Source organism: Tympanuchus pallidicinctus, unplaced genomic scaffold (genome assembly GCF_026119805.1).
Source record: "Tympanuchus pallidicinctus isolate F22 unplaced genomic scaffold, pur_lepc_1.0 scaffold22, whole genome shotgun sequence".
NCBI classification, from domain to species: domain Eukaryota; kingdom Metazoa; phylum Chordata; class Aves; order Galliformes; family Phasianidae; genus Tympanuchus; species Tympanuchus pallidicinctus.
Genome location: NW_026294739.1, coordinates 13,176,065 through 13,227,565, shown reverse-complemented (window position 1 = coordinate 13,227,565; position 51,501 = coordinate 13,176,065). Strand labels below are relative to the sequence as shown.

The following is a 51,501-nucleotide window of genomic DNA, read 5'->3' as shown; positions in this document are numbered from 1 at the left end:
AGCACCATGTCCCTGACGCAGCATGCTAGGAATCCAGGCAGGGCTTTTCTGGAAAAGCTGTAGGAGTTGGGATATATTCCAATCAAGCACATGAGGCTTAACAAAGGAGTGTTTTCCACTTTCTGCTCAGTGATGCTGATGCCATAGTGTGCAAGGCTTCTGCAGAGACTGCAGGCAGGGTGGAAAGCAATGGGCTGCAGAAGTTCTCAATCACAGGCTGGGCTGCTCTAAGCAGGGGAATAGCAACCAGGCAAACTGAGCAGCCTGTGGGGTAGCAGGAATGAGGAAATCCTTGCAAAACTTTTGGTATTGCAGTCAAATGGGAGTTTGAAAAAGAAAAAAAAAAATACCAAGTCAGACACCCAATTGGGTGAATGGCTGTTGCGAGCACATAACTGCAGCACTCTGAAAAATGAGCACCCCTGGCCCAGCTCTGTAAAGGGCAGCTGTATTCCCCCTGTATTCCAATCCACACCTGAGCAGAGTGGCTGAGAAAGGGAAGTCTACTTGAATATGGTAGCATGGCTTACAGAAAGCTTAAAGCTACTTTTACCTCATTAAAAAAAACTTCTGAGTTTGTATGAGTATTTTGCAAACATTTCTTATCATCAGCTATCACCAGCTCCACTGGTTATTTCTGGGCTCCCCATTGTCAGAGTTTTGAATGCTTTAATGCACTATATGTATTCTCAGAGCAGTACAGAAAACAAGGGCAAATTTTTTTTTTTTTTTTTTACAAGAAATGCTTGTGTAAATCAGAAGCTGAACCTGTTAAAGGCATTCACACAGATGGTTTTCTTAAAATGAGTTACAGAAGCCAAAACAACCAAGAGGCTGATGCTATTCCAAAAACATCCCGAGCAATTCTTTGAAATACTCAACCAGCGTAAACGAGCATGAAATCCCCACTGACAGCAGAATTCAGTATTCACAGCTACATCACCACCTGAGTAACAAATACAAAGTGGAAGATGCCAAGCAGCAAAGTTCCCATTGTCTCTACAAACACCATCATTTCAGTACAAGATGGCTACAGCAGCAGGATGTCAGAATCACATGTAAAGACTGAGACCCAATGGGAAATTCTCCCAACACATCACTCCTTTTCTGTGAATACAGCGTAGACGTCTGAATGACTTCTGAAAAGGCAACTAAGCAGACCTCGTGGGACTTCAGCCCTCAGCTCATCTCCATCCTTGGGTAAGAGATACTGCCTCTTGTCACCACCCCTCACCAGGGATTGTGAGCCATATGGTGTTATGGTTCCCCTCAAACTTCACCTTGGTGTTCGAGTCAGCTAGTAGATAGCACCCCACAAACCTTATCTCCCAATGACAATTTGCCCATGAACCAAGAGAAACTGAGAGTATATCAAACAAACAAGCTGGCCTCTGACCATCTTATGCTGGTCTTCCACAGGTGTGAGTCTCCTGCAGTGCCCTATCTATGCCAACAGCTGAGACATCCCACTGCCTATCTGTAGGTGACATAATTTGTTTTCCACATTCTTATGCCCAGGCCCCTACTCCTGCACAGCAAATGTCAGAGCAGAACTTGCAAAGTCCTTAGAGAGCACAAAAACATGGGAAAAAAATAATCTCAATGGAAATCCTTGACTAATTGACAGGTTGGAATAAGAATGACCATAGATCCCAAACTATGCCAGGCAACCAGTCTGCTCCAGGCACTGCAAGCTCACTCAGCCACATGCCTGTCTGTTTTGCTCTGCCAGCTTTAGGCCTAATTAGCTCTATTCCTTTTGTTTGTATCACAAAAGCAAACAGCCCTTGCAGAGAGAAGGAACACAGTAAGCAGCTCCTTGAGTACAGAAACAGGCTTTAAATGAAGTTTACTTCTCATCACATGCACTTGAAATAATGGAAAGGATGAACACAAGAGTAACAAAAAATGGAAATGTTTCCAAAACAGGCAGAAACAAGGGGGAAAAAGAAAATCTTGCACAGAAGACACATCTGCACATCTCCTTCCCCAGATAAACAGAGAGAATGCATTGCTGAAACACTGAACATCCCTCCTGGGAGCACCACTGCTCCACACCCTGTCCCTTCCCCATTCCTGCAGCTCCCACTCCCCTGCAGGGAGCTATCTGCCTTCTCCCTGCCCCTTCCTGCTCCACCCAGGGTGCAGTCTGCCTTGCCGAGGAGCAGACCTTCTGGTTCCGAGGCTGCAATTGTAGCAGATTATTGGGTGAGTTTGTGCCAGAGGCCGCAACTGCCTGACTCACTGCAGAAGATCTGTCCCCACCTATGTGCTCCATCTCAGCAGGCAGGCTCCCAAAAACACAAGTGCCACTCCTGTCTTCCATACGCTCTGTCCAAGTACTGTTTAAAATGCAAGAAAAATAAAACAATGCAGATTGTCGTTCCTTACAAAAATCCATTTATTGAAATTGTTTAAACACTTTATACAAGTTCCCAATACAAGCATCTGCTCCCTGGCACAGGGTTAATGCAAATACAAAAGCACAGACCTCAGCAGCTCCAGCATGACCTGAGCTGCCACCCCTTAAGACAAGGTACAAGGTCTCGCAAGGTCCCACTGTGCACAGGGCAATTCCCCATCGAGAAGTAGGAGCCATGTGACCCAGCTCAAGTACAGGTCAACATCAGATCAAGCCTGAAGCAAATGCTTTGGTTTCTTTAGTAGCTTTGATTTATGTTGCAGAGTCAGGTCAAACAGAGGTACAAGGCTTATATGAAGCACTAAGGCCAAGGTTGCACACAGATCTCCCTGTCTACAAAAGAAACCCAGATACCTGATGCCTCTGAACACATTCACCATTATAAAGCCTGGTTGGAAGCAACCAGCTTCCATCCTTACATAAATCAAAGTTGAGCCTTGGAAGCTGATATCATCCTTTTAGGAACACCAGACTAATCTCCAGCCAGCCTTACCAGTGTTGGTCAGGCACTGGTGACAGACCGGTTTTCGGGTAAGGGGCGGGAAACCATGAGCTGCATTTTCATATAGGACTTAATATGCAGTGATGGCTTCATCTTTACAAAGCTGGGTTTCTTCCCTCTTCGGCAAGCTTGGATTGAAAGAAAATGCTATAACCCTCAGGTCAGTTTCCTTGGAATTTGCCTTCATATCACGACTGAAAGTATTTGCAAGAGTAAAGATAGGGTCAAATGACAGTACAAGAGGTATCCACGGGGAAACATCAGGGAGTGGCACTGCATTGTTTGGCTTAACATTTTTTAGCCACATAAGGCAAACAGATCTGTAACTTATAACTAAGCCCAAACTGGAATGACTCAAGGAAAAGAAGGCAACAATTGTTAAAAGGTGACCTGTAACAGACATGGGGATATAGCTTTGAGCTCAGCCAGGCTAAGAACATCAAGAAATAACCATCAACAACAGAGTCTAAGGAACAACACAACAGCCCCAGAGTCAACAGTGAGAACAGGGGATTGTTTCTGTCTACCTCTTCACTGGCACCAGGGAGACCTGCAGCTGGTTGGGAGTTTGCTAGCTGTTGTAGCTGTATTACAGCCCTTGGCCAATACACAATCATCTTACCAGATCTTGTCAAAAGATGACACACAGTTAAGCCAGGCTGTCTTACACTACATCTTCTGTTGGCCAACAACACATGCATACAGTTACAGATTTCAGTTTAAGTCACAGCAATTTAATTGTATCAGACCCTTTGCACAGAAAGGAAGGTGCTGAAGATGACACCAGTAACAGTATAAAAACAGTTTAGATCTCTTCAAACATTCCTACCTGTAAAGTCACTTCCCCAAAATTATGTTTCCCCTTAAGCTATTGGTCTTCTCTTTGTATATAGTGTTTCTTTGATTTCTACACACACCACGCTGGGCTCTAACTTAATGGGATATGGGGACTGAATTGTTACCATCTATTTTTAATTAAAAAAAAACTTAAAAAAAAAAAAAAAAAAAAAAAAAAAAAAAGCACCAACATCCATCTAAAAACAGTATCATTTTCCCTTTTACTCCCAAATACTAAATTTAACCCAAGCTTGGAGGCTTCAATCTTTCCAGTGGCAATACCTACAAGCTTAGGCTAGCCTTCCTCCACGGGCTGGGAGAGAAAGGAGAAGTTATGTCCAGTAGCAAAGAGGATTATAAAAATATACACATTTCTGGGAGAAGAGGAAGGCAAAACCTAGAGTCTGAACTCTGCTCAGGACAGCGGCATTGTAGTGTCCTCTCCAAATGCTTTTACTACCAGTGCTGGTGGCTCCTCTTCGTCATTTCATTATACGTAATCCTTCCCTGTGGAGGGTGCATTTTTGGGGTAGCCCCGACTGGGTGGGTAGGAGGTTTCACTTCGAGGGCAGGAACAGCAGAGGAAGGCTCCCCCCAGCAAGGCTAGAGAAGCAGCTGCCCAGCCAATGAAGAGGGCAGATCCAAATTCAAATCTGGGGAGAAACAAAGAAAAGAGTTGCAATTCCCTCCTGTGTTCTGTGCCACCACCACCCAAAACTAAACCAAACACCTGCCATGCTGTACTATAGCATTATATCAAATGGGTCAGTACCTGGTGTTAACGGGGGTGAAAGGGTCATAGAAGGCTCGAGCCACTCTGTTGCCATACCATGATGTGGCCACCAGTGCTGCCAGACCTGCACATAGAGGGAACACAATGCCATGTTTACTGTTAAGTAACAAACAGTCAACAAAAAAAAAAAAAAAAAAGAAATCACAACAGAAGCACGAAGCAGAACCAGCACTTGGAACACCACCAATCTGTTATTAAATAACTGTAATGTTACTGACCTGCAATGATGAAGATCACCCCACCAAAGACAGCCATCCTCATCTTCTTCACCTGGTCGTCCTCCATGCACTTCATGCATTTCATGCCAGTCACAGCAACAAACACACCAACCAGGCCCAGGAGTATGGCGGCCACCATCAAGGCTCGTGTAGCCTGCAGGCTGCCTGCACGACATCAGGGCTTGTGTTACCACAAAGACAACTCAAGATACAAAACAAGAATACAGGAACTCAGATTCCCAGGGTTCAGTAATCATCGTGGAGCTGGCAGTCACCATCCCTAGAGATTTTCAAGAAAAGGGTGGAAGTTGCACTGAGTGCCATGATTTAGTGGTACGCTGATGATGGGGGGTGGGATGAACTGATGGTCTTAGTGGTCTTTTCCAAACGATTCTAGGATTCACTTTGTGGTGTTACACCGGACACATCCAAGAGAGTCTTGCTTTAAGCTCCAGGACTGTTATGCATGAAGATCAGAGGACTCTCAGTCTCCTCTAACATGCACGGGTAACAGGGTATGCAGGAAATGACCTGGGAATTACCCTCAAACATCTTTTGTTCCCGGATCATTTGAATCTCAATGGGAAGGACATATCTGTTTATCAAAAGAAGTATTCAGATTTGGGCCCTACCTTGACAAAGCATTTAGCTGTGTTTTAATACGAATAGTACCATACATATGAATAGTCCCACAGCAGGCAGCAGGAGCCCTTTATTGCTCAACACCTCCAAGACCCATCTTTTGTACAAATACCTCCATGCTGATTTAGACTCTAAATGGAAAAGTAGCGAGTCCCAGAAGATTAAAATAAAAATCACTATTGCCACAGAAAGAGAAATTTCCCCGGAAAAGTGAACAACTTTTTGTCCTCAAGTATTTAACTTAGACTCGATACAGAATGTCTTAGGAACCTCTTTTGGTTTTGAGGAATTGTAGCAGAGGACGATGCCTCCCATTGGCAAAGATCACGCTGGCCTGGGTTCTCAGCAGACAGATTTGATTTATTTCCTTATCCATGATTTGCCTTTATGTTAACTCACCTGACGGCACACTAACCATAACACATTTACTACAGAACTCTGATTTTATGGATAATGAAAGAAAACCAATTTTAGAAATTAAGTCATTACTGATTAAAACTTTCAGGTGACAGAACAACGAAGAGCAAGCAGCAGTAGAATTAGCCTGAGCTTTTACTGCCTGGCAAACTGGGCTTGTTTGAACAGCACACCATTTCATATACAGTCCTGGAAGCAAACAGGGCTGGATAATCACAGGAGCAAGCTCCCAGGAGCACCGTGACTAAGGCAGAGCTGTCCCTGACATGAGTTACTTAGCAGCAATGTGTGACACATACTGTTTTAGCTCTATAATCCATTCCCAGGTGTGCAGCACACACCAATGCATTCTATAGGTCTGTGATCATTGGCAGGGCATGATTTAAGCCTAAGAGGTACCACAGAGCACCTGCAAACCCTTCAGTCAGCACAGCACATCCCCACAGCACTGTTACCATGCATTCATCGGAGCTGGTACACAACAAAAAGTCTCTGGGCTCAACCTGAAGTAGTTTGCACAGCCAGGAGTGCAGTCCTAGAGGGTTGCGGAACACACACTTATCCCCTGGTGCTGCTTTATTTACTGTGCTTTGCAAGAAAATTCTTCTGAGCCAAGCCAACAAGCTGCTGGCCTCTGGTTCTACTTTAAAACAAACAAGGACCAGTCTCCACACACAGTACAACCCTGCTGTTCTGGGAGTAGCTTACAAAACCTGTTAGAAACAATACAGTACAGTAATACATAGAGCAATAGGAAGTGACACACTTTCCTAAGAAACAGCTTTCTTAGGAAACATCCCACCATGAGCTTGGCAAAGTGACATCTCACCTTCTCCAAAGGGGGAGGTGATACATCTCTGCACCACCCAGGCATGAGGCAAAACCCATCTGCTGCTTTGACTGCAGAAACCCAAGTGCAAACTATTTATCACTTCAGCATAAAAATCACAACCATATCTGAAGACATTCTTGAAGAAACTGCTCTCCAATCTCAGAGAATACATTAGAAAGTAGCTCCTAGCTTATAATTATGCCATTATAAAGACTTCTGCTTATGGATTGCCACCTGGAAAACTAATTCAGCTGCCATACATTTAGGGCAAAGCCTTAAACAGCTGCAGTTCTGGAGAGGCTGGGTGGAGCCATTCACTCATACTTGACATGGGAAAGGACATTTCTGCAGCAGCACCAAATCATTCCAGCAAGTCTGCAGTAAGCTGGACTTAGTCTTACTACAAAAAAAAAAATCAAACCCCAAATCCAACTCTTTCAAACTTGTACAGTTTTTGTGAAGCTAAAAAAAACCCCTATGGAATGTTATCTGGGTGCATGCCATGCCAGCTTTGCAAAAGTAGCTGAACAAGAAAAGAAATCCACATGTTCCTCAAGGTAAGGAAACAGACTGCAAGAGTTCTTCTGGGGGGACTGCCTGCTTTCAGCAGCAGCCTAAATGCTCCTCACCCTCAGCACATTCCTCCCCCTGCTTTATCCACTGAGGGAGAGAAGTCATTTAGGAAACTTGGAGAACCAAAGAACAAAGCAGTGTGATATTGCAGCACTTTTTACCTTCCCACCACTTCTGCAGTGTGTGCAGTACATCACTGTGGTTAATGATAAAGCAAGCAATTAGTTATTATGTACTCGCTTGCAAAGGAGTTAATGAAAGCTGCACATCCTGAGGATGAGCACTAGTTTAGTATTAGCTCTGCTGTTCGCGTGGGCCTTTCCAGGTGCTTTAAAAGCGATATCATTAAGCTGCATTATCTTAAGCTGCTAAACAGGACAGGTTAGCAACAGCACTCTACAACTTTCTAGCTGCATTATAGTGGAGAGAAGCAGGATTTCCCCTGTGATCCAGGACCCTCAGAGTGGTGTGGCACCCAGAACTCCCACTCCACAGACCAGGAGCCCTTAGGACAGAGCAGCCCCACTCCAGGCTGGCCAGACACTATCAGCAGAGGTCAGGTGGCCATGTTTTGTCATTATCAACCACTGTTTACTCAGAAGCCAAGCCTTTTTATTACTAGTTAGCAACTGAGACCTGGCTCTGAAAATGTCCATGGCAAGAAAGCAGAAAGCACTGTCAAGAGTCTTAAAACTGAGAAATGTTAAACATGAATCCTACACGCCACAGTAAGATATACAGCTCCTACTTGTCCCACCCACACACTGAAACCAACATTATTTACCTGCTGTCCAAAGGCTTTGACTTACAATGGCATTTGGACAAACTACTCAATACAGTTTTATCTGATGCGTAACTCACATTTTCCCCTTCTCACTACTATCACACAAATAATTGCTGCCAATTCCTTGGTTACAAAAGACCGAACTGGGGTCATTTTTCAATCATCACACTTCCTTATTTATTCTGTTTATATCACCTATGCTACACAACTACTGGGAGACTTTTTTGTAATGCAAAACTGCTATTATGGCTCTGTGTGCAGATAGCTTTCTGACAGGATGCTCATTGAGTGCCTTGTTTGCATACTTTGTATGGACTTCTTCCTTCCCAAGGGCATCCATGCAAAGTGATGGCAGAACAGGTGACAAGATGCTGCGCAGCTCCTCTAATCTCTGCAAGAGAAGCTCCTGAAGACTTACATACAGCCCTGTACTGCAAGCAGCATGTTACACCATCCATCTCAAAAGCAAGCCAAGCAGCATTCAGAGCCTTCCTACTGGGATTCCATTGAAACAGAATGCATTTCACTAAAAGAGCTGGGTTTGAAGTCCTGCAGCTGTGCCTCACCAGCACAGAAGCATCACTCCCTAGATGCAGGCAGTGAGGTGAAGATCTGAGCCAAGTAGTGAGACCTTCAGAGGCAGCCCAAGACCTGCTACACTACAGCCACGCTGGTGGTGTACCCAAGAAGCCTGCTGATGGCTTGAAGGCTTTCAAATCCATTGCAAACCCAGCATGCTCATTATCACCATGAGATGTTCCCATCAGCTCTCCTCCAAATCACAAATCCACACAGGAACCTGGGCAGAATGGAGACTGAGAGCCAGGCTTCCCTGTTGAATGGGAATGCTGACAAAGAGCAAGCAACAGAGGCCTTGTACTCTGCCTACTCCAAAGCAAATAAGGTTCAAGGTTCTTCTACTGCCACTCAAACAGCAGGGGAAAGCTGACTCAAAGCAACCCAGTCCCACCAGATCCTCGGTCAGGAGACCCAGGCAGCCTGTTTTCCCATAAACCTGGAAATTCTCTTACCAACAGATTTAGTAGCAGACTAACTCTAACTACTAAAGCTGCTTAGCAGAAGCTGCTTGTGGAGCAATAAAGCCACTGTATTGCAACAGACTCCCATCCCCACTACAGACACAACACAGCACCGAACAAGAACAGCCTCGGTGGCATTCCAAGTAACCTTCTACCTTGTCAAAGCACAGCACAAATGAGACTGCTTTATCACTCCATCACGATTTTTCATGAGGCAGGAACATGGATTGAGAAACACAGGAGCAAATTAACCCTTAACCCACATGAAAGCACACACTGGTAGGCTCTACTTGCTTACTCCAGATGAAAAGAGGTGACAAAGGATTAGGACATCCTTGTCCCTCCTGCTAACTGGAAGACCAGTCTGACAGCCCCCCCTTCCCACCACCAGCAGAGCTGCAGCAAACTGGGGATTAACCTTTTTTTCTCCCCCCATCATCATTTTCCCCCTTCCCCAGCTCCTGGAACATGCTCAGCTAGAGTGGTAATGTGGGAGGGAAGATTTCACATTGCCATAGTGCTGTTTGACCCAGAGGGCATCCAAACCCTTGTTTATTTTCTGGGCTGCAGCACAAAGGCTCATTGCAGATCTACTAGGTTTGGTGATGAAGTCGCAGATGAGTCTCAGCTTGTCTCAAGCATGGAACATCTCCACGCAACTCATCACTTGGCTGATGGTATATCTCCAGCTGGAACAGCCTAAGCACAACCCAGAACGACTTCTGCTTTGAGCAAGAAATCAATTTGTTAGGTCTGAGAGGTTCCACAGCTAAAGCCCAGGCATCCCTCAGCCTCCTGCCTGCTTCCATTCCCCTGAGACCTGGAGGAGCCCAAAGCTGACCTAGCTCCATGGACGATGCTGGAGGGCTACAAGAACAATGTGCAACAAAGCCTGTTTGCAAGGGTGGCTTTTTCTGCCTCTATGTCTACATGTGGCCACGCTTTTCACCTCAGCTAGCAAAACACAGCCTTTCTATTGCCTGAATGGGAGCATGTCCCAGCCTGACATAAGCCCCTAGCTGAATGCAGTGCGGGAGGAGTGCCAGCATGGTGCACTCCAGCAGCATAGCCACATGGGAAGCTGAAGGTCCCTCAGTTGGCTAATAAAGCATGGTAAGCTTGTGCCAACCCCATCTGACACCCAACCCAAGCAAGGGTGTACATAGAGAAATGGGAAGAGCTCCCAAATAGCCACAAGCTTGCTGACAAAACTTCTCACCACTCCCACAAGAATGAATTATGGCAGGTGATGAGAGTCAATCCTTTCTATGTGGGCAAAGTAATTGCAGAATCAGAGCCTCTCCCATCGCTGCACGAGGCTCAGACACCTGGTTCTGAGCACATGCACGATGCCCTGGCAAGAAAGCAGAGCCAGGAGAAGTTCCGCAGCCCACACTGCTGTATCTCCACCACATCAATGAATACAGGAAGGGAGCTCTGCTGCACAGCTGCACCTGTACCAGGGTGAGGTTGCCAAACCGGGTAAGAGCCGGTCACATCTCCAGCCAAAACAGCGTAACAAATCACTGCCCAAAGAGCTCAAGGGGAGGACAGGAAAACAGCAGAAGTCACAGTGTCCTTTCAGATGAGAGAGGTTCACCTGAGAAAGCTGGGGTGTCAAGAACAAAGAGCATTTAAAACCTTTGTTGACCTTCCTAAACAAGAAAGTATCCCCCCATGTTCCCATATTTCTTATGCTGCCTGGAAATCTTCAGGTCCCTGTAGGGCAAGGGCCTCCGTAAGGGGATAAAGGACAGCGTTAACGACTCAGGCTCAGCCTCTGGAACCTCACTCCCCCTCGAAGCCTCGGAAGAGCCTCCATTGTCCGCAGAACAAAGGTGAAGGGACCAGCCGCTATTGAATGGGGCAGGTCGGGAGGTCCTGGGGCAGGTATGCAGACAGGGCTCGGGACTTGGTTCTGCAGGCAGTCTCATTTACAGCAGAAAGGGCTGCAGCCAAAGCCCCTAGGCAAGTTTTACCTTTCGCAACCGATTCAGGGGACAGCCGGAGATTGCTCATCCCCATCGGCATCTTCACCCCCCGCCCCGAGTAGAGAGATAAAAGGCTTAAAGCTGAACTTACATCTGAGTATCACTGCACCCAGCCTGCACCGTGTGCTTAGCCCAGCCCTGATTACCCACAGCCCTGCACCTCGATGAGGCTGAATGGGTGCACCGCGTTCCCGAAGGGCGTAATTTGCACCTGTGGGGCCCACATTGCTGAGGGAACAGGAGACGCTGTTGGTGTTGGGTAGCAGTGAAGATGGGCAGCATCACGCAGTGACATGGCAGGGGAGAAGACGGGGCTGGTAGTATGTGAACTTGGGGGCACTCCCAATGGGCTCTCTGTGGTATTATGTGAAACGACACGTTCTTTTCTTTGGAAAAGAGAAAGCGACCAAGGTGGTAGTTAGTGTTACATTAATTAGGGAGGGAGAAGGATGAAGACGTTCCAGGATAAACTGATTCCATTGGTCCCATTGGGCTATGAGGGGGGGGGAGAGCGCGTTAGGAAATTATCGAGGAAGGATTATTTTTTAAAGCCCTTCTGGATGTTAGCATGAACTACAGTTCAAGAAACTGCCCCAGCACTCAATCCTCCGGAAACAGCCGAGATGGGAACAGCTCAGTGTGCCAACCACTATCGAGCAGGGTAGGCTGTGTCCCTGCGCAGCCACCTCTGGACGGGACAAAGGACCTGGCATTACCTGGGCGGACTGCTTTGCCTAGAAGCAGCAAAGAGCGCTGCCTGGGCTGGGAGCCAGCTTACCTGCCAGCCCTGTGCCTAAAATCCCCGCAGCAGGAGCGGTGATTTTCCCAAGTAACATTTCCCAGAGAACAAAGTGATCCCGTCTAAACAGAACAAAAAGAACAGAACGCAGAAGGATCAGTGCTTGAAAAGCTGATTTCTGTAGTGTTTTAATTTACTTTGCTGTTTAACTAACTTTAGCCATAGCCGAACAAAAGCAGTCCCTGCCCGTTTCTACCGCCTCAATCTCTCAAGTACTCACGGCACACGCGAGGGACCCGACATCCCCTCCCTGAGTGCTGCTCTGGGGACAGAGAAGAGAGCGGGTCCCTAGCCCTGCCAGGTCCTGCCACACTGAGGACACGCACCTGAGCCCCGATGAGACGAACAACGAGGCAAAGGACACTCAGCAGGACGGGTCACCCTACACCATCACCCCGCTCTACACCCAGTCCCACTGCCGGGACAGGTAGTAGTAAGGCGGAGCAGCTTCAGTGACATTGAGCCCTAACACTCCATAAGGCAGCAGCCTCAGCATATTACACCTAGCACTGTCTGCACGCCGTCAGCGATACGGAGAGAGCCCGACGGCACCGGCACACCTGCTCCCAGCCCTTCAGCCCGAGCCCCGACAAAACCGACCAGCGTACGATGGAAAAAACCCAATGGGACGGCTACCCCTGCTTCCATAGGCCCCAGCCGCCGCCCCCCAGAACGACCCCGACTTACTCTCCAGCTTGAGCAGCGAGTCGTACACCTTGCACTGGATCTGCCCCGTGCTCTGCATGGCGCACGACATCCACAGCCCCTCGTAGAGAGCCTGGGCCGTTACGATGTTGTCCCCCGCGTACGATGCCATCTTCCACTGGGGCATGGCGGTGCTAATGATGATGCCCATCCAGCCAAGGAAGGCCAGCACGAAGCCCAGGAGCTGCAAGCCCCCGCTGGCCATGGCTGCGCTGGGCTGCTCCGCACCTGCGGAGGTTGATTGCGATGGAAGAACGCAGGAGCGCAACCAACAGCGCACTGGCGCCCGCGCAGCGCTGCGCGCAACTTTTAAAGCCGCGCAAAGTGCGCCCCCTGGCGGCCGTCCCCCCCAACCGCCCCGCCCAGCGGGGCTTTCCGCGCTGCTCCCACCCGGCGGGTGATGCTTCGCATCTCTGGGGCGCTCCGCCTGCGGCCATCGGGCGGGACCTGTGGGGGTGACACTGCGCCAGTCCCGTTCACGTTGCCCGGATCCATGTAAAACACCTCCCCTGCAGCCCCCCCAGCACCAGCGCTGCGGGGCGAGGGCACAAGGCATCTCCCACCGAGCACGCAGCGAGAGAACAAGAGAAGCAATGGAAAATACCGTTTTATTTCTGATTTTAAAGAGCTTTCAAATGCTGCCGGGACAAACGATCCAAAGTTTTGATTCCACCATTTCAATAAGGACCATTCTCTCTTAGATGAGAAATGTACCTTTCCGAACGCTTCAGTTAGCGCAGTGATTTTAAAAGGTGTATTGAGCCAAAGGGATTACAGACCAGGAAGAATTGTCCTCTTTGTCAAGCATATATTTGTCTACTGACAATAGTTTCCCTTTCTCCTGCATGAACGTTTGGGTATTGACGGTTCCGGATTCGATGAGGGAACACTGTGTCCCTCCCAGGGCCGGGAATGGGGGGGGGGGTGGAGGCATGGTGGAACTGGGTGGTGCTGCCCGACGGTCAGCATGGGTCTGCCTAATTCCAGCTCTGAGATAAATAGGTGGTAACTACCGATAAAGGCTCTGCTGGAGGTGGGGATGGGGCTGCATTGTTTTGACACCGTGGTTTTAGAGCGTTCTGATGACTGAGGGGATTTTGCTGGAGCTGCTTCCTGAGGTTGCACACAAACAAGCAAGCTCGTGATTACCTGACCGGTACTGCGCAACGCTGGGGGGGGAGGGGGGCAAAGGGGAGAAAAGTAACTGCAACCCGACCACAGCCGACAGGGACAAAGCCGGGCTGCTTGGCTCCGAGCTCTCGCAGCTGCCCGGCTCACCGGTGTGATGAAATCCATCCTCCTCACTCGGTAGCAAACCTACCCAGTCGTGGCGTTTTTCACTTCGAAAGCAATTAGGTACCTGTGAATCTGCAGCTGAAGGAATGGTGTTTTTCTAGGACTTTGGAGTCTGGTTTTATAGGTTTGGGAGGGAAAAAGAAGAAAACAGCAAAGTTTTCTTTGGCAACGCAGAGATAATAAAGTAGATGCATCACACTGTGCTTTCATCAAAGGCTCTCTTACAGGGAGCAGAGAGAACAGGGTGGTGCTGGCCTTCATCTGATCCCTGGGAGAAGCAGTCCCTGATGAAGAGACACAGCAGAAACCCTCACTCAACCGGGGAGAGCAGGGCTAGGAGTGTCTAGACATTGATGTCTGGGTAGTGCTATCAGTCTGATAATGTCCACCTGCAATGCAGAGTTCCTGAGTGCTTCAGAGCACTGAACCGACTCACCCTCTCCTGACCATCCCACACCTCTCAGGTACAGCAGGCAGCTCCTTGCTGCACATGGTCAGCTCTGGGCAGGAGTGCAAGTTCCAGAAATGCTTTCAGAGGGCTTAGAGCCTTTGCCTACAGGCTCCAAATGGCCAGGAAGGGCAACAGAGCAGTGCTGTGTGGGAAAGTCTCAGGCCCTCCATTGGAGCTTGCAGGAGAACAGCGGGAGAAATCCTAGGTAGCAACCTTCTGAATGCAGTAGGAGTGAGGTTGAGGAGAGACATGCAGTGTGTGTGAAGCACATGATCCTATGATAGAATCATAGGATCACAGAATCATTAAGGTTGGAAAAGATCATTTAGTCCAACTGTCATGGAGCGCTGACCGTGCTGCTGGCTCCTTGATGGGAGTCAACGATGGGAGTGGATGCAATCCACACTCACCCCATACTTGGGAAAAGCTGGGCTTAGTGCATGTCTTGGTGGCAACTTTGGGCCATGTTGTGCTAAAGCTGTCTGGGTGTGAGGCTGGCTGCTTGGACACATAGTAGGACACCATGCATCCTCAGTTTCTTCCTCTTCCAGAAAGCCTCACAGCTTAGCCTTATTCTGCGAGGGATACTGTGGGATTTGATCCTGGAGATGGATGCTATGCTTCTGTGGGGCTGTGCAGCAGTCCCATTGCCCCCTATTCCCAGTGAGTACTGCATTGAGCAGTATTACTGCATGAATATATGGCAGAGTTGGTTCAAATAAAGTTGATGTAAGACCATACTGAGATACATCCATGTGCTGGGCTGCAATACAGGCTCATCCCCTGTGCTTTTGTACTTTCTGGGCAAAAGCTCTGTGCTCATGTCTCTGTTTGCCCATGTCTTCCCTACCTCATCCTTCTTGCCTCTTTGACCATTGAACACCCCTGACAGTTAAACACCTCATACCCAGAGCCTCACAAACCCCCAATTCATATTTTGCTTTCCAGGGTCAACTTGAAATTGGTAACTTCTTAGTCATGTTTCATGAATGATTTCAAAACCCAGCACCTCTTCCTGCGGACATCACAAGCAATTTATACATCAAGATAAAACACCGAAACTCTGCATTTCCTCTTCATCACTCATCAGCATTCTCAGTGCTCTGGAATTTGCTGAGATTTTTTACAACATTGCTAAAATCATCAGGTCTTCTCTTCTGGGCTTATTCCTTTCTTTGTGTATTAGATATCTTTATTCTCTCTTCTTCAAATAGTTTTCTGCGCTGGCTCAGCAGGCAAAATAAACACTCTTACACAGTAGTCACTGTCTTTCCTACTCTGCCTAAGATTCTTTTTTCACTGAAAGTCCCTAACAGTTTTCACATGCTAGTACCAAATCTTTTTCTACCTGCCTTATGAGGAAATACCTTTCCTTTGCATTCTTAATCTCAGCTGAAGGACCTGGTTTTGTCCAAGATGTTGCAATCTCCTCTGTATTCTCTAGGGTAGAGGTATTCCTGCACTGATAGTGTTCATGATTGCCTGTTCTTAGATAAATGTGTGAGTCTTCCTTTTACATCCTTTACAAATGCAGGGTCAAGTGAGAAGATACTAAAGCGTATGTATATAAATACATACAAAGTGTGAAGCTTTAATCTGCAGGCAGACATGATGCTAATTCTTCATCAAGATTTCCCTCCTGTTGTATCCTTGCAAATGCTTAACACTGTGATTGTTTTGCCCCCTTGGGCGGTGTCAGGCAGAGGACTCAGCAGAAGTTTGTGATCTGTGGGTAGTTAATGATACCTGTTTCCTTTTCTGGCAAAAACAAGCTTTTACACTTGCCAGGACTTGCAGCCTGGTTTCCTTTTTCTTCAAGACATTTATTGGCAAATGTCTTACAGGTGTGCAGAGCAGGCACGGCCACATGGACCAGGTTTCAGCAGAAAGATATAAGCTTCACACTGGATCAGAAAATGGGATTGACCAGACACTGTCTGCCCATCCCACCATCTCTGGGCACTCAGTGTTGGGGCTAATACAAAACACATAGTGAACCATCTCCAAGTCATGCTGCAGCCCACCCTGATGGGCTGACTGTGTCTTGGTACAGGTCCTGTTTGTCCATACGTCAGAAGCTGCTGCGTATCTTCTGTGGGATTAGTCGGGGACTGTGTGGGAATGCATCCTCCCTATCTGCACTGTGTTTGACCATGGGAGCAGCTGAAGCAGCCAAAGATCACAACCTGCAGGGCTGTAGAACTCAAGAGCACGAAAGTTTAACCCTGCATCAGCTGCTCACTACATGCAGGAATTCAGCACCAAGTTTTCGTGGAGAAGGCCAGCTCCAAATGTGGCTTATTGGCTAAAAGTCAACAAGAAGATAGAATATCCTGCACTAGACTAGATATTAACTAGAGTATCCCCAGATGGGACTCAGAAGAACCATTGAGTCCAGCTCCTGGCTCCACACTGGACCACCCGAAATACAGCATTACAACTGGAGATTTTCCCTGCACGCCCAGATTGAATTTTCCATTGCCAGAAGGGAAGTTCAGATTCCCTCATTGGAACCAAACTTTGCAGTTCATGAAGGAAGCGCCAGGGATTTGTTTTATACTGACTGCCCACCAGGAATACTCAGTGAAAACTGGATTTGAAATGGGCTGTGTGAATTGTTCCTTCTCAAATTTTGAGTCAGAAACACCTTAAAACACTCAGTGTTTGGTCAATAGACATGACCTGGAATTCCTAATCTGCTGGAGATAAACCAAGCTAATAATCAACCCTCTTCTTGCAGCCATTCAAACATTGACATTTCCTCACTGGCTGTAACAAAGGTGCAGTTCTGGGAGTAGTTTCACTCTGCTCTTCACATTATTGATTTCTTCTGGCTCCATTTGAAACGCGGTCATATGCAACGGATGGAGGTTGTGTGGGCTGGAGGCTGGCTGTTGTTCTGGCTTCTTCTCCAAACCAACCTCCAATGAGAGCTCCGGATGGGATCCTGTCTCCTTCTTGGCCTTTTGGTGCTCACCTGTCGCCATGTTTTTCCCTCTCCCTTGAATCAGCAACCCACAAATGACCACAATGCCTGAGAATGCTCCCCAGAAAGCCCCAAAACACTGAAATCACTCTCATCTGTAAACAAGGTGGTTTTGGTATTTATAAAGCTGCATCGTATCTGTCATTATCTGCAGCAGCACTCATGAGTTAATTCCCAAAGCAATCCTGAAAGCTCTGATGAAGACTCTATGGCAAGAAACCCATCCCATGGAGGCCAAGAGATTTGACCCGTAGAGTAGGATTTGTTTTGCTTTGGATTTTTCTGTTTTAGGATTGTTCTTTGGCTGGATATTCTGTACCAGAGGTCAGAAAGAAAACAAAAATCAAACAGTCAAATTTATGGAAGTGATGAGCTTTGCAGTACTATAGAGGTGAGGGAGTGAAAAGCAGGGAGTTATTAAACTGGCCTCTGTAGGCTCTTGGCAGAAAGTAGCTCTGTGTCATATAATAAACAAATATGTAACTCTAATCCTGGTGTTAGGTGGTAGGACATGCATGGTGGAATCATCTAGGGCCTCAACAGCTAAGCGACAGATGGAGAATTCGCCTTGTTGGAAAAGGTGACAGACAAAGGTGTAGAAATTTTCTTCCTCTGGGCCTCATGTGCCAGAAAGTGCAGATGCAGCACTGGAGCTTCTTTTTGTAGAATCATGGAATCATTAAGATTGAAAATGACCACTAAGGTCATCTAGTCCAACCAGCTTGGAGTCCTGGAGCAGGGAGCAAAGCAGTGTGAGTGGGTGAGACCCAAAGAGGGAGAGGAAACAGATCTGCGTGTGTGAGAGTCAAGGTCCAGACATGTACCGTGGTCCCGACATAGTAAAATTCATCCCTGGAACCTGCATATTCATAGAAGAGTTTTCTAAGTGCACTTACAAAAAACATCTCTCAGCTCCTCCAAGGAATGGAGTTGTAGCAAGGAACACATTTCTGCCCATACCTTTCCAGGTCTCTGCTGGGGGTTCGTGTGTGACTTTGATGGCTATGGAATGAATTTCCTGAGATGAGTGAAGAAGTGAAGAATCCAATCACCTTCAGGATCACCTCTGAAAATTTTTTCCTGTTCCTCAAGTGACTCTTCATGAAATCAGAAGAAAGAAGGAGGAGGAACTGTAATGGAAGGAAGATACAATAAGGAGACTGAAAGAGGAAGAAGAGGAGGTAGTTAATGATTAGGTCTGAATCCCTCTGCTGGAACTGCTGTTAAGCTGAGACTGGAGACAAAGTCATCACCATGAAGCCAGAATTACCACCATTCATGTTGCTCACCCAGTAGAGTACCTGTGAGTCTGGTTTTGGGGCAGCCTTCATGTCAAGGAAAAGCCCATGCTGTAGTCAGCCTTTTTAGAGACTGATCAAAGATTCCCATCCCAATGTATGTCTGTGTCTCATCACTTTGTTCCCAAACCACAACATCTATCCATTTCCTCAGCCCTTGTGATAAGCCAAACAACTGATGCCAGGAAGATAAAGCAATCCATGGTCTTTCTTTCCTAGAAAGGCTGTGCCATAAACTGCTGCAGGAGTTGTAGATCAGGCTGTTCTAGCTGTTCACGTGCAGTATAGAAGCTGGAACATGAGTTTTCAGGTCATTTGGGGTTTCTGAACTCAGTTATTAGCACAAAATGTTAGGAAATGTGGGTCTGATGGGCCCAAAGAACTTAGCAACCTTCCCCTAGGTGACAGTGCTGAGCTGACAGGGAATGGCCTCGAGTTGTGCCAGGAGAGGTTCAGGTTGGATTTTAGAAAAAAATTCCTTCTCTGAAAGAGTGATGTTGCATTGTCACAGGCTGCCCAGGGAGGTGGGAGAGTCACCATCCCTGGAGGTGTTCAGGAACCGTGGAGATGTGGCACTGAGGGACGTGGTCAGTGGGTGTGGTGGGGATGGGTTGGGGTTGGACTAGGTGACCTTAGAGGTCTTTCCCAACCTTAATGACTCTGCCATTCTATTTGGGATGTACTTGAATATTGAAGTTATTTAAAGTACACAGATTACTATGCTGCATAAAGTCTTATGAGAGGCTGGAAATGGTGAAAAATTGCTCACCATTCTCATTGTTATGTTGAGCTCGTACGACCTACAATAAATAAATAAATTTCTGCATAACTGAACAGAACGTTAGGATGGGAATTGTAGGAACTGGTATGCTTCTGTCCCCTTTAAGACACTGAAACCAGAGTCAGGTATTTCCGTAGCTGCTCCTTAGGCACACATGGCTGGATTTTCCAGTGGGGAGCAGGGTCAAACCTGCAGAAATCTTTAAATACAGCCAGTTATTGTATTGTATTGTGTCAACCTGGAATTGAAACTCTTGAAAATCCTTTGCTAAGTGCAAGACTCACCTGCATGAGAAGCAGTATGTGTGTGTGTGTGTGCACAGGTGTGCAAGGCAGAGGAGGGACAGAGCTTCACCTGCCCCCCCCCCCCGAACTACTTTCTGACGCATGGTTCTCGTTGTCTCGTTGTCTTTAGGGCTGGGAGAGCACGCTGGCAACACAGGGTCATATTTCAGTGCCTCAGGGAGATGAAAGCCCCAGTTACCTGGCTACAGTCCAGGGGCTCTACGTGCTTTTCTCACAGCTTTGTCTCTCTGTCACGAAAAACCTTCCCAGAGCCGGTACACACAAAAGGTTTGGTGACTCCGGAGTGCTCTGGCAGGTCCACGCCCCTATGAAAGCACCTACAAAGCATGAGAAGAAGCAGATGAAGAAACTCCCTGTGCCTGGTGTCCTTCCTCAGTGAAAGCAGGGACCCACCGGGCTGCAGGACTGACTGTCCGTGTGGCCAGGTGAGGGATGTGGGAGATAAATGAGGTGAGAACAGTGTGAGACACAGTGGGACCTGTGTAGGCGAGGGCCAGGGATGATGCGAAAGTGAGAGGAACTTCAACACTGGGAGGAAGGAGTAAGGATGGGAGCGATGCTCAGTGAATGGGCAATTTGGCCCAAGCCTCTGTTAGGAGAGAAAAGTGAGAGCCCTCCTCACTTATTTAGGATTCAGGGTTAGGGCTAGGGTTAGGGTTAGGGAGTGTGGAAGACCTGGGTCAGTCCCACATCTGCTCTGGGCAGATCTGTGTGTCCAGCACGGGGACAGAAGTGAGAACTGGTCCCAGACAGGTGGGCAGGCACCCACATCCCCCAACCAGCCCCAAAAGCTGCCCTAAGCTCGTGAGCTGTGAGTCAGCCCTCTGCTTTCTCCGAACTTCAACTCTTTCCCTTCCACAGCAGATCAAACATCTTGTTGCCACGCTAAGCATTTCTCAGCAGCCCCTTTTATCCCCCCTCTCTGAGTCCCCGGAGGGTCTTTTGTCACTCTCTGATAAGAAAGCTGGCTGAATGGGAGTGAGGGGCACGGCGTTCCAGAGTGGATGCTTCTTGTGCAGTGACTCACCAGGCTGCAGGGGACAGTAGCAGGTCCAGGGACATGTCCTGGCTTACTGGGACACATCCTCACCCAAAGGGAGCCAGCTTCCTGGGAAGCATGAGCAGTTTCCACCACGTGACTTCTCTTCCTTTGCTTTTCCCTGAAACTGTGGAAAGAGCCAGATGTGCACTCTGTTCCCCGTGTACTTCCAGCATGACTGAGATTGGAAGCACAAACCTTGTGCTTCAGTCACCTTTGTATCATGGCAGGGGAGAATTCAGGCTTATGCTGGGAGACACGTGCTCAGAAGGGGATGAGGACACAGGGAAGTGGCAGGGCACCAACAGCCCACGGGGTGCCTGGGGACGAGGACTATTCGCGGAACTAAGGACATGCCAAGAAAAGGTGTGTCTGATCCGCTGCCCCACTCCTCTGCCCCTACACGCCTGCGTGAGCCTGGTATGTAGCGACGGCACTGCGTGTTCTTGGTGGCTGCTTTCAGGAACCCTGAGCGGTCACACATGTTGAGCAGATAAAGATCTCACCACTCCCATGTGGAGAGTGCAGCCACTGTGTGGCAGGAGGAGTGGGGCTGTGACTCCTCTAAGTCACTTGCTTAGTCACTGCCTCAGTTTCCCCAGCTCTAGAATGGGGTTAGTAATACGTCTCTGAGATCGTATGTTCCTCAGGTGTGGGGTTTACTATACAGCCATAAAATAAAATGTACCATAGAATCATAGAAGCATTAAAGTTGGAAAAGACCACAAGGTCCACGTAGTCCAATTGTCAGCTCATTCCCACCGTGCCTACTAACCCTCAGAGCCACATCTCCATGGCTCTTGAACATGTTGGCAGCAAAGGTGGGACCCACTGTGCTCCACTCATGGGACTGCAGCCTCACTGGGTGTTGTTCTAAGAACAGTTTTGTGGATGCGTGGCTGAAAATCAGCCATGATCCTCCCAGAAGTAGCAAGAGTCTCTGTCACTTTCTGTAAGTACATCCGTAATGGAAATGAGAACGTAATAGCTCGTCTTTGACAGGGAACACAGTCCCCTTTGTGCTAATGGAGTAATAAAAGCAATCAACCTGGAGCATGCTCATCTTATTACTGGGAGCATGCGAACCAGGTGATAAGGTTGCTCTGTTAGCCAGGTTGTGCTGCTGCATTGTTCCCATGCAGTTTAAGAGCTCTACAAAGCCAAGCCCTGGTAATTAAATACTAGGACACCCTAGTGCTTTTGTTAGCCTCAAAGTACTGTAAATTTTAGAATCACAGAATCATTAAGTCTGGAAAAGACCACTAAGATCATCAGGTCCGGCTGTCAACCCATCACACCATCCCCACTGACCTACATCCCTCAGTGCCACATCTCTGTGGTTCTTGAACACCTCCAGGGACAGTGACTCCACCACCCTCCTGGGCAGCCTGTGCTACTGCCTCATCACTCTTTCTGAGAAGGAATTTTTCCTACTATCCAACCTGAACCTCCCCTGGTACAACTGAAGGCCATTGCCTGTCTTTACATAGCTGTTGCCTGGGAGAAGCGGTCGATTCCCACCTTGCTCCAACCTCCTTCAGGTAGTTGTACAGAGGGAAGGTCATCTGTCATGCTATGCTGGGAAGGCAGAGTATAAGAAGATTCAGCCTGGATATTAGGAAAAATAACTTCTCAGAAAGAGTATTTGAACCTCGCACAGGGATGTGGTGGAGTCACCATCCCTGGAGATGTTCAAGAATTGTGGAGATGTGGCACTCAGGGATGTGGTTAGTGGGCAATATTGGTAGTAGGTGGATGGTTGGACTAGATGACTGTCTCATGTCACATGCTCTGTAGCAGTCTTACACCAAAGAAAGCTGGAGGATTCTGGCCTGCTCCCCAACAAGACCAGGATGCTCCTATGCCCCAAGCTAGATGCAAATGGCCAATGTGAAGCCACTTCCCATCCCCAGTGACTCAAAGTCAAAGAAGCACTGGCATCCTGCTCCAGGAAGGGTCATTCACTTCCTTGCCCTGCAGGAAGGGTGCACACAGGGAGAACATGGAGTTGGGACAGCAGCATGAATCTCTAGGCATGCGGAAAATAATATTGCCAGGACTGTAGAGAGATGTAGCAAATCATGGGTGCCATGGGCACCTGAACACCTGCCTTCAGCCTTTCAATGGTATTGCTTCTTGGACATCCAGTGAGCTAAGCTTAGAACAAAAGATTTGAAACACTACTCTGGCTATTAGTGTGGTCCTGCTATCCTTCTGAGAGCTTTTTCTTTCTGCCTCATGTTTGTGTTGGGAAAAATGCCTATTCTCTCCAAACTGTGTTTTATTTTTTCTCTCAGAGAGTTTGTATGGGAGTTCAAGACAGTGAGATATATGGAGATGCATGTAGTATTGCATTGGCACAGGCTGCCCAAGGACGTGGTCAGTGGGCATGGTGGGGTAGGGTTGACCTTGGTGGTCTTAGTGATCTTTTCCAATCTTAAAGATTCTCTGAGTCTTTGATATGCTTGTAGCACGTTTCTTGTCCAATCCAGGCTCTGCTGAATTAACAGCAGTCCTTAAGAGCAGGACAAGGGGAAATGGTTTTAAGTTCAGGGAGGGAAGATTTAGGTTGGATGTGAGGGGGAAGTTCTTTGTTATGAGAGTGGTAAGGTGCTGGAACAGGCTGCCCAGAGAAGTTGTGGATGCCCTGTCCCTAGAGGTGTTCAACGCTAGGTTGGATGGGACCCTAGTCAACCTGGTCTAGTATTAAATGAGGAGGTTGGTGGCCCTGCATGTGGCAGGGGGGGTTGGAGATTCATGATCCTTGAGGTCCCTTCCAACCCTGGTCATTCTGTGATTCTGTGATTCTGCTGCTTGCAAGCTCTGCTCTTGTCTTCTATAAGGATTCAGCTCTGTTTGTGGGAAGGCTCACTACAGCATCCAGCAGAGAAAGATGAAAAGTTTTGCAGTGGTTACCTTCTAAGGATGGAATTATAAAACACAGATGAGATGAGGTAAAGCAGCACAGAGTCCTGTAGAGCATGGCTTTTCAACATGGGCATTTTGTTCTTTGTGCAGCGTCTCCCAGAAGCACATGCTGAGGACTTCTCTGTAGTGTGACCTGTGAAGAACAGAGTGATCCTGGGATTAGGGCAGAAAGCTGACTCTGGGAGTAAAACTGCTCCATGAGGCTACGAGAGGAATTCTATAGGCCACATATATCACTGCAATAATACATTTGTTACTGCTCTTGTATTTGGAAGGCGATCCTGGAGCAGGGAAAGCAAGCTCTGAGCAGCTTTGTAAAAGTACCGCCTGGCTCCATCTGCAGGTGGCAGCTGAGATGACAGCCACGCTCGGTTTGGAGGCAGACTGCGAGCAGCTGAAAGCAGGGCAATAAGTTGCTCCTCAGCCCTGTGCAGAAGACTTGTCCACTGAATCTCCACTCTTTTATGGTTTCTCTTTCCAAAAGTAAAGATTGTTGAGTCTGTGCTGATTTTGTGCATTTGGACCTTTGGAATAGTCCTGCTGCCCCTTGGTTTTCCTGGAAGATTCCCTGGAGCTTGGATGGAAAAGTTCAGGATTCCCATGTGTGATCTGCAGTGAAAAAACTGATGAGCAGGGCATGAGGAGTTTTGGGTTTGTCTCCACACCTGAGTTGGGATGGTTGCTGGGAGCTGTTGGTGTTGGCTCTGGGGATCCACAGCTGCTGCCTGTTCCCTTCCCTTCCTAGCGACGTTCCTGCATCAAGCTCCATCATCGGGGCACTGGAGCCCCATAGAGGAACAGAAGGGCCTGGGAATTACACTTGTACACATTATAGTTTCTCAGAGCTCAGGCATGAACAAGTATGGAGGAATAAATGTTAACATATTGCATGCATGTACCCGTGAATGCTCTTGAGTGTGACCGTAGCAGTGCTCAACACTTCTGCACTGAGTAACAGCTTTTGATTCTTTTTAGAAATCCCTGCTTTCCCAGTCCCTGCCATCATACTTTTCATTTTTTCCTCTCAGAGACCCAGGACTCCAGTTACCTGTGTGCCACTCCTGCCTCAGCCCTATTTTCTCCAGCCAGACATGACCAGCTCCAGCCATGTGGGGCTGATTGGTGGCAGCAGCTCTGAGCTCCCTCCTCCCATGCTTACTGTAGTCCAGCATCGCTCTGGCAGCCATTCTCCACATGTGACATCTACAGAAGGCAGGAATTCCTTCTGCTCATGGCCACTGGAACAAATAGAGGCAATCTGGGATGCTGAGGGTCTGCCTTTTGCCCAGCTTTAAGAACAAGACCTGGGCACTGCTTTTGCCATGCCACTGGATGTACCAACACCTGCTGGGATGAGGTTTTTCCTCCAGTATGCTGGCTGTTTTTTTGCTTTTTTCTCTACTGGCTTTTTGATAGCATCTACCTGGACAGACTGCTGGATGGTGAACGCTGACGATTCCCTGGAGGTAAGATCTTTTGGAGAACCTGATCTCCAAATCAGATGTGTCCTAGAGAGAGTTTGGTTTCTGGCATCATTGCTTCGCTTTCATCTACATTTCCACTGTCATGCAGGATGAAAGTGGATGAAAATGAGATGAATGGCTCTGGCAAGAGCTGGGGGACAGGGGTATTTTGTGTAATTCTTTCTGCTGGATTCCACTCTCAGGAAAAGTTCAGAAGTTTCAGATTTAAGTGTGCATGAACTAGAGCGTGTTACCGTGCAGCTCCAGCCTGCAGTGGGTTTTTTGGAGATGTTTCTAATTTTGTAGGCCAGACTTCTTGGTGATAAAGTCCAACGTGTGCACAGTCATTTTTCTTAACAGCCACTGAGCTACAGAGCTAGCAGAAGCCTATGGGGTGCATAGGGACTGCTGTCAGATCCAGCTCCCAAAACTATTTTCTTGAACTTGTGCAGACATTAGCACTTTCATGTAAAGAAAAACAGCATAATCCCACTAGTGTGACTGGGATATCACTCTTTGCTTATCGTCCTAATTTGGAACATGTTTTAGATTCATTTCAGGAAGCTGTGAGTCACCTGGATTAAGCTGAGGATGCTGGTACGAGCAGAAAAGCCAAATGGGTCACAAATTAGAGTAACAGAATCATAGGATCAGTAAGGTTGGAAAAGGCCACTTGAGATCATCTAGTCCAACCATCAACCCATCATTGATCCATAATTTCTAAGCAAAATGGAGGAGGAAAACCCAACTCCTAAGTAAAGTGAGTCCAGAAAAGAATCGATCCCGGTATCCTGAGGCCATGTAACCTTGTCTTCTTGTCAGGAGGCACCTGTGCTGGGCTGTCCCTAAGCATCCCATTAACACCCTGTGTGGTTATTAGCAGGCACCACTCTCACATTCCTGCTCTGAGTGTGAATACTAAATAATAGAGCAAAATGCCCCCAGCCTTAATACCTGACTGAATGAGCTCCCTAATGGCCCTAATGACTCACTGCTTCTAGGAATATGGGAATGCAGGGAAACCACTCATGGCCAGAAAGGTCTGCAGTATAAAACTGCTGGTTTCAGCTAGGCAAGTTTTGACTTCAGGAGAAATCACAGAATTGTGAAATCACTGAGGTTGGAAAAGACCACTAAGATCATCAGGTCCTGCTGTCAACCCATCACACCATCCCCACTGACCTGCAGCAAGATGCTGCAGCACAGAGCAGGGCTCGTGCTCATGCAACTGTGAGCAAGGCTGGGGCAGGATTTGCAGTGGTTTTTGCTGGTAAAAGCCATAAACTGCTTCCTAACAAGTACTGTTGTGTCAACTCAGTCCCTTCCTGTTGTAGCTGGATTAAAAGAATCCCCACCACTGTTAAGCACTGCCTGGTTCACTCCTGTGCTCGGCAGTCACTGTGTTGGCACCTTCTACAGTGCTGTAAAACACCACGTGCTTTCCCCAGGTTGGTGAGCGTGTGCTTGTTCTTTCATTTTTTATTTTTGTATTAGAATTATTTTAGTAGCAATTATACATTACGCATAGGATATGATTATATGTATTGCAGTCATTACGCAGTTGATGTTTTACATGCGTACTTGTGCTAGGGAAAGCAGGTCGTGGCTATATGTTTCACAATCAGAGCTGGAGATGGGAGTTTGGGATGAGATGTGCAGCTCCTTGGGGAGCCCTTGGCTGGGCAGATTTGCTATGGGAGGAAGGAAAAATCAGAAATTAGTGCTTGGGTTTGCCCATGTTCAGTGCTAGCAAGAGTAGATAACAGCTGAAACATCCCAAGAAACAAAGAACATTCATCAAGTTTTTCCCAATCTGGAGAAGGGGTTGATTCATAAGCCAGATCATTGAACATAGATTTTGGATCTCAAAGACCTCCTTCTGTTTTACGTGAAAGCTAACGAAGCCTGGAATGCTGTTAGTCTCTTTATAAATAATATTGATGAGGATGCTGCTTGTAAGACTTAAAAAACAATACTAATGTGAGCAAGTGAGGAAGTACATGAGAGTAGCAGCTGAATACAGAATAGTGTGAATAAACCCACAGAGATTTAGGTTGAATATGAAATGGAATAAACACAAGCGGAACAAAATGCAATTTAATAAAAATATGTTAATTTCAAGTGAAAACTAACATCTATGCAAATTTTTTTACATGAAACTCTTCCCTTGAAAAATAACAGCCAATAAAACCATATCTTTTTCCTGCATGACTCCTCATTTTTGTGATATTTTTCATTTGACTTGCCCCCAGCATTCTCAGAACTTGCAAGTAGTTTTCATCTTCACAAAACAAAATATATGGATTGTTTTCACTGAAACTTGGGCAATAACTTTTTTTACCTGTCTGAAATAGTGAGTCATTTTTAGACATCTGTAATCCACCATTCAGTATCACAGAGAGCATTACAATTTGGCTTGTACACTGTGTTATGGAGACAATGCTGTGGTTGGCTTCAGGCTTCAGTACATCCCGAGTTAAACTTCATTAAGTGTCTGGTGTGCATTATTATCTGCTTTGTGATTTACAAAGCATAAGAAAAAGAAATTTCTTGCATCATCCAAACCAGTACAGCTGTATCGCCTGTATAGACCCATTCCCCAAGTACTGTTTCCAGTGGGGTGCCCCTGGCAGAAGCAGGGCAGACTGGAGCCCCAAGCTGCCCCCACATTGTCCTCACTCCTCCTATGAGCAATCCTAGAAGTGTTTCACAGGTGCTGATTGCTATATTTGCATGGGTAATGAAAACACCTCCCGTGTTAAAGTGATTTATGGAAGGCTGGGCCAGGAACGCTATCTAAGGCTTCAGAAGGATGGAAACGATGAGCCATGATGCGACTGCAAGCTGTACAGAGCCTGGATGTCTCGACGATGAGTGTGATTGGTCCCACAGCTGGCAGTGTGCAGCAGGAGCCCTGGGGCCAGGACCAGCACTGGCTGCCCTTGCTCTTCCAGCTGGTGTTTATGGCTGAGTCATTTGGGGCAGCCCTTGAGAAGCGTCTGGGAAGGGGCTCACACCTGCACTCTGCATAGAACACTCCCTTATCCTGGTGGGGCCACCTCCTCCTGGTACAAGGCTGGTCCCTATGAGTCATGGGCAGCTCCATCCTCAGAGCCTTCTCTGCAGGGAGGTGGTTGGAAGGGAGTGGAATGGCAGATTCACTGGTCGTCCGGTCCACGGCCCTGCCCAGCTCAGCCTGGACAAGTAACTGGCAAGGGCTGAGCAAACCTCCTCTTAGGTATCTCCAACCAGCCACCCCTATATCTTCCCAGCATTTTTCCTCAGAATTTGTATCCTCCCCAATAGGATTTTTTTTTTAAATCTCATCTGAATCTCTTTCATTCCAATATAAAACCAAGAGCAGAAATAGAAAACACTGCCTTTTCTCTCCATCCTTCTCCTTTTCTTAGTACTTCCTACCAAATAACTCCAATTAGCCATCAAAACAGATGAACCAGGACAGTTACTGAATCCAGATTGGTGGATATACTAACCTAGGGTCGTTTTTCTCTCTCCTTGACCCATAGGTGAGTACAAAATGCCGTGGTCTGTGGTGGGAATGTGTCACAAATGTTTTTGATGGGATCCAAACATGTGATGAGTACGACTCCATCTTCGCTGAGCACCCTGGTATGTAAGAGGGAAAGATGTTTCCATGAGAGCTGGGGACACCTGAGCATAGGACAGGGATCAAAAAGGGCATTTCTTCTATTCAGTTACAGATAATTTGATGCACTTATATACTGTGGCCATATTTCTCTCAGTGAGGGATTAGTCCCAGGGAAAGCTGGAGGAAGCTTCACCCCAGGAAAAGGTGTTCCCACAGGACCTGACCCAATTACCCACCCACATGTCCATTCCTCATTTGTTCTGCTTCTGTTCTGCAGTGAAGCTGGTGCTGACCCGAGCCATGATGATCACAGCAGACATACTGGCAGGATTTGGATTTCTCTTCCTTGTCCTGGGTCTGGACTGTGTGAAATTCCTTCCAGATGAGCCACTTATCAAGCTGCGCATCTGCCTGGTGTCTGGAGTTACCTTGCTCATTGCAGGTATTCTTGGACCATTCCCCACTTTGCAGGCATCTTTCAGCAAAAAGGAGGTTTAATACCTTCCCTTATTTTGGAGATACAAGCTGGTGATTTTCTAGAGGGCAAACACCAAGGAAGGATGTTTATTTGCTGTGTTTGTGCAGTGTAGCTTCTAGGACTCTCTGCCTGCCCCTAGCAGCAAATAGTTGAGTCTGTCTTTTTCTATTTCACTTATTGGATAGATTCCTTGGTTGCTGAGGTGACTGACTTCCACTTACTGTTGATTTACTGTGAGGAAGTCAACGTTGTTGAATAGGGCAAAGAGGCAGAACTGCCAGAGGACTAGAAATGCCCTTGCACCCTGATTCAGTTCCTGGCTCAGCCATAGACTGTGTGGCCTTGGGCAAGTCACTTAGCCCAAAATCTTTTCAGCTCATTTGTAACAAAAGGGTAATAACACAGCTCTCCTTCTCAGGTGATAAATACTTTACTGACTGAGATGCTTTGCTATTACAGCCAGTGGAAGAGTTTTAAATACAAAAATAGACTGCCAACAGGTTCTGAGTCATTTCATTTGACTTTATGACAATATCGAGCATCTACCTCAGCTTCAGTGTATGTAGATGTAACACGAAACTCACTGCAGCTACTGGGTGCACATGTGAAGTACTTAGACAGGTTCTTTTAAACAGCCGCCGTGTTTAAACATGCCTCACAAAATCAATCTGAAAAATGTTGTCAAAGTTCAGAAAGTCAAAAGAGATTTGAAAATTAATATCTCAAAGCAACTTTACAACAAGAAGAAGCCGAAATTTTTGCCATCTAATGCAGAAATCTGTGTGAGTCATTGAATCACAGATGTTGGGAAAGACCATTAAGATCATCAAGGCTAACCATCAACCCATCACACCATGCCCACTAACGCACGTCCCTCAGTGCCACATCTCTATGGTTCTTGAACACCTCCAGGGATGGTGACTCCACCATCTCCCTGGGCAGCCTGTACTAACATTTCACTACTCTTTTTCAGTAGAAATTTTTCCAAATATCTTACTAATATCCTATAAAAATGCTACAAACTGGAGCTGTGGGTATGAGATACAGCCCTTGTCTGGAAGGGCTCAAGACAACATCAGCAGGGGCCAGGGTGAACAGCCAAATAGAGCTGGGACAGAGCAGGGGCCAAAACTTGATGTCCAAGGAGATTCTTCCCATCCTGAGGTCTGATCCAGGAGACTGAAGGCTACAGCTCAGGATTTTGTACTTGTGGTCTCCTCATGATTACTGTGGTCTGACTGGCAGCTCTGTGTGGCACCTCCCTCCTGTCCTGCAGGTCTCCCAGGCATCACGGGATCAGTGTGGTATGCCATTGATGTCTACGTGGAGCGCACCTCTTTGGTCTTCCACAACGTCTTTCTGGGCATCCAGTACAAGTTTGGCTGGTCATGCTGGCTTGGCATGGCAGGATCACTGGGCTGCTTCTTATCTGGGTCCCTGCTCACCTGCTGCATGTACCTCTTCAGAGGTGAGGAGCACGGGCAGGTCTGAAACACAGTGAAGGGGCAGAGACATTGCTCTATGGGCCTGCTGCAGGCCCATAGAGTCCAGAATGTCCTTCAAGGATGTCCTTCAGGATAGTTGCTCATCCTTCATTGCAACATCTTCAGCTGTAAAATGGGAATAGTGTTATTTCAGCAGTACTATATAGCACATCAAGGGTTTTGGGTGGGAGCCGAGGTGCAAATATGGCATAAAATGTTATTATTTCATATACTGGAGTGCTTCTTTCTCTGTATTTTGAGGGTTTACGGTCTGAGAACCTCTGCGCACTTGTGAGTAGATCTCGTTTCTCTCCTCACAGAGACCAGCTCTGGAAGGCTCCACTCTGCATACTCCTTGAGGAAAGGCTATTCCTCTGCTGGGACGATTGTAACTAACGTGCACTTGCCGTCCTCACAAACAGCAACTGCCAAAATGTATGCCATGGACACAAGAGTGTGAGAAGGAGGCAGAAACATCACAAGGAGCTCCACTCCAGTGGACTGTGCAGATACTTGAGCTCCTGCAATTGTGGTATAGATGCAAAGCTGAATTTTGAGGTGTGTTGTATGCTGTGCTGTTTGCATTATGACAGCTTAAAAAAAAAAAAAATCCTTCAAAAAAAAAAAACCTCCAAGAAGATCTTGCTTTAGGGATTCCTGATGTCTTCAGTACTGAGGCTGCTTGCATAAGCACAGACTGGAATCACCAACACAGACTCTTCCAGCCTTTGGCTCATCACTATCAGCGTGAGTGAAATAAATCAGCTGCTCCCACGTCAGCCACCAGCTCTCAGCATAAAGAACCTCAAACTGGAAGTTGGATCCTAATAGATGGAAGCACAAGTTAGGTGTGAAGTGATGAATTCTTGGATTATACCAAGAAGGCACAGAGAGATCTGGACATGATGGGCATTTCTGTTACTCCAGCTTCCTGGAGTAGTAGAGGAGGAGCAATCTAGAATCACCTACTAATGCGGATTTACTTGCAGATCTCAAACCGTTGATTTTTCCTGCTCCCTTCCTGAAATATGTTGTAGCTGGGGAGACTTCTCAGCCTTTGTCCTAATGGTCTTCAGCTTTTTTTAGGGTGGTGGGAGGTGCTTTGTGACTTGCAACACATGGGTCAAGCCAAGCAGTGGCTCAGAGGACACTCTGGGGCTGACCATCCAGCTTTGTGCTCCTCCAGGTGTGCCAGTAAAACGTATGCATACCTCAAACACTGGCTTAACTCAGGATGCAAATTCCTCAAATATACATGTATACAGAAATTATTACATAAACATTCACAATACATTTTTGCCTTCAGTGTGCATGCAGTATAAGGGTTAATTCTGTTCTCTGTATGCTGTTAGCTTTGGAGGATCCATCTCCTGCACTAGAGGACTAAGTAAAGGTCACGGCAGCACTTAGGTTTGCTGGGTTGATGTTTTGTAACGACCAGTCCAATGCTGAGTTGCTTCATTCAAATCCTGCTGACAGTCTAAGTGATGTTTTGATCAGTTGTTAATATGTAATGGTTCATGTACTGATTGATCAAACTCTGAATCTGATTTCATGACTGCAGTGTGTAGTCCTCATTAGTTCATTGTCGTGCCTTGATGCCAATCTATTTTAGTTTGGGTCCTTTACTCATTAGCAATAAATCCTCCAGGAAGAACATAGGATTTCATTTCCCTTTCAAAATCACGACCCAAGCCTAAGGACATTGCAGGTGAGCTCATGTATTAAGGTGCTTTCTTTAGTTCTTCCAAATTCCTATTGGGGCAGCCTATCGGGGCTCTGGCTGGTTGTAGGCTACAGAGGGTAGCAATGCCTTAGATCTTTGCTAAGATGATTTCATGCTCTACAAATAGATATTGATTACCCATTTTGATGCATGCAAGCAAGAGAAAGATAATAAAATGATGACATCTACAGTAGGTGTCCTTTCCTGCCTGCAGTATATTGTCCTTTCACTGTCTTGGTCAGCCTTGGCCAGAAGGGCTCTTACTGCAGCTCTAATGCAAACTCACTCTTTGTAAAGATCTTTGTAAGAAACAGACAGGAATAGTTTGCTTTTACATGGGAAGGTGTACAGTTTACTTTTATGCCCCTCCCCTAAGAGTATCTTCGTTCACTGTCTTTGCCCACTGTGCATTGGCACAAGAACTTGAATGCATCACTCCTAGAAAGGGACTCAGAGTATACCAATATATTGATGATGTGTTCTTTGGGGGCCTTATGTCTCACCTGGGAGAACATAACCTTCTTAAAGACTGACAGCTGCATTTGAAAGATAACAAAGCACTGTGGGATGCTTGACAAACAGCATTCAAGGACAATCTGAATGAGGCTTTGAGCAACCTGGTCTAGTGGAAGGTGTCCCTGGGTTTGGAACTAAATGGTCTAAAAGGACCCTTCCAACCCAAACAATTTTATGATTCTGTGATTCTGTTAATCTATTTTGACTTCTTGAAGGGAAGATATGTGTTAGTATGGGGTTGAGATTGTGTCAGAGTTGACCCAGGCCAAGCAGTCTCAGGATAATACACTGTGAGGGGTTTGAAGCTCTAGTTTAGCTGTTTGCCCAAACCCCAAGCAATACAATCAAATAATGGGAGTCAACTTACTGACAGGCCTGAGATGAAGACATTCAGTGGGTATTGCACACCCCTTACTACCCTTAAGCAAATGTTATCACAGTGGGATACAAATAAACATTTGCTGATTGTTAGATGTCATTTCACCTAAATTTAGCCAGAGAGAATTTTGAAACTTCAGTGACCCTGATCAGATCATGAAGTTCTTATCCTGTCCTTGTCAACTAACATATCCTCATGCAGGTGCATGGATATTTTCTAAAACATGGATTTTGCTACTTTTCACACACATTCATTTTTCTGTGAATTCAGTCTATCTGAACTATTATTTTCACTAGATAGGATTGTTTCTTTAGAATTCTATTTCCCTTACGTTTTGTCGTATTTCTGAGATACAATAAATACAGTTGCCTTTGAGTGCCATCTTCCTCTAATGCCTCTTCCAAGGTTTGCCCAAGGAGGCATTTGGGTAGGTGATCTGCCCTCATTCCTGGGAGGGAAATCACTGCTTTCTTGGAAGGAAAGCAGGTTTTAGGAAGGTGGGGTGGGATTCCAGACCTTTGCTAATACCGACAGATGCCATAGCCCAGCGCACATCAGTAGTGGCAGCAGCGCTTTGACAGCTGGCCAACTCTATCCCTAGTTTTGGCATATCTGTTTCTCATCAATTTTTTAAACTTGTGAAGAGAGAAAGGTATAATTCCACCAAGAAAACTAGGTTTTCTCTCTCAGATGGGGCAGGAACCCCACTGTTTGCTCTTTTACCACCTTTAAATACAGTGAACAAAAATACTCTGTCCAAGCACTGTCACAGGGAGCAGAGGACAAATTTCTTTGGGTAGCTATTGAGTTCCTGCTGTAAGATGCTTTTGAGCAAGAAAGGAAAGAACCTAAACCATAGAGTTACCCAAAGAGTATCTGTCCCCAGCCTCATCCTCTTCCTCCCTATACAAAAGCCTGTAGCCCAGTGTCTTCAGATGACAGTCAAAGAAGAGATTAATTAACAATTCTTGTTTTTTCACAATATTCATATGCAACCCTCCTGGCAGCCCTGGCTGATTCCCTGCTATAATTCAGCCACCTTCCTTTTTGCTCTATTTTGCTCAAGAGCCAGTTAATGACTTTATTATTCAGCTGTTGACATGTGGAGGTGAAAGTCCAACTCTGTGCCTCCCCATGTTCCCATTGTCTTTTGCTTCCAGATTGTCACCAAGCAATTATCTTCTCTTTTCTGCCCCTGTTTCCACCTGTCAAGGTTTTTTGATGAATGTCTTCACAAATAAACCTGCCTTTCAGTATTTTCTGGACTTTTCTAGAGCAGCTTGGTATTTCTTCTCAAAGTCAGTGGGCAGTACATATTACAAGATGAGAGGAAGTCAGAAGGTCACAGCAGAACGTGTTCAAAGTAGACCCAACTTCTAAGGCAATGAGTTGTAAAGAAATAGCTTATCTTTCCATATAGCTTAGGAAACATCAGCCAAACTGCAATAATTGACCTTGTTAAGTGCTGAGTGCTCACAAAAGCATAAGATTCCATGTAAAGTTTCTGCTTCTGTAAAGGTGAAAACACTGGTCTACAGAAACCTTGACAGGTAATGGCCTTAAGTTGCATATGAGGATATTCAGGTTGGATATTAGGAAAAGTTTCTTCCTAGAAAGAGCAATGGTGCACTGGCACAGGCTGCCCAGGAGGCGGTGGAGTCACTGTCCCTGGAGGTGTTCAAGGGACATGGTTATGGGCATGGTGGGGTTGGGTTGGATTTGGTCTTTTCCTACCTCGGTGATTTTATAATTCTGCCAGAACAGCAGGGAGTAAGGGTGCATGCAGGCTAGGAGGGGTAACTTTCCTGGAGCAGTGTTAGACTGATGGGCTTCCTGAGTATACTTACAGAAGGAAGGAGCTCATCCCTTTCTTTGTTTTCACAGTCAGGAAGCCAAGGAGCAGGACAGCTCTTCTCATGAGCTGGGCTGCCCTGCCCACTGAGCTATCAGATCTTTCTCAGCCTGCTCCGCTTCCCCACCCCAGGCCAGCAAGGTTGGTTTATTAAAAAAAACCACCAACTCACCCCCATTCGCACATAGCTGCCCAAGGCTCCCACTGCATTGCAGAAGGGACTTGGTGACAACCAGTATCTCGCTTTATTGGAAACCACTCTTCACAGTTTTGATTGAATCATTTCTTTTTGCCTGATGAAATCACCCTAGACACAAAGCAGAATGCACACTAGTAGTGCAGGATCAACAGCCTGCTGCCAGCAAAACTCCTGCAAGAGCTGCAGCCGCCTCGCAGCGCTGCTGAAAGTCTCGCTTGCCCTCTGTTGGGTGGTTGGGGAAAGATTTACCTCCTTGGAAATGAATGCTGCTTGCTAGAATTCGTGAAAGAGGGATTCAGAATGATGGAGGCACTGAACAGAGCTCTCCTTTCTTGTTAGCCTCTCTGGTCATCTGATTAGAAGGTGACATTCAGTGAAATTAGGGGATGGCTGTGTATTTAGGGGTGAGCAGTTAACAAGCAGAGGAGGGCAGTGTTTTATGCAGCATGTAATGCAAACAGCCTGTGGAGTGCACTTCCACCAAAGGGTCACCGCAGCAAATGCCGTGCAGAGGTTGGAAGGAAGCGGCGGCTGATTTAATGCCCACTAGCAGGCTGTGCAAGCTGAAGTGACAAACATAATCAAATCTCATGCTTCAGGGCATAAATTGAAGGGGCTGAGTAGTGGAAGCAGTTATGTGTATAAAAGATCTGTTCCTGAGAGATGCTAATCACCTGCAGTTCAGCAAGGGAAAGGACACTCAGGGACTGCTCAACTTCTCTGCTGGCTGACTCCGTACTTGCTAATTTTCCTTATTAATAAACCCCGTAATATTTCAGCCCGCTGGCACAAGCATTCATTTTGCTACAGTAACATTTATTTCCTCTCATACGAGAGTCAAACATTAAAGCTGTTTCTAAAATAAGATTTTATGGAGATAATTTGTAGTGGTGCTGGCAGAGAATTTGTCTCTCAAAATATGCTATTATTCTTTATCTACCTGAGGTACTCATATAGCCTCATTAAGAGGATATGCGAGCACTTCATAACCTTCGGTGGATTTATCTTCCCAGTTTCCTCCCTGAGCAGGGTAATGGGTACTACTCCCACCCTAAGGCTGGGGAACTGCTCTTGGGGGTAGGATTTGTCTTTCGTGCCACCTAAAATGAACCCAGGTGCTCTGCTTGCAATTCCCTGGGCACATGCTGAGTATGGCATTTACCTTTGGCTTCTGCACCACAGGGCTCTGAATGCAGCCACCACTGAGAGAGCAGAGGAAAAGAGGTCAAACTGACCCCAGTCTTAGTGCTCATGGAAAATAAAGGAAATCTTCGCTTTCATCTGGAATCCTAGTAAGGGGGAAATTCTGCATCTTTTCTCCGCAATTTGAGAACTAGGCAGGTTGTGCCTCCTAGGAATGGCTTGGGTAGAGCTGATTCTGCTTGGGAGCAAGCCAGTCTGGAGAGCTTCTTGAGTTCCCTCCCCATTGTCTACAGTGGTCTCCTCAGAGAAAATAATAACAGTTTTTTTCCTAATAAATTCCTGTGACAGAGCATCAAATCCCTGACCCCGCAATTCCTGTCCGTAGGGAGTGACTGTGTGGGTACTGTGTGGGTCCTGAGCCATACAAGGCCTTTAGGTACAGTAGTGTAAGAGTTGCGAATGCAGGTCAGTCACCATTAAATTAAGAACAGTTCAAGTGAGCAAATTCCCTTTTTTTTTGTTTGTTTTGCAGCTGCCAAGATTTCCCCTGTAACTCCCATCCTTTGCTTTCCTTCTCCTGGCTGTAAATTTTGCTGCCTTCTGCAGTAGATAAATCTGATATGCTGTGCTAAATATTTTAAATGTGGCAAACGATTCTTCATCGCAGAGTGGCATGATTGCATTACAATGTATTAGAACAACATGACTTTGCCAGAGGGTGTTTGCTGGCACCACGCCGAATGAAGGAGGCAGCTCAAGTTTGAGAAGTAACTATCGAATCATTTATCAACATTCATTCCTAACACACATGGGGCTGCACCAGCTCGAGAAAGAAATCTGTGGGCTGAGCCAAAAACCCTGGGCACAGATCTTTCAGTTTGAGCTTCTCAAAATTCAAGAGCCCAATCAAAATGTCAGCACGAGCCCCTGTGACAGATTCAACACACGCTTCTGGCATCTATTGTATTGCGTTTGGTCTCCTTTCTTAGGCTCATATGAAATATGTGCTGCTTTTTAGGATCTTGGCCGATTTTCTCTCACTACTGTAACACGATGGAAGTTCTCTGATGAACCAGGTGGAACAAGAAGTTGTGTGCTATGATCCCCATGGGTCCCTTCTTACTTGGGATATTCTATGATTCTATGATTCTATGAATTGCAGAAAGACCACAAGTGGTTTCTAGAGTTTATTTTCCTTCATTATGTCCTCATAAGATGGAGGCAACTCAGTTCCCCCAGGGCTGAGCTGCAGGGCAGGAGAGGACCTCTCCACGTTCACGCAGGTGCTTGGAGATCTGGCAAATGGGCACTGAGGGGCTTCACTCGCTGGGGAGAAAGCAAAACAGTAAATGTAGAGCAGGCAGAGAAGGACAAGCTCTGGGGAAAGAAGGGTGAGCTGAGGATGAGCTGTCAAACCGCTCGGAAACAAGAAAGGCATGGGTGTGATTTGTGAATCACAAAGCCTCTCACCAAAGCCTTTCAAACTCCAGATGTTAGAAGTGAGAACTGAGGAATCTGTGTGGGTTTGGGTGGATCCTCCCCTTGGAGGTGTAGCTCATGACCACCCAGAAAGCAGGCAGCTCTTCCTCTGGGAAGGGCTTAGCTTAATCACAGAATGAGCTTTATTCCTCTTGGAGAGGCTGGCGCCTGGACCAGCCTGCTGGCAGTACTCCAGGTCAGCTCTGGGCATTACACACAGTCCTTATAGCCCCTTCCCCAGATTCTGGATGTTGCTAGGGGAATGTGAGGGTGGTTACTGCAATAAGCAGCATCTACCAAGAAACTTTCCTGACAGATATCAGCCCATTGAGATACCTGCTGGGATGGCTTATATTGACCAGGGAGGTGAGAAATTCAATTCACATAATGGGAGGGGCTGCCAGGTGCCAAGGAGAAGGTCCCTCATCCCTCCAGTGTCAGAATGGCCAAGCCCCAACTTGGCATCTTTGGGACATATAGACATACACGGACAGCACTGGGTTCAGCTGAAGGTTTGGCTGGGGAAAAAAACATGGATGTGACTCGCTTAAGCCCTCCAATCTATGGTGCAATCATCAACCCAAGGTGCCCAGCTTGGGCACTGCACTGTTCACTCAGATGCAGCCTGGTTGCCACTCACAGCTGGCCACCTCGTGCTGGGTTTTGGATGGAACCAGCAGGTAGGGGACCAGTGGGATCTTTCAGGAGGCAGGAAGTAGGACTAACCACAGAAAGCATCTGAGCTGCTGAGTGCAAAGACGGCCAGAGTGCGTGGTTGGAGGCTGCTCTTCCACTTCAGCCAGCACTGCAGGCAGCAGCAGATCCCGCAGGACAGGAGCAGGGCCAGAAGAAACAGTGTCAGGAACCTGAGGCAGAGGCAGCAGGGGAGGAACAATTCCATCACCATCTGCGGGCAGCACCAACAGATGGCTGCGTGTCTTCAAATTAACATATTCATTAATGTATTTTGCAAATAGCTGTTAAATGTTGCATTTTCTCCATCAGTGTGCTGGACATGATCAAAGTCCCGGGAAACCAACATCTCTCAGTGATGAGTGCTGTCTGGAATTCAAGCATTTCTCCCAGAAATCATTCATCAGGTTTGCCCGTCTCTGTTGTCAGTGTACAGTGAAGCTATGGATTAATGACTCCCATTAGTCAGTAAAGACAGAATACAGGGACAACCCAGGAGCAATGCTCTCCAGCTATCTGTCTCTCTTAATGCCTTTCTCTCATATATCCATCACGTAATATTATTTGCCAGCTTTCTCTCTGGAACAGATCTGAAACTTACCACACATACCAGCTGCTAAAGTTTTCATCGTTCTGCTTGATGCACCTAACAAGGGAAAATAAAAAGAAGCTTCAGTCCAATGTGTATGAACCAGATAGTTTCCAATGCTTTTCCATCAGCATGAAGAAATGCATCACCAGTAGCGCATGACTGAGAACTTTTCCTCCATTGAGGGAGCAGGATCACAAGTTTAGATGGGAGCAGAAGCTGATGGTATGCATGTGACTGGTTTGCCATTCAACAGCAGCACCCACCACCTGTGTTTTTTGCTGAAAAAGCAGGAGAACAAAGAGCTGCTGGCTTCCCTTTTCACTCTGGGAAGGAAAGCCATTGCTGGAAGCCTGCAGTAGGAGTGGGTGGGAATCACAGAATCACAGAATTGTAGGGGTTGGAAGGGACTTCCAGAGATCATCGAGTCCAACCCCCAAAGCACAGAGATACATACACTCACCTCTCACCAGGCTCACAGTCGGGCTCAGAGCCTGCTGGCTGAAAACATACATGGAAATCAGAGAGGGCAAATCATACTTTTTGTTGTTGTTCCGTTTGAAATCATTGTAATGACCAATTTTGTCTTGGAGCGGGAAGTTGGAGGGAAGAGCAATAGGAGTGCAACTGCATGGGTGAAATTGCTCCTCTCCCTGCTCCCATCCCCGTGTGTCCGTGCTCTGAGCCACTATTGAAATCAGGAGGTAATCTCCCCAGCAGCTCGATAAATTCAATAGTTTGAAGATGAAAGCTAGAGCAAGGGGAACGCACTTCCTTTTATGTGCAAAGGGAAGGCTGAGAGCTGGGAGAGGAGCAGTGTCAGAGATCTGCTTACAGAGCTGGGCTCCATTCTTCAGAAATGTCAGCTGAAGAATTTCCTGTGCCTAATGACTGGTTTGCAGCTATTTTCCAGTAGGTAACTGTGAATGTAGCTGTAAATTGGGGCTGTTGCGACTGGACATGTGCTCTCCCTTGCATTTTTCTATTTCTGGATAGTAGTGGTGCATCATTCCCAGAGTCACGTTTCAGGTATGTGTATTCGCAATTGCAAATATGTGTACCCGAAACTTGTTCTTCAGGTATGTTTTCTACTTTCTGCTCAAGCAAGTTTACTTTTGTAAGCCTTGTTGACCTTAGCTTCAGTTTCAGATTATCTAGGCAAAAAGTAACCGGACTTGTTCATCAGCAAGATTAAACCCAATTCAATCTTCAGACAATCTTTAGACAATTTGCATTAGATGTGTTACAACATTTCAAGCTTTGCTACGAAAACCCCCCCCCTTCAGATCAGATATAGAATGGCAAGAACACCAAGAAAAAATAAACAAGATGGAAGAGCTAAGATGTATTTCTTGGAAAAATGTATCAACATAATTTATAAACCATTGTATTACTTGGATTTCCATCTTTATAAGCCTGAAGGATGCAGAGATTTCTGTCTTTGAGTGAAGCTAGAAACTCTATTGAGGATTAGAAATTTGTACCAAATATGTATATTTGAGAGGTTTCATGTTATATCTCTAATTAACAGGACTTCTTGTAAAAAGCAAGAAATCACAGATCTCTATAGCCCATTTAATCCTGTGCACACTGCCTTTGCTGTGATGGGGGCACAATCAGCCCCTCGTTTCGCTAGAGCTCTGTAGGTATAATGAGTCTCTCATTATCTGTGGAATTACACGAGCGGCTGAAACCTGAATGAGGAAGAGGGAAAAAAACAGAAGCTTCAAAATGAACTCTTCCAGACGTGTCCTTTGAAAATTGAGCTAATTTGCTGTGTCACACATGCACCCTGGTGCAGAATATTTTAATTTTTTTGCACTTCAGCTGATTATTAGAATAACAGGTCAAAACCAGACAGCCGATTGCTGCAATTGCGTGTGCCCTGAGTATTCTTCATGGCTGAATGACAACCTCTGGGCTCTCCTTTATCATTCTCCAAACTACTTCAGCCCCACTACCATCGCATGGTTGAGCTGCAGCAAAGTGCATCTCACTGGGTCAGTAATCCATCAATGCAGCCAAACGCCCACCCTTGCTGCTGAAGACTTGTGCTCTTCCATTTCAGTAACCATAGAGAGAATAAAAAATTAAGGTATTCAAGCTTTCTCTTCTTTACTTGGAAATGATGTGAATATTAAACCTACCTCAAATTTACCAGGTCGCCCCACCAAGAGAGAAGTCAGTTGAAAGAAAAGGATACTGATTAAATTCAATAAAAATTGAATCGTCCCCCCAGCAAAACTCCTAACATCTTGCTGGTTGCACTGAAGGGTTTGGTTACCTGGAAGAAGATAAAATACAGAACTCCAGCTTCCATGATCCATGAAGTGAAACACAAAACTCTGGGTCTCTGCATCACTAACTGAAGAGATGCAGGAAGAGCTTTGTTTGTGGCAGCGGTTTGGAGCTTTTAAAACTTCTCTGCACATTGTGCCTTTGACCACAGAGCACACTGCCCAAAGGCTTCACACCCTTTGGAAATTACTGCTAGTCAGGAAACAAACTTAGGGTTTGCATGGACACACTTTAATTGCTGCTACAAGTTAAATGAACACTAGTTTGAGGTCAACACCTTGCAGATGTTTTGGCATTTTCATATGTGTTTACAAATTCCTGTTGCTGAATCTTAGTTCCATATTAACCTGCGGCTGTTTTTAGCGGGACCTTCTACAAACAAAGAAGCACCAGATTTTGTGGATATGCTTTCATTACATGGTGCCTTTAGCTGCAATTCTGTCACTGCAGGAAGAGCAGTGCTGCCTTCAAGCCTCTGTGCACTGCGCCTCTGATCTCAGCATGAAGTCAGCCTCTATCCAACCCACCTCCACCAGCACCACCACTGCTGCATGCAGCTGCTGGGGTTGGTTGCAGAAGACAATGCATCAGGAAAAGGCATACCTGAAGTGCTTTTCATGAATACCAAATTTTGTTGCAAGCACTGATTTCACACTGACTGATAGCTACACCTGGATCATGTCGTTAAAACTGGGGTGGAACACAGTTTGCATTGAATCTCTGATCACCACAAAGCGGGGATGATGATAGGTTGTTTGGTAGCCAATAATAGGTTGTCACGGAAGCTTACAGCCCGTGGCCGAGACGCACCATTAGCTATGGCTCTTCCAGGTTTAACACAAAGAGTGTTGCTGTGAATATGTTTACCAGTCGCTCCAAAAGTTAAGCATTATGTTGTGGTGCCATTACTTCAGTAATGATTGACAGAGCTAAGCTGATCTTGAGGTATGTCTCCATGGTTTTTCCTCAGCAAAGAGGTCAAGATGTCTAACCGACTCTGATACATGTGCTCAAGCCAGGTTTGATATTTATTTTTAGTGCTTTGCATAAAGCCTGGTCTTCTCAAACACGCACTTCAGCTCACTGCTAATTAAAGGCAAGCTGCTGAAATGATGCCTTCTGAGAAAGCACCTCTCTTAATGCTGCTAAGTAGATGCACTACACAATATAAATGGCCTGAGCGTGTTGTTGCCTTCATTCAGTCCAATCCTTTTTGATTTTGTTCAACAGTGAAATGCCAAACCAATTTCTTATCTGTTTTCTAAAAAGAAAAAGACCCCGCAGTATAAAAATGTGCAAAGCCTTGCTGGGAACCTTGTGACTCTTACAATTTCAGGCTTCAAAGAGATCATCCATCAGCACACTAATTTCAGATTTCTTCCTCTTGCAATTACTTCCCTCAAAGCTCCCTCCTGCGCTCCAGTGAGATGCCTCTGTCTGCGTGCCAATGCCAGAGCCCAGAGTGCTTCCAATTTACAGCTACCCAATGCATCATCCACAGTACTTAGAGGGGCAGGTACTATGATTAGCTCTCAGTACTGAAAAATAATGCATAGCTTCAGTTCTTGGTCTTGGTTTCTAGAAGAAAAGGGAAAAAATTGAATTTCGCCACTATCCAGGTTCCTGGCTTAGAGGCAAGCATTTGTTGGTCCCATACAGAGGTTTCTAATGAGCAGGCTAGGACCTGACACAGTGCTGAGAGGAGCTCTGCACTGAGTCCTGTGGGAAGCTATGATTCCTCCTACCAACTCCTTGTCCTCTGCTTTCTGCCATGATGCTGCCTTTGGGGCTTTGCAGTACCAAGAGACTCTTCTTCTGGGTAGCCTTGTGTCCGGGGCTATTTCCAGTCTGAGGGATTCATCCAGACTTTTTATTATTTACCTCTGTAAGAATATTTATACATATGCATTTATCTACCCATGCATACATATGAGTGGATACGTAGAAAAAATTTCTCCTCAGCCACTTTCTGACAAAAAGTTGGGCATCTCCTTCCTCCCCAGCCAGTTACCTCACCACATCAATGGACTTTGGAGGCTGCTCTCTGATAGGTGTTAACCTGTGGCCATTAGCTTAAAAATCTGTTATTTCTTCATCACCTTACATGGTTGCTAGGTGACAAATGCATCTCCCCGACAGCAGCGGGGGCTATTGGAGCATACGGCAATTTATGACTGTCCATTATCTCTTTTGCTTAAAGTGCCTGTGCCTTTTGATGGAAGAAGATGTACGACTCCAGGATCACCTAAAGGATGATTAGAGTTTCTGCAGAAACTGCCTCTACTGGTTGGCTCTTGCTGGGCTCCATGAGAGGGGATGCAAGAGTGGGAGACAGGAGGAATCTGGGGAGGATCACACCTGGCAGGGCCAAGCTCAGATTAGCAGACTGAATGTCAGGAACTTAGCTCACTCTTGCATGTATGTGCCCTGTAAGAGTGGTCCTACCTTATTTGCTTGAGCGTCATGATTATTTTCTCTCATACTTCTGGTTTGAGACAAAGTTGCTAGAAACAAACTGGGGACCTCTGGATTCTGGTGAGAGGTGGAGGTGATTTATCAATAAACAGGAGTCCACTCAGAACCCTTAAGGTCTGATAAGCCCAGCTAGCAATTTAAGCCCATTTAAATCTCCTCATCAGCCTTCAGAGCATTTGGTGTTTGCTAGTGATGCCTTCCAAGAAAGCAGGCACCTTGCTGCAGTCTGACCTCCCACAAGAGTCCAGAATGGGGTCATGACTTTTCCAGTAAGGAAATTAAGAAAAGAGAAGCAGAAAAGGGAGAAGTGGATCAGACATAAATACAGAATTTAGGAAGGATGACCAGGATGGAGAAAACAGAAATGAAATATGATGTGCAAGGAAGATGAGGAAAGGCAGGACAGCCTGGAGTCAACCAACAGTAGTTAATTAAGCATGTGTTGGCTTTTTTTTTTTGTCTCAGTGTTTTCATATCACTGCCACAATCAGTTTTTCCTGCAGCCCAAGTCCCCTGGGAGCTTTCACCTCCCTGCTTGGTTTTGCTGCTATGCTTGGCTTGATCTTTGCTTTTCCAGCTGTGTTCCTGGTGTCTGGTTCAGCCAGGCTGCAATCATCCTTCCCATTCTGTTCTTGGAAGATTCAGGGCTGTTAAATTCAGATTAATGCAAGGGTAACAGGGAGGATCAGGTGGTGAACATTGCCTCCATTTAACAAGAGAACTAAAGGAGCTTGGTTCTGATTCTCACAGAATGAAAGCTGTGAAGACCTGCTTGCTCCCTACAAACTCACTGAGATGGATAAACCAGTACTAGGGAGAACTGGCATGGGGACAAAGGGGAGCAAGCCAGCCATGGGTAAATGGAGACTGGAAGGGCAGGGAACATGCAGAGCAGTGGGGTTGTGCAGCATCTTGTCTGTGGGAGGAACATGAGATGGAAGTCACTGAGATGTAACCATTTCAGCAGGACTGACCTGAGGAGTCCTTTCCCATCACATGGAAGTTACCCCAGTTGGTTCTTAGAACCCCAGACCAACATGTACGGAAGTCAGCAGAGACTGCTCCAGTCTTGTGCGAGCTGAGCAGGATGAACTCCTTACGACAAGCCCTGGTAGAGCTGGCATAACTTGATGTCTTTCAGAAGGATTATAGCTCATTGCTGCTCACTGATGAATGTGGCCCTTTGTGAGCCTGTGCGGGGGATGTGCTGCACAGGGGGAAGGAAGAACTTCGGGCACTCATTTAAATGAGTGCAAACAAGGACAACGTTGTTCTGCCGCATCTTCCCCAGGAGCAAGGCTCTGCAGGTCACCCTCACATCTGAGTCGCTTGCTGCTGTTCCTGGCAGTCCAAAGCAGCCTGGCAGTGTGGCTGAGTGCACCAGCAGAGAAGGGGGAGCGGTGAAGGATTTTGCCTGGCAGAAAGCTAAAGGAAAAGGCATTTGCTTTTAAGTTCGTTATTCACAAAAGGGATTTCTCCTGCAGGTGAGTGCATGTTGCAGACAAGGGCAAACCTCCTTGAAGACAACAGAAAGCTGTCTTCAACATTTAAGTGTCCATGGAGTCCCCAGATCCTTAATTTGCACTTTTATGGAAGTCCAAACTAGAAAACTGCCCAAAGTATAAAGTTCACTGAACTATTGTGATAAACAGCTGCAAATTTTTCCAGATACTCCTGTACCAGCCCTGTAATGAACACCTGAGAAATAGATACTGCAACAACTGAAATATTGGGCACATATAAAAGAGTTTAGGCAGGAAGTCTTGCTCTGATTTACCAGGACAAGCAGCTTTTATAAGTGCACCTTTGCAACATGTGTCTTGTGTATGCCTACAACTCTGGTACTGACTCTGCTCCCACAGTGAAAAAAGAAAGGTGAGAATTGAGGAAAGTGTTTTTTTCTCCCCTTTCAGTGAGAATTGTTTTGAAAACTTCAATTGCACCCTGAGAAATAAAAAATTGTCAAGATAACAGGACTTGGGCTCAGCCTGGAAGTTGTTTGGTTTTATTTCACATAGAATCATAGAATCATTAAGGTTAGAGAAGAGCACTAAGATCATGCAGTCCAACCTCAACCCATTCCACCATCCCTACTGACCACGTCCCTCAGTGCCCCATCTCCACAGCTCTTGGACACCTCCAGGGACAGTGACTCCCCCACCTCCCTGGGCAGCCTTTGCCAGTGCACTGCCATTCTTTTTGAGAATAATTTTTTCCTTATATCCAACCTGAAACTCCTTTTCATAGAAAGTGGGAGACTTCAATACTCAGGATTACATTATAAGATTTAGTGCAGTTGAGGAATGAATGGCAGTTTGGCTTCTCTTATTCCTAGCTTGGACATTAGGACTTGAGATAACTCCCAACTCTGTCACCAGTTTTGCACATAGCCACTTCTGTGTATTACAGCTCAACCAGAAAAACATGAGAGACCCTTCTTCCATCCTACAAGTTCTCCTGATGGCTCTCCTTCCCCAGGGTACGTCAGAGATCAGTTCAAAAGACTGTATAACACTTGAGACTTGGTAATATAAAAGCAGAAGTGGGCATAAAGTTGATAAAACCAAAAGGAGCTTGAATAAAGAGAAAAATTGAGTATACCAGAAATGAAAACACAGTAATCACCAGCAGAAATTTTCCCTTCAAGGTTTCTGATATGAAACTGGGGCTGCTTGAGGCTACTTGAATTCCAAAGTCTGCAGCTGTGCCTTTGTGCTCAAACAGGTCCTTTTACTTTTAATCAGTTGAAACTGCATTTGTACTTTAAATATTAGAAGTGGTATTTGCACTTAAATTCTTTTTTTCTTAATTTCTCACTCTCTCTCTTTTTTTTTTCTTTATTTTTGTTACTCTGCTGCCAGGAGAGAAGAAATTACAGTTAAAAAATTAAATGCCTTTTGTATTTTAATCCGTGTAATTTACTTAGCTGCAGGAAGTAAAAAGACAAAAGGAGAATAAATTGCTTGAAAGCAGATAGAGGCTTCATTTTTTCCTTCTTTTGAGTTACTGATATCACACTGGACACCACATGGGAGGTTTTGGCTGGGAAATTAGCATGAGAATATCTGGCACATCCTGAAACACATTTTCAAGTCAATTTTCCAGGCAGAACCACTTAGCAATGAAGGCTGAAATGCATTATGGCTGCAGGTCATTAGCAGCTGGCATGTGCTCTATGTCACTGTGAAAGCTCTCTGTTGCAGGGGCTGTGTGTGTGCCCTCCAATGAGAATAACTGCTGCCCTTTCAGCCTCATGCTTTCCCAGCTCTTCCAGATACCTATTGGTTATTGCCATGGCCATGGCCATGTCCTCCATCTTCAGTTTTTGCCAGGTATCATTTATGGGCTTATTTAGAGTTGCTGGGAGGTCTTAGCCTGTCCCCAATCCTCCTGAGCAGAGCTTTCAAATCCTCCTTTCTTGCAAGCAGAAAGCAGCTCAGGACAAGCTGCAGCCAAATAGCTGCAAACCCAGAAACAGGGAGGATTTCTATCAGTATTTATGGATTCAAGAAATGCAACTACAGCAAGCTGCTCTCTGACTTTCCCCTTGTTACAGGTAAAAATTCAGATGTTCTGCTTGGAACATGATGAGCTGATGCGTGGGGTGGGATGCTGGGACCATCCTGCCTCATGCTCCCTAGGCAGAATTAAGCAGCATGGGCAGAACTAGGGTGGAGATGCTTTATTTTCTGTCCAGCCACGGACATGCTTCCTTCATAACCTGTTCCTTGCACCTCACCCTTTGATTTCTTCACTGACTCTTGGAGCTGCTCTCTGAATTTCCAGCTGGCCAAGCAGCATCTTCCTAGCAAGAAGGGGGAAATGCCCAGGAAAGACGAATGTGGAACTGCTGCTGCACCACCTCACCCTCAGTCCATCCAGCACTTCACAAATATTGGTTGGACCCAGTCCTATAAGAGACAAAGAAAATATTTAGGCTTATGTACCTTTTGGGATGCTTGGTTACAGCATCCAGGGATCTGGTGGCAGTGCTGGGCCTGGACTGCAGGAGTCTTGAGGTTCAGCTTCACACATGAATCATCACCTCTTGCATACCCAAAAGGCTTTCTAGGGGAACATTTTCTTCTTGGACCACCTGGCAAAAATCTGAGTGTCAGCTCCTGCAATGGAGGATGCTGCACCAAAGGCCCACCTCTGCACCGGCCACAGCCAAGGAGAGCAAAGTGGGTCTCAAATGGAGCACAACCATCTGTGAATTTACTATTCCTTCTCAAATGCTAATTAGTTATTTACATAAAACTTTGGAACATTTTAATGAGTTGCGTTAATTTAGAATTCACAGAAAGAGAGCTATAAAAGTCTATTATATGGGATGCTTATTCAAATGAAGCTTGAAATGGCACATGGCAATGTATTCACAAATCTCCTGCCAAAACAGATTTGGAGCAAGGCAGCCCAAGATGTGTGTTTCTGCCAGGCTAGGTACAGCTGAGGAGCCAGCCTTGCTCTGGGTGATGGCCCTCTCCCACTTGAGATTTGAACCCAACAGCTCCATGAGCGCTCATTTTGTCTCAGCATCACTGTATGTGACATGTCCTAGGTGGCCTACACGACTGGGTGAATGGCCTTAAGCTAATTCTTTCTGGGTGGATACCTGTCAAGCACACAGACCCACTAATAGGAGAGCTGAGTTTATTTTGTGGTTGAACTCCACCGTGTCTGGTGAGACAGATATTTCCCTGCTGTTGGGCCACACATAATTCTTTTTCTCTCTCCCTCCCCATCCAAGAAGGACCAAGCTCACCTTGCATAACTCATGGAAGCATTAAGGATTCTGTCTTCTCTGCTTGGTCAGCTGTTTTTCCTGAACTTGTAGAAAGTCACTGTTATGTTTCAGAGCGCTTGAGAAGGCTCAAAACACACTACAAAGATCCATCTGTTTTTGGAGCCATGAGAATGGGACTGATGGATAGAGATGCAGTGTGAATGGGCACCATAGGCAGCAAACCACTCCTGCCTGTGCTCCCCTGCTCCCACTGTGTGTCCATGCACTGCTCCTCTGCCATCCTGCACTGGTAATAAGGCAAAATGTGCTGCTCCTGCCTTAGCTGGACCTTTTCTTTCTTGAGGCTGGAGAAAGATTTCTTTTCATCAAGTTCTTCCTTTCCCCAGCACTAAATTCAATTAAAGCAAAGCTGCCTGTATGTGGCTAGACTGATAACTCTGTAAATCCATCTGCCTCCAGTTCTTACAGAATCTAAATTACACCATCACCATTAATCCCAAGATAGAGTAATGCACAAACAGCTATATAAAATAAGGGACACTCTGCCCTAAGACTTCATCTGACAGGGAAAATTGTTTTCTACATAAAATACAACACGTTATCTCTTGAGGTTGAAGACGATTCAATAAACCTAGAATTGCCCCAGGTGTGTTTTTTGCATGGAGACCATCTTCCCTGAAGGACAGTAAGTTCCAGCATCATGTCAGCATGTGATAGGGCAGCAGTCTGCATGAAGAGCTTAAAGACAGCATGGAGCAGGGGCAACATGATGCTCCATTTAAAACGCTACATACAGAGCTTGCTAGTGGTGAAATTAAAGTGAGAGAGAGTGACAACCTCTGCTCAGTGGCATAACAACTGCTCTCTTGGGGATAATAGGAAGTCTAGGAGTATTTCTGTGTCATTTACCAAAAATAAATAGAAACGCCAACAGTAGAAGTGTTGCACTGAAGTAATTCCACTCCACTAAAATCAGTGGGTCAGCCGAGCTTCGTATCCTTGTTTGGCACCCCATGCCTTTTGCAATCTCTCAGGCAAATAATGCTAGAAAGACCATGCTTTCAAACCAGAAGAGAGGTTTTGGCTGCATATGGACCAAGGACATCTGTCACATCACAGAGGTGTTGGAAAATATAAGTCACTGCCCCTGGAGAGCTAGGATCAAAGATTTGTTGAGAAAGACAAGGAGTGACTCTCAGGAGCAAATAAACTTTTCATTAACCTACAAGTTTTGCTTGCAGGATAAGAAGGAATAAGTCCTGATGTAAAACCTGTTAAGAAGGGGAGAGGAAAATACTTTCATGTCTGTGTTGTCAGGGCAGGCAGATAGAAAAGTTAACATAGAGATGGAGAAATTCAACCAGATACAGATGGGCTAAACTGGACATGGCTGCTTCCATTGCCAATTTTTATGGCTCCAGGAGAAAGGCTTATGGCATAACCCAAGACTCTGCCGTCCCATGGGAACAGATTTGGTGGATGTCAGATGGGATTGTTGTTTCATTCTGAAGATAATCTTTTGAAAATCATTGCCATTCTCAAGGCAAAATGTTAAACATTTTGTGGCCAAGAATATGCTTGATAGAAACAACAGAAAGAAATGAAGCTAGAAGGCAGAGGCAGCCAACTGGCAGGTAGTTCACTGGTGTCAAATACTTTAATCCAACCTTCTAAAGCTCATCAAAAGATTTTACAGCCAGTGTGTAAATGCCCTGTGAAATACAAGGCTGCTGGATATTATTGAGGACAAGAGCACAATTCTGAAAGGAGTTGGACATGTTTGTGGAAAAGGAGGATTTACAGAACAAATGTGTGTTTTTTGGAAAGCCTTTCTATGCTGATGCATAAACTTGATTCACATTAACAGAGATGAAGAAGAAACATAACTTGAATTCTCTCCCTTCTCTTTCCTTTGGTCACTGTGAGAACTGGGATGCCAGAACTGTGCTCAGCAGAGCAATTCCTATTTCCAACGTTAGGCTCCTGCTGTTTATTCAGAGCTCGTCCATTGACCCATATTCCTGTCACAAACTGATGAAGCACACATGTCAGAAGGACTGCCTGAGATGTAAAGTAGTCAGTGAAAAGGAAAAGGCAACTGGAGGCTATAAAACAAGTAGTTTTTTACTAGCGACTTCACGGTGATGAAGCTGGGAGTTATGGCAGGGCAGTGGCACATGTCAGGATAGTCTGAAGGAAATAAATGATTGGAAAGCTCAGCCCAGGGAAAGCATCTGCAGTCCTGCACTGGCTGGAGCACCGATCCCTTGCTCTGAGTGTGCAGAGAGAGGAGGCTCCCAGGAAAGGTAGGCACTGTGTGGGAAGGGAGAGCAGATCTAATTCCATCAGAAAGCAGTTCTGCAAAGCTTGTGTATTCAGATACTGAAGAATTGCTCTTGGCAGATAGCAAATGCACATCACATCCTGTAAATCTTTCCTAAAAGGGCATCACAGATTAATCTCTCTGCTGAAGTTCTTTTTTTTTTTCTTTTCTTTTTTTTTCTTTTTTCCAGATCATCATTTATCAGTTTAATTTAACATTACTTCAGTTGCTAAGGAGCCATGATTGGAAACCTGAACCAAACAGGTTTGAACACTAATGCCTGGTCAGCAAATGGGAAAATATTCAAATAATCAAGCTGAAATCTATTTTCTCCAGCCACACTGTGCTCAGAGACATGTAAATGCTCCCTGTTATATATAATAACACTGTTTATTAGTGGAAGGTTGA

At 46.1% G+C, this 51,501-nt stretch overlaps 3 protein-coding genes across 4 annotated transcripts; 1 reads left to right on the top strand and 2 right to left on the bottom strand.

Moving 5' to 3' along the window:
* Positions 1–2,383: 2,383 nt before the first annotated feature.
* Positions 2,384–12,846, bottom strand: CLDN1 (claudin 1). The gene is made up of 4 exons (XM_052687464.1): positions 12,538–12,846; positions 4,773–4,937; positions 4,534–4,618; positions 2,384–4,414 (listed from the first exon to the last, which is right to left on the bottom strand). Exons 1-4 carry the CDS (start codon positions 12,758–12,760, stop codon positions 4,252–4,254), a joined length of 636 nt encoding a protein of 211 aa, XP_052543424.1. The 5' UTR covers positions 12,761–12,846; the 3' UTR covers positions 2,384–4,251.
* An 11,819-nt stretch (positions 12,847–24,665) lies between these two features.
* On the top strand, positions 24,666–33,670 carry CLDN16 (claudin 16). Its single transcript, XM_052687463.1, has 5 exons — positions 24,666–25,105; positions 28,630–28,732; positions 28,990–29,154; positions 30,467–30,658; positions 30,995–33,670. The coding sequence occupies exons 1-5, from the start codon at positions 24,962–24,964 to the stop codon at positions 31,132–31,134; spliced, it is 744 nt and encodes a 247-aa protein (XP_052543423.1). The 5' UTR covers positions 24,666–24,961; the 3' UTR covers positions 31,135–33,670.
* Positions 33,671–37,663: 3,993 nt separating this feature from the next.
* Positions 37,664–41,714, bottom strand: TMEM207 (transmembrane protein 207). Of its 2 annotated transcripts, none has more exons than XM_052687465.1 (5): positions 41,535–41,714; positions 39,714–39,751; positions 39,263–39,307; positions 38,695–38,834; positions 37,664–37,815 (listed from the first exon to the last, which is right to left on the bottom strand). In XM_052687465.1, the coding sequence occupies exons 1-5, from the start codon at positions 41,607–41,609 to the stop codon at positions 37,670–37,672; spliced, it is 444 nt and encodes a 147-aa protein (XP_052543425.1). In that variant the 5' UTR covers positions 41,610–41,714; the 3' UTR covers positions 37,664–37,669. The 2 variants fall into 2 exon arrangements, with proteins under 2 accessions (XP_052543425.1, XP_052543426.1); XM_052687466.1 differs by having other exon boundaries at positions 39,272–39,307.
* Between the last annotated feature and the right edge of the window lie 9,787 nt (positions 41,715–51,501).

Coding starts and splice junctions, on each gene's coding strand:
- CLDN1 (XM_052687464.1), bottom strand. CDS start 12,760: ATGGCCAGCGGGGGCTTGCAGCTCCTGGGCTTCGTGCTGGCCTTCCTT. Junction 4,938..12,537: donor CTCGCTGCTCAAGCTGGAGA/GTAAGTCGGGGT, acceptor GATGTCGTGCAG/GCAGCCTGCAGGCTACACGA. Junction 4,619..4,772: donor GGTGATCTTCATCATTGCAG/GTCAGTAACATT, acceptor CTCTATGTGCAG/GTCTGGCAGCACTGGTGGCC.
- CLDN16 (XM_052687463.1), top strand. CDS start 24,962: ATGCCACTGGATGTACCAACACCTGCTGGGATGAGGTTTTTCCTCCAG. Junction 28,733..28,989: donor CATCTTCGCTGAGCACCCTG/GTATGTAAGAGG, acceptor TCTGTTCTGCAG/TGAAGCTGGTGCTGACCCGA. Junction 29,155..30,466: donor AGTTACCTTGCTCATTGCAG/GTATTCTTGGAC, acceptor CCTGTCCTGCAG/GTCTCCCAGGCATCACGGGA.
- TMEM207 (XM_052687465.1), bottom strand. CDS start 41,609: ATGCAGAGACCCAGAGTTTTGTGTTTCACTTCATGGATCATGGAAGCT. Junction 38,835..39,262: donor TTTAGCAGCTGGTATGTGTG/GTAAGTTTCAGA, acceptor CCTCTGCCTCAG/GTTCCTGACACTGTTTCTTC. Junction 37,816..38,694: donor CAGCTCAGATGCTTTCTGTG/GTTAGTCCTACT, acceptor CTTTCTCCCCAG/CGAGTGAAGCCCCTCAGTGC.